The sequence below is a fragment of the Myotis daubentonii genome, chromosome 4 (assembly GCF_963259705.1).
Source record: "Myotis daubentonii chromosome 4, mMyoDau2.1, whole genome shotgun sequence".
In the NCBI taxonomy this organism is placed as follows: Eukaryota; Metazoa; Chordata; class Mammalia; order Chiroptera; family Vespertilionidae; genus Myotis; species Myotis daubentonii.
In genome coordinates this window covers 9,888,700-9,951,339 of record NC_081843.1, presented here as the reverse complement: position 1 = coordinate 9,951,339, position 62,640 = coordinate 9,888,700, and the positions used below count along the sequence as shown (strand labels likewise).

The 62,640-nt window shown below is 52.2% G+C and overlaps 5 protein-coding genes across 10 annotated transcripts in view; all 5 read right to left on the bottom strand.

Moving 5' to 3' along the window:
* Nucleotides 1-5,798: 5,798 nt before the first annotated feature.
* On the bottom strand, nt 5,799-9,068 carry ZNF768 (zinc finger protein 768). Of its 2 annotated transcripts, XM_059692259.1 has the most exons (3): nt 8,143-9,068; nt 7,580-7,850; nt 5,799-7,516 (listed from the first exon to the last, which is right to left on the bottom strand). In XM_059692259.1, the coding sequence occupies exons 1-3, from the start codon at nt 8,225-8,227 to the stop codon at nt 6,316-6,318; spliced, it is 1,557 nt and encodes a 518-aa protein (XP_059548242.1). In that variant the 5' UTR covers nt 8,228-9,068; the 3' UTR covers nt 5,799-6,315. The 2 variants fall into 2 exon arrangements, with proteins under 2 accessions (XP_059548242.1, XP_059548241.1); XM_059692258.1 differs by having other exon boundaries at nt 5,799-7,850.
* A 3,143-nt stretch (nt 9,069-12,211) lies between these two features.
* On the bottom strand, nt 12,212-17,283 carry LOC132232739 (zinc finger protein 764-like). 2 transcript variants are annotated; one of them, XM_059692265.1, is made up of 3 exons: nt 16,862-17,283; nt 16,180-16,293; nt 12,212-15,259 (listed from the first exon to the last, which is right to left on the bottom strand). In XM_059692265.1, exons 1-3 carry the CDS (start codon nt 17,052-17,054, stop codon nt 14,343-14,345), a joined length of 1,224 nt encoding a protein of 407 aa, XP_059548248.1. In that variant the 5' UTR covers nt 17,055-17,283; the 3' UTR covers nt 12,212-14,342. The 2 variants fall into 2 exon arrangements, with proteins under 2 accessions (XP_059548248.1, XP_059548249.1); XM_059692266.1 differs by having other exon boundaries at nt 12,212-15,256; nt 16,862-17,282.
* An 8,288-nt stretch (nt 17,284-25,571) lies between these two features.
* On the bottom strand, nt 25,572-25,880 carry LOC132232741 (small ribosomal subunit protein uS14-like). Its single transcript, XM_059692267.1, has one exon. The coding sequence runs from the start codon at nt 25,840-25,842 to the stop codon at nt 25,672-25,674; it is 171 nt and encodes a 56-aa protein (XP_059548250.1). The 5' UTR covers nt 25,843-25,880; the 3' UTR covers nt 25,572-25,671.
* Nucleotides 25,881-31,626: 5,746 nt separating this feature from the next.
* ZNF688 (zinc finger protein 688) lies at nt 31,627-37,016 on the bottom strand. Of its 4 annotated transcripts, none has more exons than XM_059692262.1 (4): nt 36,340-37,013; nt 35,933-36,046; nt 34,690-35,197; nt 31,627-31,902 (listed from the first exon to the last, which is right to left on the bottom strand). In XM_059692262.1, exons 1-4 carry the CDS (start codon nt 36,878-36,880, stop codon nt 31,887-31,889), a joined length of 1,179 nt encoding a protein of 392 aa, XP_059548245.1. In that variant the 5' UTR covers nt 36,881-37,013; the 3' UTR covers nt 31,627-31,886. The 4 variants fall into 4 exon arrangements, with proteins under 4 accessions (XP_059548245.1, XP_059548244.1, XP_059548247.1 ...); XM_059692261.1 differs by lacking the exon at nt 31,627-31,902 and adding an exon at nt 33,602-34,447; XM_059692264.1 differs by lacking the exons at nt 31,627-31,902; nt 35,933-36,046 and adding an exon at nt 33,602-34,447 and having other exon boundaries at nt 36,340-37,016.
* A 20,819-nt stretch (nt 37,017-57,835) lies between these two features.
* The window catches only part of ZNF689 (zinc finger protein 689), a 6,002-nt gene continuing 1,197 nt past the window's right edge, over nt 57,836-62,640 (bottom strand). The window contains exon 3 of the mRNA XM_059692260.1: nt 57,836-60,588. Within this exon, the coding sequence (XP_059548243.1) occupies nt 59,405-60,588 (1,184 nt within the window). The 3' untranslated portion in view covers nt 57,836-59,404. The remainder of the gene's footprint in view (nt 60,589-62,640) is intronic.

Below are 62,640 nucleotides of genomic sequence, written 5' to 3'. Positions count from 1 at the left end.
ACAGAGCGACAGCGCCTGTAGGGTGAGCCTGTCAGGCTGTGTTCACTTACGTGACATTTCTTTGAATGCTTTGTGTCATACTCTGTTCTGTGCTCCGAGGACATGGGAAGCTTCACTCCATCGAGAAAACAGTGAAAGGGTGGAAATGTGATTCCAGGTAGTGATAGGGCTGTGAAGAAATAAATCAAAAGACCAAGTTAGAGGGTGATGGAGAGGGTCCTCTAAGATAGGTGGTCAGGAAAGTCTCTCTAAAGAGGTGATATTCTGTGACAGGGGGGGGCGGGGAAAGTCGATATTTGCATCCAGGTTGGAAGCAAAAAGGCACAGAAGATCTGGGAGGCGTGCCCTGGCCAGTGTGGCTCAGTTGGTTGGGTGGCATCCAGTGGAACAAAAGGTTGCTGGTTCGATTCCCGGTCAGGGCACAGGCCCGGGGTTTCCAGCTCAGTTTCCAGTGGGGGGGGGGGGGTGCAGGAAGCAACCAATCACATCAATGCTTCTCTCTCTCCTCCTCCCTTCCTTCCTTTTTAAAAAGAAAATATTTTTTAAATTAATTGTTTTAAAAAGATCTGGAGGCTTAGTTCAGGACCAGACCTGCCATCATCGTCCCCAGACATCCCACCTCCCTGACCAGCACCTGTCCTCGCATATCTGTGTCCTTTGCCCATGTGTTCCCCTCGCCAGCATGTGCAGTCCCCCCCTTTCCTATCCATGAAAACCCTCCTACTTCAAAGCACTTCAGAGCTTTTCTCAGTCCCACAATTCCTGGACAAAAGCACCGTCCACACCACGCTGTTTCTGCCCCATTGGGGTGCATAATGTTGTGGAGGGACATTCGCAGGAATAAGACCACCAACTCCAATTAGGTCTTAAACAGCAAGCGAGGATTTATTGAGCTGGCCAGCGACTACAGTCACAGCACCCCGCCGAAGCTGAGGCTGAACTGCAGCGCCGACTACAGGAGTTACATTTTATTATTAAATTCTGTGCAGGCCCAGAGAAAAATGTGTCTTTCAAATTCTGGGCCCCCCAATGTGGAGGAAACTCTCTTTATTTATATTTTTTCCAGTCCTTTGTCTCCCAAATTTGGAATGAGACTTCCGGGCCTTCTGAGAAAGAAGGCCTGCATGCTGGGAAGGGGCCATGAGACCATATCTCAAGGCCTGGCCTGATGTCAGTACCTTCCTATCTGTGTGTTTTAGGAACAGACAGCACAGTATGACCCGTCTGGCCAAAGCGCCAGATATGCAGCCCAGCACATTCCCCACTGGTTTTATGTACATGAGTCAAATCATTGACTCTGTTGGGGAGGGACCCCTGAGGACTATAAGCTTGATAGAATTAATTCTTTGCTGAATAAAGTCAGTGGGCCTGTTTATAAGATAAGGGCCAGGAGTGATCTCTAGAGGGTGTGAAGAGTCCTGGACTCTCTATCTTGCCTGGGCTGTCGTAAGCCGGGTGTGATGAAGCCACATCCGGATCCCGTTGACCTTGACTGCCGTGGGGGTGGTCCTTTCCAGGTAGGAGTCAGTCCTTGGGTGGCAAATTTCTTTACCCAAACAGAGTCACCAGGTTGGAAGGGATGAACCGGATACAGGCAGAACATCTCGGACATGCTTCTGGTCTGCTTTCTGGGTAGACTGTAAAGCCTGAAAGAACTCCTGCAGGATTTTTCAATAAGTCCTCGCTGCTTGCCCGGTGATGGATGGGGGAGAGCCTCCTGCCCTAGATAGGGGGTCCCTCTCACTCCTGCCGGGAATCTCACTGCGGCCTCCAAATGTTATGGGTTCACTCAGCGAGATAGACCACCAACTCAGAATTTAAATTTAAGAGCCTTTATTAAGCTGGCCAGCTGACTACAGTCACAGCACCCTGCCAAAGCAAAGGCTGAACTGCAGCCCAGACTACAGGAATTACAGTATTTTTATTTGCAAAAATCACAAAGTTACAAAACCTTAGTTCCCGACACAGTATAGCATCATTACAGTGACTACCTTCCTATCTATGTGTTCTAGGAACAGAGAGTACAGCATATTGAGAAGGGGCCATGAGACCATATCTCAAGGCCTGGCCTGATGTCAGTACCTTCCTATCTATGTGTTTTAGAAACAGACAGCACAGCGCGCCCCATGTGGCCGAAGTTCCAGATGTGCAGCCCAGCACAATAACACTGACTGTGTGGGCTCCTGTCTTGAGAGTAGGTTCTGGAAGGCAGGCCGCAGGCTTCACTCAGATATGTTACCAACACTGACCCCTCACCAGGGCTGGCACAAAGGAAGTGCCCTCAGATGTTTTGGTTTCCGGACCTCTTTATACTCTTAAGAATTATTGAGGACCCCAAAGAGATTTTTTTTTACATGGATTATATCCAGTTATATCTGGTTAGAAATTAAATGGAGAAAAATGTAAAGCATAACACCCAAGCCTTCAGGCCACACAGCCCATCAGAGTGATGCCATCTGCCATGATGAATCACGTGGCCTCTAGGAAACACTCTGCTCATGGGAGAGAGACGGCGACAAAGTAAATAACAGCTTAGTGTTGATACGAAAGGAGTCAAAACCCATTCAGCCCTGGGTTTGAATCCAGCTCCGCTGTGCGATGTGGGGCAATTTCTTATCCTCTCTGGGACTCATTTCTTCATCTGTAAAATAGAAATAACTGTACAGGGGTGGGCAAAAGTAGGTTTGCAGTTATTTGTATGGAAAATAATAAATAATAATACAAGAATAAACTCTGTGTTTCACATACTCAAAACAGTAAACCTACTTGTGCTCCATCTCAGGGCCGTTATGACCATTAAATAGCACTTATAAACTGTGGATCACTGTTCCTAGCCCATCAGTGCCTGATAACAGTGGGCAGAAATGGTGGTTTATTTTTTTAAATGTAATTTTATTAATTTCAGAGAGGAAGGGGGAGAGAGAGAAACATCAATGATGAGAGAGAATCATAGATCGGCTGCCTCCTGCACGCCCCCCCCACTGAGGATGGAGCCCACAACCCAGGCATGTGCCCTTGGCTGGAATCGAACCTTCAGTCCGCAGGCTGACACTCTATCCATGGAGCCAAGCCAGCTACGGCAGAAATGGTGGTTTAGATGTGTAGGATGGTGTGGTAAAAGCAGCGTCCGGGACCACAAGTCAAGACAGCTGGTGTTGGAGTTCTGGCTCTTCCACTAGCTCTCCCACCGTGATCTTAGGAAGACGCATGCTCTTCCTGGGTCTGGTCTGCCCCACCTGGGATCTGGAGGTACCTTGGGAATTGTCACGAGAGAAAGGGGTGGGGGCTGAGCAGCTGAGCCCCATCCTCATTTGATCAGCTTTTATATACTAACTAGTGGCCCGGTGCACGAAATTGATGCACATTAAAAGGGAATTAATTAGAGGAAATATTTTAATATTGCTATTTGCCCTTTCTCTATAATAGAAGTGTCAGAGATGAAAGAAAATTAGTAAAATGTATATGAAAATCTCCCTCCTGCCCTAACCGGTTTGGCTCAGTGGATAGAGCGTCAGCCTGTGGACTCAAGGGTCCCAGGTTCCATTCCAGTCAAGGGCATATACTTTGGTCGTGGGCACATCCCCAGTAGGGGGTGTGCAGGAGGCAGCTGATGGATGTTTCTCTCTCATGGATGTTTCTAACTCTCTATCCCTCTCCCTTCCTCTCTGTAAAAATCAATAAAATATATATTTTTTAAAAATCTCCCTCCTGCCCTGACTGGTTTGGCTCAGTGGATAGAGTGTTGGCCTGCGGACTGAAAGGTCCCAGGTTCGATTCTGGTCAAGGGCATATATCTTGGTTGCGGGCACGTCCCCAATAGGAGGTGTGCAGGAGGCGGCTGATCGATGTTTCTCTCTCATTGATGTTTCTAACTCTCTATCCCTCTCCCTTCCTCTCTGTAAAAAATCAATAAAATATATATTTTAAAAAATCTCCCTCCTGTCAGAGTCTGGGGCGTGCCATGGGACCCAGAGTCAAGTCCCCACCCACCTGCACATGCTTCAAAATTGCAGGAGACCCAGACCCGGACAGCCCCACGCCCATTGGGCGAGACCCAGACCCAGCCAGCCCCAATCCCCATCAAGCCCCGCCAGGTGGGGGGCACGGCCTGAGGTCCCCCACCCTGGCCAGGCGCCACGCAGCCTCAGGTCCCTGCTGATCAGTCGTTACGCATCACGGCGTGATAACCATTTGCATATTAGCCTTTTATTATGATGTTCTGTGCGTACAAGCTACTTTATCAATTAAGCGCCACAGTCACCGTGCCCAGGGCCTCCCAGCTTAAAAGGGCATGAGCATGTTTGGAAGCTGAAAGAAGAATCAACTCCAAAATATAAAAATTAAATTGTATAATTGAAATAAATGCTGAAGTAATGTCTCCAAATGTAGTATTTCAGGTGGTCAAATGCAGTTCTATGTATATACTTTCATACTAGTATACGAACTATATTAAGTGTAGGAGTCAGCGTATTTTAATATTTGACCTTTTGTATGGTAGGGTGTCTGTACAAAAATGTGCATAACGTTTATAAAGATCTTTAAAAGACCGAGACTTTACTTTAAGGGATCTACTTCCAAAAATAATGAAAACTTTGAAAACCACTAAACACAACCAAACTCTCCTGAACCACATGCTCTCTAGGCCCTCCCAGGGCTTGCAGGCCTGAGAGGCTGGACTGAAATGTGCTGAGGAGTGGTTTCCTCTTGGCAAGTTACACGGCCCTGAGGCTGGGCACGGGGTGGGGACGAGGGCAGGATCCTGAGGCCCCAGAGACCTTGAGGCCAAGCTGGGGACAGGTGGAGCCGGGCGGACCTGGTCAGAATGTCTTATCTGCCTCTTAAGTCACAGAGTGACTTTGAACAGGCCACTTAGTTGAGCTCCATTTTCCTAATCTGTGAAATAGAATAAATAAACCTTTCACAGGGCACTGTGAGGCCCTTAGCAGGAATTCATCTCAAGATGTGTCTAGCAGCCAGGTGATTCCCCAAGGCAGGGCCTGTCCCCTCAGCTGAGGTATCACAGGCCACACCCCAGAATACCCCCCCGCCCCCCCCCCCCCGCAATCCCCAATCACTGATGGCACCAACTTCCCATCCTTTCCTGAGGAGCCAAGTGTTATGAGGGCTGAGGCTCAGCTGGAAAGTAGGATAAAGGTGGGGTGGTAACAGGGTGAGGCTGAGGCTCAGCTGGAAAGTAGGATAAAGGTGGGGTGGTAACAGGGTGACCCCACCGAAAGGTACAGGGGTCCTAAAAAGGAGGCAGAGCTGTGGCAAATCAGGCCAGCCTGGTGGGAGGGTCTTCAAGGCTGACATCCAACCCTCCTACTGGGTCCAATACCAAAACCCCTATGGACGGGGCTGAAACTTGAAGTTCTGGTCAGAGTCAGGATCTGCACAGAGTGGTGGCTAGAGGTTGCAGCTGGGAGTGGGGGAGTGGGGGTGGGGGTGGGGGTGGGAGAGCGGCACAGCCGGGGGTGGGGGGGGTGGTATGCAGGCTCCATACTCAGATATGAGAATTGGGGTGTTTCCTGGCCCAAGGGCAGACCCTCCCTGTTCGGGAAGCGGGACGGCCACAAAGGTGAAAGGCTCTCTCAGACCCACAATGGCCCCCGTGTCTGGGCGAGGACTTGGGCAGACCGGGCAAGTCACTCCTGCTGAGCCCAAGACCAGTGAGATCCTGACATTAACAGCTCTTCCCAGGCCCGGCCCTACGGCTTCGCTGGCTCCTCCAGTCATGACCTAGTGTAGTGCTCCCACTGCCCAGGGCCCTGTCCGTGCACACATTTTAACGACAAATCTCTTTAACCACGTAGAGGTTTTTATTGAACTCAAATTCAGGGGCTCCAAAGCCTGAGGACAAGGGAGACTGGGGGTTGCACTCAGAGGCCCAGGCCCCCTCTGGGCTTTACTCCCCATCCCACCGCCCCTCACCCCTTCCTGACTCAACAAGGTCTCAGTAGCTACGGATCTAAGCTACCCCACTCTAATTAAGTAACCCTCCCCGCCCTCCCCCTCCCCCATCTAGCGCTTTGCCAAGCAGGCCTCCACGAAGGGGCATGCTGCTGCTGAGGCCAGCTCTCTGTTGGCCTCCTTCTGGATTCTTCCAGGGCCTCCTGCTGCCTGTTTGGACTACCTCCAACCCCTCTGCATTACCCATTTCCCGTAAATCTCCAGGGCAAATAGCTTTCTCCTCCCTAGCCCCCTCTCCTCCTAGAATCCTCAGCCCCTCCAGCTTTTCCACTATTCTAAAGGTTTCTCTAGCTCCGTCCCCTCCTCTTCTGCCCACCACAGCCCTGCCCCCGACAGGGCCCCGGGTCAGCGACGGCCAGCGGCGTGGGTCCGCTGGTGGCGGATGAGGTCGGAGCTCTGGGAGAAGGCCTTTCCACAGTCATCGCACTTGTAGGGCCGCTCCCCGCTGTGCACGCGGTGGTGCTGCAGCAGCGTGGAGGAGCGGCAGAAGCCCTTGCCGCACACAGCGCACCGGTAGGGCCTCTCGCCCGTGTGGGAGCGCTGGTGCTGAATCAGCGTGGAGGAGCGGTTGAAGGTCTTCCCACAATCCGGGCAGCTGTAGGTGCGGCCCGGCAGGTGGGTGCGGGCGTGGATGGCCAGCACAGAGCTCTGACCGAAGCGCTTGCCGCACTCGGGGCACTTGAAAGGCTTCTCTCGGGCGTGGCTGCGGGCGTGGGGGATCAGTGCCGAGCGCTGGGAGAAGCTCTTGCCGCAGATGCCGCAGCTGAAGGGCCTCTGCCCAGTGTGCACCCGCTGGTGGCTCCGCAGGGATGAGTTCTGGCTGTAGCACTTGCCACACTCGGGGCAGCTGTAGGGCCGCTCGTGGCTGTGCGTGCGCTGGTGCCGCAGGAGGTAGGAGCTGTCTCCGAAGGCCTTGCCACAGTGCGGGCACTTGTAGGGCTTCTGACCAGAGTGAGTGCGCTGGTGGCGAAGCAGGTAAGAGCTGTCGGCGAAGGCCTTGCCACAGCGGGGACACTTGTAGGGCCGCTCCCCCGTGTGGGTGCGCTGGTGCTTGATGAGGTCAGAGCTCTGGGAGAAGGCCTTGCTGCAGACCTCGCATTTGTAGGGCTTTTCGCCCGTGTGGATTCGCTGGTGCTGGATGAGGGTGGAGCCCCGGCCGAAGCTCTTCCCGCAGATGCCGCAGATGTTAGGCCGAGGGCCCTGTCCACCCCTGGCCCGACCACCCCGTCGGCCTGAACCCCGAAGGGTTCCTGTCAGGCCCAGAGGATTCTGGAGCATCTCAAACTGGGGGGTAGCCAGCAGGGCCCCCGTGGGCATCTCAAAAGGTGGCCCTAGGGGAAGGTCTGCTGTGGGCTGCTCCCCAAACCCCTGTGCGAAGGAGTCCAAGGGATGGACTCCCAAGGGGATGCTCAAGGGACTCTTTGCCTCGGGACTGAGAAGCACCTCTGTACCTTCCTGGAATTTGGAACTTTGAGCTTCAAATTCAGGGCTTTGGGTTTTGAACTCAGGGTTCTGGGGTTCGTACCCAGGGCTCTGGGGCTCATACCTCGAGCTTTGAGATTCATAGCCAGGGCTCCGGGGTTCATAGCCAGGGCTCCGGGGCTCATACCCCGGGCTTTGTGGTTCAAACTCGGGGCTCTGAGAATCTGAATCAGGGGTTCTAGGTGCAAATTCGGGGCTTGGGGGCACAAACCCAGGGCTTCGGGACTCAAAACCTGGGCTTTCAGGCTCAAACCTGGGGCTCTGGGGTTCAAACTCTGGGCTTTGTGACTCAAACCCAGGGCTCTGGGGTTCCAGCCCAAAAGGTATCTCTTCGACCTCATAGTCCCCAGTGCTTTCTTGCTGAGAAATTTCCTCTTCCTCATTCTCACGCATGTTGCCTGCAGGATCAGAGAATTACAGAAAACCCAGATTGTGTGGAGCCTGGAAGGTCGCTGGGTCCCACCATTAATTAGTTGCACAAGCCTCTCCCCGCTCCTCAAACATGGTCGCTGGCCCTCGTGCAGGTGCTGAAATTCCCACCTTCCCCACAGCAAACCCGGGACACCCGGCCCCCGCCCCCACCTCCCCCGGTCCCAGGTGTCCAACCCCCCCATTCCCTTCCCCGCCCACGGACCACAGCCCCCTCTCCCCTCCCAGGCACGCTCCTTGGAGGGGCGCTCCCTCCCTCACCTTCCAGGGACCCTTCGGGCCCCACTTCGTCAGGACTTTGCACATCCCGGGGTTCGAGGCCCCACGGCGACGCCTCCCGTTCCATCCCCGCTGGCTCCCAGCGCGGCGGCGGCGGCGATGGCGGCACGATCCTGCGACCCGGCCTGGGAGCCCCGAGACCCAGGCCCTCGCCGCCCGCCACTCAGCGACGCCCGGGGGACCCGGCTGCCCGGCCCCAGCCCCCAAGGCCGGACGTCTTGACCCTGGGCCTCTCTGGCCGGCCGGGCCCCTCCCCTCCCCTCCCCGCCCCGGGGCCCCGCCTCCACCCACAAGGTCTCGGCTGGCTCTGGGGCCCTCACAGGCCCCCACGCGTGGCCTCGGAGGGAGGGGGGACCTCACGACTAGCCCCGCTGCCCCCAGGCCCGGCTCCCCGCCCGCGACCCCGCCGTCTGGCCCCCGGCCCCGGGCTGGGCTGCGGCAGCCGACCCCTCCCCCCGCAGGAAGTGTCCGTCCGCGGCCAGTTCCCCCCGGTGGCTAGCGCCGCGGCCTCTCTAGGAGCGGCTGGAGGTGGAAACTCGTTGGCATTAACCCTGGGCTGGATGGCCCCGGCGTCGAGGTGGGCGAGGACCGAGCACCCTGGAGCCGGCGGGCGAGGCTGGGCAGTTTGTGTGCCTACGTCCTCGGGCTCCGTCCGTCCGGCGGCCTATCTGTCCTTCCTCTGGGCTCGGCATCCGTCAGTGACTGTGGCCAAGGGCGAGGGGACAAGCGAGACCAAGGTCAGCGAGAAGGAGCGACGCTTCCCGACGCCGGCGGGGGCGGTGTCTCGCTCCCCGTGCTCCCGGGCCTCGGGGTCAGCTCCGGTCGCGCCTCGGAAACCTGGACGGGCCCCCGCCCCTCCGTGAACTCATGGAAACTCTGGGGCACCCCACGCTCCCGCTAGAATTCCACTGCCCCCCGCCGGCGCGCCCACCCCCGCCCCTCCAGGCTCCCTCCTCCCGGCTCCTAATTTCCACCCTCCCTACCCCGTCCCGCTGGGCTAGGATCGTTGCCAAGGAAACAGCTCCGCCTCGGGGTTCCAGAGGCCCCGCCCCTGCCGCTCAGAGCGCTCAGCGATTGGCCAGTAAAGCTCGCGCTCTCGCCGCCCCGCCCTCTCCCGCTACACCCGCCGCTCGCCGTTGAAGGTCGCCGGGGAACGCGAGTCCCACCAAAGCGCCTGCGGGAGGAGTGGGCGGGACCTGCCCGGCGTCTCCCCTCCGGCTGGGCCTCTGCCTTCAGAACTCTCCCCGCCCCCGTTTTCCCTTCATTATGTTTTATCTTCCCGAAGGATGAAAGCCTGGGAGTGAGGGCAGACACCCTTCCTCCCGGGTCTCCCCCACTCGCCGCCAGCGCTTCCCTGGAGGGGCCAGCCGGGAGGTCCGCCCTCCGGGAGGAGGCTGCCTTCTTTGCAGCCACCGCGCCTCCTGCCGCCTCCTTCCCCGAAGCCTGGGTTTAACTCCGTCCTCGGGAGCCTCAGTCCGTGGTTCCTGGGTTCTCTCCCAGGGAGGCCAGGACTTTGGGGGGACTTCTCCCAGGTGAGGGTGGAGAGTGGTAGTCGGAGTGGACGTGGACAGAGAGGACCGTCTGGCCTGTACGGTGGCGGAGAACTTGCCGGTCTCTTCTTGGGGAGGCTCGTAAAGGAAGGAAACCGAGGAGCGCTGCCTGAGGTGCAGCTTGAATCAAGGGGGGAAATGACCCCAGAAGACAACTTAGGATCCAGCTCTCGTTCCTTGCCGCTGAAAACTAGTTGGGTCGCCTTCTTGGCAGCTGAAAAGCCGAATGCTCTCAATGTGAGGGAGGCAGGAGTCATGGTTTGTGGTTTCCTACCTTCCCAGACAAATGAAGGGAAGAAACTGGTAAGGAGGAAAGATGGCATCTTCCGTTCTCCTGAAAAGAGGCGGGATCAGAATTGGGAGAATTCCAAGTGGTAAAAGGCTGGAGAGAATGTCTGCATAGAGGCCTACAAATAGATTCACTGATACCTTCCCACAGATAAAGCGGGCACCTCCAGAGCAACCGCTTCCAGCCCCATGCCTCTCTCCATCCCAGGTCTGCCCTACAGCCTCCTTTAGGATGAACCCCTACAAGTGCACTGATTGGGAAGTGCTGGACCTGGGGTACCCTGCTCATCCCCAAAGCACTCACACACGTGGGCGACAGAAGTCTCCTTCATGAGACTTTCTGACCTGCTTACCCAGACAATTTACATGGGAGAGCAGCCGCTCTGCAGCGAGTAGCAAAACTTCCAGCACAGGTCTGACATGGTCCACCGCCTGTACTCTCCACAGATGGGCTACAAGCCCACATGTAGCAGAAGTCGGTCCAGGGCTTCAGGCTGCCCGGGCACCATCATTTCCACGTGGAAATTCAGCCTCACTGGTGCCTAGAGGAAGAGTGGCCGGCTGGCTCCCAGGCAGCCTCCTCTAGCACCAGACCTGTCTATGCAAGAGGCCGCAGCCAGCCCCGTCGGCCACCCATAGCAGCGAGAGGCTCCAAGCACAGGAAAGCCTCTGATGACGGTTCCAACTTGTCCCAACTAGGGTGCTAATCCAAGGCAGGAGTCCACTGGCCTTGCTCTCCCACTGAGTGCTGGTGAGGAGCCTGTGTGTGTCCCAAGGTGAGCAGCCACTTTCTCCACATCATCATCCCCTGGTGTGCTCCTTTCTTTAAAATCAATAAGTTAAAAAGAAGAAGTACACAGGAAGAGACCTGCCACACAGCACAGCCCCTTTGGCAAGAACAAAGGAAATGGTATTGTGTCCAGCGAGGTCATCCCCTGACCTAAGATTTGACACAGGCCCTGAGACCAACCCCTCCTCTTTCAAAAGCTAAGAGCAGCTAGAAAATAACATTTCATTCAGAGCAGTGGTTCTCAAAGTTTAGCAGGCATAGAATTCCATCCCTGGAGTAATACTTTAAACAACAAAGAATTTAAATTAAAAAAAAAAGCCAAATTGAAAATATAAAGAGCATTTTTTTAGAAAAAAGATAAATTGTATTATAGTAAATTTTATTAGGTTAAAAAACCTATTCTAGTAGATGTGTGGTAGTCTAAGCTCCCATCAGTCCTAAATTAGATACTTCTATTTTAATTTCCATATGGATAAAGTACCTCACCAAATACTTTTAAGGCTAAATAAAAAATGTAAATGAAGACTTTTAAACTCTTTGGAATACTAACACTAATGCTAATTAAAGTAGGTCTGGACCTCATTAAAAAAAAAAAAATTCCATCCCTGAAGATTCAGATTCAATAGCTAGGAACAGGGCCTGAGGAAGCTAGCTACATTTTTTTTGTTGTTGTTAATCCTCACATGAGGATATTTCTCCACTGATTTTTTAGAGTGGAAAGGAGGAGACGGAAACCTCAATGTGAGAGAGACACATCGATTGGTTGCCTCCCGTGTGCCCAGACCAGGGTACATGCCCTTGACCAGGATTGAACCTGGGACCCTTCAATCCACGGTTGATGCTCTGTCCACTCAGCCTAACCAACTAGGGTGCTAGCTATGTTTTAAAGAAACAGTATGTGATTCTTTGGCAGGAAGGCCTTACTTTGAAAAATACTGGCCTAATGCAGGTTTTAGCTTTTTTGGGTCACAGCTTTGCACATCCTGTTCCTAAAAAGATGCACGTAACCATTCCTAAAAAGCTTAGGGGTCTTTGGAACTCAAATCAATACCCTTATTTTAGATGGACAAGTGAGGGACATGTGGTCATGGCCTCACCTCTCACAATGGCCACATGGATGGGCTCATATCTGGTACAGACAAGCACTTCTCCAGTGAAGCCCTAGAAACTCTTTTGGCTTAAATTGTTCCAGGTTCTGAGCCTCAGAGGCCTGCAGTAGCAGAAAGAGAGCCCTACCCTTGGTGGAAGTACCCGTGCCAAGAAATGAGCCCGTGCCAAGAAATGAGGAGCTAAGAATGGAATGAGGTTTCGGCTTAAGTATTTCATGACACGATTACGGTGGTAAGTTAGGTGCTGAGGCAGGAAGCAGAAGAGCTGGGTCTGGAGTTCGGGCCCTAAGCAAGCCTGGCAAACTTCAAAGCGCTCAGAGAAAGTAGTAATTATGGCATCTTTAATTGGCTGAGGCTGGGGTCCCAATTGGGCTTTGAGTCTGAGCGGAGTGAGAATGGTGTTTCAGGCTGGGTTCTCCCCAGGCAGCCGGAGAGATGTACACTGCCTTCTTTAGGGAATTAAAAGCTGGCACAAAGGTAGCTCCTACCATTAAGGTGCCTTCCCACACCATTCCCACTTATGACAAGGTGGCACACTAGCCAGTCCTCCATGAAAAGTTCAGGTGGGCTCAGACTTGGAATCAAGTCAGTTCATGACTTCACCTGAACAATGTCTTTTCCCCAAATCTTCTCTTAGACGTTTCTCCAGATTGACAGATCTTCCTCCCTAAGGTAGGCAGACACGGGGCTGAGTAAAGAAGGCAAGTACACACGGGCCAGCAGAGGACATAACCCCTGTTCTTCCTCAAGTGAACGTGTCCAGGACAGGGTCTGCCCATGGCGGCTGCTTCATCGCCTGGACAAGGCTGGGCTCTGACCTCAAAGGAATTAATAGATGGCTAATGGAGTCACAAGGCGAGAGGGCAGAGCTTGGGAATACAGATGAGTACAGTTCCCTCTGGCTACTTCTCCCAGTGTTCCTGGCCTCGCTCATGATGGTGGGTACAGCGTGAAGATCAAGCTTTGCTTCTCTTTGCCCTCAACTCTCATCTCAGGCTGGTTTCTCCCTTGCCTTGGTCCGCTACATGGCCCTTTTCCCACTCATCTCATACCTGGGCTCCACTGACACAGGGCTGGGCTGTCTCCTGTCCTGGTCAGTGCCTGGGTGCCCTCAGAGGGAGTGGGCAGATACCCCCAGAACCCTGGCTGAGACACTGAGAAATTCAGGAGCGGTGTGACCAAGGCAACAGTAAACCAAGACCCTGCCGTCTGTGTGTGACCTGGGTCAGGTTGCTTAGCCTCTCCCAATCTCAGTGTCCGCAACTGCAAACGCTCAAATCTCTTCCAGTTCTAACACGTGATGAGGCCCTCCTGGTTGGGTCTAGGGTGGATAAGGCCTGAACCATATGGCTCTCCCAGGGAGGCCCAAGGAAGACTGCAGGCACTCCCGGTCGCTGAGAGCAGGGCTGTGGCAGAAATGTCCCTGGTGTAGGGCAAAGATTCAGTCCTGCCTGCCTCTTCCTGACTGGGCAGTTATGAGGGTGAAATAAGTTCATGGAAAAGATAGTACTTTGTAAACCATAAGATACAATGCAAGCAAGATCTAAAATAAAGCCTGCTTTTACTTCTCTCCTGTGCCCTTTCACATATATGCCCTCTATGTAAATCCCTGATTCAGGAAAACTTGAATGCTATAGACCAGCTGACGCCAACCGGTGGTCCGTGGACCACTGGTGGTCCGTGAGGTCCAAAAGGTTGGCGACGGCTGCCCTAGACCACGGTTTGCAAACTCCAATTACCACAGGAGCCCAACAGGTCATGTAAAGGAGAGGAAAACGCCAGGTGGAGCGAGCCTGCCTGGAAGAGACCTGGGCAAGCCATGAGTGCCAGCTGACGCTGGTCGGGAGCTGATGAGGGCGGCGAACATGCCGAACCGGAGCACAGGTCCGGCTCCATCCAAAGGGACAGCTGCCCCCGGCTCCTGCCAGCTGTGGTTTTGTGGGAGTTTAGGTAGAGCTGCCAAATCTTTGGATTTCTCAAGAGAAGTCAGAAACCTGGATTTTGTGTGAAATCTTAACCAATAATTTGTAACATTTTAAAATTCTGACTAGGCCAAAAAATAAAAGAGCTGCAGGCCAGATTCAGTGCACGGCCACCAGTTTTTAACTTATGCAGTGAAAAGGCAAACGGGTAAAACAAGGTTCTCTTCCACCTCAGTCCTCTTAACTCGTCTGAGAGACAGCCTTTTCTTCCCACAGCGGAGGTCAGCAGGGTCTTACCTCGTCCTAACTCAGCAAAGGGGGCTTGTAGGCTAGGCCAGCAGAGACTGAGGTGTCCCGTCAAGCTGGAGAGCGCCTAAAACATGATGGCGCTCGTCCCCCAGGTCCAGTTCTTACAAGGAATTCTACGACCTCCCTGGAGCCCCCAGAGGTTCAGTACTGACTCCAGCTTGGGCCTCAGGGAATGTTTAGATCTTCACCCTTTGTCTTCTCACTTTTGAGGCCATCACCCACACTCCTGGAAGATCTCTGGGTAGTGCTGGAAGCCCACAGGTGGGTCCAGGTCCCCTTGGCCAGGGGTCAGGGGCACAGGCAACCCACCGGCACCCTGGCCCTTTCGTCCCCCGGCACCAGGCCTATGGACCCACTGGTGCTTGGCCATGGCCGACTTCTGGCCAAAGCACCTGCCGCACTGAGGACAGGGGTAGGGGCGCTCCCCGCTGTGGGTTCGCCGGTGGGCTGCCATTTCGGAGCTCTGCCGGAAGAAGCGCCCACAGTCTGGACAAGGGTAGGGCTTCTCGCCTGTATGGGTGCGCACGTGGCGCCGAAGGTCTGAGGCGTGGGCAAAAGCGCGGCCACAGTCTGGGCAAGGGAAGGGGGTCTCGCCGCTATGGACCCGCCGGTGCTGGCAGAGGGCAGAGCTCTGGCTGAAGCAGTGGCCGCAGTCAGCACAGCGGTAGGGCTTCTCACCCGTGTGGACCCGTAGGTGGGTGGTGAGGGCAGAGCGCTGGGTGAAGGCCCGGCCACAGTCCGGGCAGCGGTGGGGCCGCTCCCCACGGTGGATGGCGCGGTGCTTGCTCAGAGAGGAGGCCTGGCCGAAGCCTTTGCCACAGTCAGGGCAAGAGAAGGGCTTCTCACCCGTGTGGGTGTACAGGTGCTCCACCAGAGTGGAACGCCAGGCAAAACTCTTCCCACAGAGGTAGCAACCATGGCGCTGGTCTGCCCTCGGGACAGGGGGATGGGCAAAGAGTGGGGGGCGGCCCCGGTGAGGCACCGTGGATGGCTGCTCCAGGCTGTAGGGGGGACCAGCAGGAGGGGGTGTGAGAGCCCTCAGCCCAAGAGGCCGAGCGGCCACAGGAGGGATCTTCTCCGGGGCCCCGGGGCCTTCTCTCAGTCCTTTCTCTTCCTTGGTTCTGGAACCTGCTGGGAGGTAAGGGGAGAGCTCAGACCCTGGCTCCTTATCCTGGTCCTTGAATCCCACACCCCATGTGGTGAGAGAGGCACACAGCCACCTTCTGGACCCACCGCTGCCTGTGGGCCTCAGCTCAGGACAGGCAGGGAAACTGAGGACACCTTTCCTCAGCTGCAGAGGACAGAGAGCAAAGCATCAGAAACAGAGGAGGAGGAACAGTACATTCTACCTCAGGGCCAGGGAATGGCTGGGGCAGGCAGCAGTTGTGTGGCCTGGATCGCGGGGGATGAGGAGATAGATGCTCAGGCAGCAGGCGCCGCACAGGGAGACGTGAGCTTGGCTGAACCACGCTCAGAGGCGCTGGGCAGACTGTGCAACCAGCTGCAGGGTGGATTACTAGAGGACACCAGCGGGAGCCAAGAGGAAGGACGCTGCTCCAAAATATAACAAAAGAGAAAGTAAACTGCCCTGACCGGTTTGGCTCAGTGGATGGAGCGTCGTCCTGCGGACTCAGGGTCCCAGGTTCGATTCCGGTCAAGGGCATGTCCCTTGGTTGCCCGCACATACCCAGTGGGGGGTGTGCTGGAGGCAGCTGATCGATGTTTCTAACTCTCTACTCCTCTCCCTTACTCTCTGTAAAGAATCAATAAAACATATTTTAAAAAAAGTAAACTAACGCACAGGCAGAGGAGCTAGATGGAGGCAAACAGGAGGGAGGTTGTGGAGCAAAACAGAGCTTCAGGCCAACAGACGGGAGGGGTGGGAGCGGGTGGGAGCGGAGAGCGGGGCGCTCCCGGCAGAGCCGGTCACACAGCCCTTCCTCCGCCTCCGCGGGGCCCGGCTCCAGGGGGGACCGAGGCCGGGCAGGAGCGGTGGGGCAGGATGGTCAGGCCCAGAGGAAGCCCGGGGGTCGGCGTCCCCAGTACCTCACCCGTGTCTTCTCCTGCCGGACACGCTCCCAACTCCGGGTCGCGGGCGTCTGGCCCCCACAGTTCAGCCTCTTCCTCCACCCAGGCGATGAGGGCCGGCTTGGTGCCTCGGAGCCCTGCGGAGAGGAGCGCGCACCGCGCTGCCGGGAGGGGGGCCCTGGCCACTCCCCGTGCAGGGCCCCCCTCCCCGTGCAGGGCCCCCCTTCCCGTGCAGGGCGCCCTCCCCGTGCAGGGCCCTCCTCCCTGCAGAGCCCCCTCCCCGTGCAGGGCCCCCCTCCCTGCAGGGCCCCCCTCCCTGCAGAGCCTCCTCCCCGTGCAGGGCCCCCTCTCTGCAGAGCCTCCTCCCCGTGCAGGGCCCCCCCTCCCTGCAGGGCCACCTCCCCGTGCAGGGCCCCCCCTCCCTGCAGGGCCCCCCTCCCTGCAGAGCCTCCTCCCCGTGCAGGGCCCCCTCTCTGCAGAGCCCCCTCCCCGTGCAGGGCCCCCCCTCCCTGCAGGGCCCCCTCCCCGTGCAGGGCCCCCTCCCTGCAGGGCCCCCTCCCTGCAGGGACCCCTCCCCGTGCAGGGCCCCCCTCCCTGCAGGGCGCCCTCCCCGTGCAGGGCCCCCCCTCCCTGCAGGGCCCCCTCCCTGCAGAGTCTCGGCTGCGCAGGGAGAGGGGCCGCGGCCGGCGAGCAGCAGGCCCTCACCGAGCGCGCCCAGGTGGCCGTAGTTCTCCCGCATCACGTCCCGGTACAGGGCCCTCTGCGCGGGCCGCAGACACCCCCACTCCTCCGGGGAGAAGTACACGGCCACGTCCGCGAAGCTCACGGGCTGGGGGCTCCCCGCGCGCGCGGCCGCCCCGGGTTCCTGCGCGGGGAGCGGGGCCGGAGGCGGCGCCATGGGAAGTGCCGGCCCCTGGTCCGCGGCCCCACGTGCTCCCGGGGCGGCCTCTGCGGGGACCACGCGGCGGCTGAAGCTACAGAGACCGGGGCCGGGCGCCCTCCTAGGAAACGGCGGCCACGCGGCCTCACGAACCCGGCTCCTCCGGAGTTTGGCCCAGATGACGCCATCCCGGGGTCTCCGGGGCCTGGTCGCCAGCCCTCAACCAAAATGGCCGCCCCGGCTTCCCCCGCGCAGCGCGCCGCCTCGCCTGGGCCAGCCCCCCGCCCCCCGCCCCCCGGCCGGCCCCGCTCAGATTGGAGGACCCCCCGCCCGGCCCACTGCGCCTTTGGAAATTCGGGCCTTACTCTTCGTGGGCCGCCTATAACTGGGCTGTGGCCCATCCCTGGGTGCCAGTAACTTTTTCTCTTTTTAAAATATTTTTTACAGAGAGTAAGAGAGACGGATAGAGAGTCAGAAACATGGATGAGAGAGAAACATCCATCAGCCGCCTCCTGCGCACCCCACACTGGGGATGTGCCCGCAACCGAGGTACATGCCCTTGACTGGAATCGAACCCGGGACCCTGGAGTCCGCAGGCCGACGCTCTATCCACTGAGCCAACCGGGTTAGGGCATCAGCAACCTTTTCCTAAATGTTGGGGGGAGGAGGGGAGAGTAGTGAGTAAAGAGACCATTCTCTGCTGGAAGCTTGTTGGGGCCTGAAACTCTGGGGCCTTCCATCAGGAGATGGGGGGCGCGGGGGGAGCGCAGGTGAGATCTGAGATGTCAGGACCCTTTCTGCAGCTCACCTCCCCACATGCCTGCAGCACCTCCCCAACATCAGCTCACCTCCCCAACATCAGCACGCCTCCCCAAATGCCTGCATCACCTCCCCAACATCAGCTCACCTCCCCACATGCCTGCAGCACGCCTCCCCAACATCAGCACGCCTCCCCAACATCAGCTCACCCCACATGCCTGCAGCACCTCCCCAACATCAGCTCACCTCCCCAACATCAGCACGCCTCCCCACATGCCTGCAGCACCTCCCCAACATCAGCTCGCCTCTAGCTCAGACCGGGCTCCCGAGCTAACCTGCCACCCTGCCTCTGCACAGCAGACGGCCTGGCTCAGGCTGAACCACCCCTTTCTTCCTCCAACCTGCCCCTCCTGGGGTCTTTATCTCAGCAAATGCACCCACTCGCCCCATCCTTTCTACTGGGCGGTTACTGCCTGCCTACTTCCTGCTCCACACGCCTTCATAAGCACCCTGCCCTAAGACTTGATACTTTTCCTTTGGCCAACAAATCAATCACAGTGTTTCCACACTTGGTGGCAATGCACTCCCCATCGTCAGCAGGTTCTGGCGGTCATCCTGAACTTTCTCTGCGGGCCTCCATCTGCAGCAGGGAACAGAGAGGCATGAGTAGGAACCACAGGCAGGTGCAGAGGTCACCAGGAGAACCCCAGGTGTCCAGCAACGGGCAAAACTACAAGCCCTTGCAGGACCACTCCCTTAAGCACTAACCCCTGGGGATGGCTTTCGGCCTCAGCTGTGCTCCAGGCCCAGCGAAGCAGCAAAATCAGGGACTGCCTGTGGCTGGCATCAGGACCAGCTGCCTTGACTACGGACCCCCTGGAGCCAACCAATCAGTGGAGACTACCACCCTAAGGGGGCGCACCTGGAAAGCTGATGAACATTCTATTGGATCCTCCCCTGGGACCCCGAGATAAAGGGATAAACGCTCTTTTTTTTTTTTTTTTGAGTGTCCTTTTTTTTTTTTTAATTAAATCTTTATTGTTCAGATTATTACATTTGTTCCTTTTTTTTTTTCCCCCCATAACTCCCCTCCTCCCAGTTCCCGCCCCACCCTCCGCGCTCACTCCCCACCCACTGTCCTCATCCATAGGTGCACGATTTTTGTCCAGTCTCTTCCCACATCTCCCACACCCCTTTCCCCCCCAAGAATAGTCAGTCCATTCCCTTTCTATGTCCCTGATTCTATTATAATCAACAGTTCATTCTGTTCATCAGATTATTTATTCACTTGATTCTTAGATTCACTTGTTGATAGATGCATATTTGTTGTTCATAATTTGTATCTTTACCTTTTTCTTCCTCTTCCTCTTCTTAAAGGATACCTTTCAGCATTTCATATAATCCTGGTTTGGTGGTGATGAACTCCTTTAGCTTTTCCTTATCTGTGAAGCTCTTTATCTGACCTTCAATTCTGAATGATAGCTTTGCTGGATAAAGTAATCTTGGTTGTAGTTTCTTGGTATTCATCACTTTGAATATTTCTTGCCACTCCCTTCTGGCCTGCAAAGTTTCTGTTGAGAAATCAGCTGACAGTCGTATGGGTATTCCCTTGTAGGTAACTGAGTTACTTTCTCTTGCTGTTTTTAAGATTCTCTCTTTCTCTTTTGCTCTTGGCATTTTAATTATGATGTGTCTTGGTGTGGTCCTCTTTGGATTCCTTTTGTTTGGGGTTCTCCGCGCTTCTTGGACCTGTAAGTCCATTTCTTTCACCAGGTGGGGGAAGTTTTCTGTCATTATTTCTTCAAATAGGTATTCAATATCTTGGTCTCTCTCATCTTCTGGCACCCCTATAATTCTGATGTTGGTACGCTTGAAGCTGTCCCAGAGGCTCCTTACACTATCCTCGCATTTTTGGATTCTTTTTTCATTTTGCTTTTCCCGTTGGATGTTTTTTGCTTCCTCGCAATTCAAATCATTGACTTGATTCTTGCGCTCCTCTGGTCTGCTGTCGGGCGTCTGTTTAATATTCGTTATTTCAGACCGTGTGTGCTTAATTTCTAGTTGGTTCCCCAATATAAGATCGAGGGTCTTATTAGTTTTCGTGTAGATCTCATTAAGTCTATCGGCAGCTTCTAAACAGTTCTTGAGAGACCTTAAAAGTGTGGTTCTGAACTCTATTTCTTCCATTGACAATTTTGTCCTGTTTCTTTGTCTCCGCATTTTGTTATGCTTCTTTGGTGCACCCCCTAGTGGTCTTTGTTCGCAGTCTTATAGATAAATCTTGATTGTTGTAGCTAATTCCAGGGAGGGTTTGACCTCCAGGCCAAGTGGCTATGAGAATCAGCTGTGTCAGCAGTGAGAGAACTTCTGTCCTCTAGGGAGGTGCTAATCTAGCCTTTGCCTGAGGCTATCCGGTAAATGCCTCTGTGCAGGGCTTGGGCAGGGCGGGTCGCACAGGATCAACAGGGTGGGCCGGAGAGAGCAGTGATGGCGGCTCTCAGTCCTGTCCCCAGGGGCTCTGCCTCTCTGAGTCCCAGCACCCGCTGCAAGGCTCAGAGAGAAAGCTGCACTCGCTCTGACCGAAGCCAGACAGTCCGCTTCTCCCGTTTGAGCCTGGGTCCCTAAAGACTCGCCTGTATCTGGAGCTCAGAGTCTGCGACTCCCTCCCGATTGAAAACGCCAACCGCGCCCTCCGCCGCCAGCCCGCTCCGCACCTCAGAATTTGACTTCAGCACTGCGCCTCCTCTGAGTGTCCGTATGCGTTTCTCTTTCCTCCTAGTTGTAGGACTTCCACTCAGCCAGCGTTCCTGTGGTTCTGGGTGATGTCCGTTCTGTGTTTTAGTTTCACTTTTGAAGTAGTTGTTCAAAGCAGCAAACTCCGGCGTTAACCTATGCCGCCATCTTGGTTCTGTCCGATAAACGCTCTTAAGACAGGGACCTAGTGTGCTCTCTTCTCCCGGGCATGCTCAAGCCTTTCCTCCCTCTCCCATCTCTCAAGGCAAGTCTCAGTGTCTCTCTCTCTCTCTCTCTCTCTCCCTCCCTCCCAAGCTCCAAGGGCCCTTCTTTTGGCTCTGTAGCTCGTTTCCTGAGCCCATTTCTTCTATGGCTCACTTCTTCTACCTTTGTGACTTTCTAAATAAACTTTCTCTTGCATGTACCTTGGTTGCAGGCTTGATCCCTGGCACTGTCAGGGCACATTTGGGAGGCAACCAATCAATGTGTCCCTCACACACTGATGTTTCTCTCTGTCTCTCTCTCCCCTCCCTTCCACTCTCTCTAAAAATCAATGGAAAATACCTTCAGGTGAGGATTAACAACAACAACAAAAAAACACCCACAAAAAAAAAGATTTCAATCTCCAGTGGGTGTCATAAATTCAGACCAAGAAAATAAATAAATAAATAAATTCAGACCAAGAAAAATTAGTAAGGGACATGTAGATGGTTTCTCGCTCAATAAAACATTTTTTAAAAAAAAATTTTTTTTATTGATTTCAGAGAGCAAAGGAGAGGGAGAGGGAGAGATAGAAGCATCAATTATGGGAGAGAATCATTGGTTGGCTGTCTCCTGCAGGCCCCACACTGGGGATTGAGCCCGCATCCCGGGCCTGTGCTCTTGACCAAAGATGGAATTGGGACCTCGTGGTTCATAGGTCAATGCTCAACCACCACTGAGCCACGCTGGCCGTGCTAAACTTTCTTTTGTAGTTTGAGTCTTCGCTCTCAATTCTTTCTTAGCCAGAACTCGCGTACTGAGGTTGCTGAACTGAAGTCTGACACCTGCCAACATTTCCAAAGGCCTTCCTGAGGCTTCCGCCTGGCGTGTATCTGGCGGATGCTTCTCCCCACCACCTGGGGAGCTTGGAAGTAAAGACTTGATTATGGCAGAAAGGGGAAAGGAGGAGACAGAAAATCTGGGAAGCGTTAGGACTCAGAGTTGCCCAGGACTCAACCTCAGCCCTAGCTCTGTCAGCCTCTCAGGACCCTGAAGGACACGAGAGAAAACAGAACATTTCCATTAAGACCAACAGCATTTTGTCACCTGTCAGTGCCCACCCCTGGCCATGGTGCCCATGACACACAGGCCTGGAACAGCTCTGGGTAGTCCTAGACACTCAGGGCTGTGTGGACCTTCCTGGGGAACAAGCAGGGTTTGAAACCCTGGGTTGGCCCCTGGGGCCTATGGCACCAGGCTGGTGAGCCTCTAGCTGAAGACCTACCTCCTATTGCGGGGACAGGAGTAGGGCCACTTGCCTGTGTGAGTCAGCAGTTAGCATGAGCGGTACTACCTGAGGCGAAGGCAGGGCCGCAGTAGCTGCAAAGGGCCTGCGGGAGCACACGGCCCCTTGATCCCGCTCGACTCCAACTGTGGGAGCGCAGCTCCTCGGACGCCAGGTATTAGACGGAGACATGAGGAGTCGCAGGCATGTGGGAGAGACTTCACTGTAGACCAAGTAGCCATTGCTACTATGGGAGCCATCGAAGTAGTTCTTCAAAGTGGCCCCACAAAGGCAGCCACACAAAGCGGCCCAGCCCCCCTGGCTGGTCAGTGGCCTTATATACACGCTCTCACAGAAGAGGCCTCGTGCCAATGAGTGACACAGATGCTACATGAACATAAACAGGTTATATCAGGGGTCCTCAAACTACAGCCCGCGGGCCACATGCGGCCCGCCGAAAACATTTATCCGGCCCGCCGGGTGTTTTTGCCGCCGCTGCCTGTCCTGCTTAGCAGCCGACTCCTCCCGGGCCCGCAGTGCGCATGTGTGGAATGTCTGAGGGACAGTGAACTGGTCCCCCATTTAAAAAGTCTGAGGACCTCTGGGTTACATCCTCGCCTGCATGCACACACGTGGCAAATTGGCCTTGATCATCCGGCGTACTCTGATTAGGGTTCCCACAGATGAGAGGAGGGGGCTCAGAGACCAGGTCAGTGTTTCGGATCCCAGGGGCCCATGACAACTCCCGAATGGACTCCTTCTCCTGGCCCTTTCTAAATGTGTTGTTTTCCTGAGTGGCTGCTGTGAAACAGCAGATTCAAAACTCGCCCTGTTACTTGTCCAAGGTCTACTCATGTTCAGGTGCCAGAGCCAAGCTTCACAAGGGCAGAAGCATTCAGACGGGTGCTTAGCCCCTGGAAGCTCTCCCTAAACTGTGCTGCTCAACTGAAGGGCTCATGAGTCAGGGACATTCCCACCTCCCTCAGGATCAACCAGAGCAGACACCCTCAACCACAGGGCCCAGGGCCCAGGGCCCTGGAGACAGAGAGGTGAACTGCGTCCAGCCTCACTTAATTCAAACACTGCCACGGAGCTGGAGATCGGATGACTCATTCAGTGTGACCTGGCCATGGGACCACTGGATGTCTCAGTCAACTTAGAAAGAAAAGGTTAAGATTTCAGTCTTGCCTTGGACAGTTTGGCTCAGTGGATAGAGCGCCGGCCCTTGGACTGAAGGGTCTCGGGTTTGATTCTGGTCAAGGGCATGTACCTTGGTTGCAGGCTTGATCCCTGGCACTGTCAGGGCACATTTGGGAGGCAACTAATCAATGTGTCCCTCACACACTGATGTTTCTCTCTGTCTCTCCCCTCCCTTCCACTCTCTCTAAAAATCAATGGAAAATACCTTCAGGTGAGGATTAACAACAACAACAAAAAAAAACCCACAAAAAAAAAGATTTCAATCTCCAGTGGGTGTCATAATTTCAGACCAAGAAAATAAATAAATAAATAAATTCAGACCAAGAAAAATTAGTAAGGGACATGTAGATGGTTTCTCCCTCAATAAAACATTTTCCCTTCCAGCTGCAACTGGGACATTGCTCCCACTTTTCACCTTTCCATCTTTCGCAGGCTTCCTCCCTCCTGGGGATCCTGAGCATCTGCACCCCACAGCTGGGTCTCCTGCTACTCAGGAGGGCTGGTTTGGGGTCTGGGAATCCTGGGGAAGAAACTAAACCACTAAAAAATCCCCCCCAAAAAACAATACGTTTCTCAATACTACCAATGCATTCCTCAGGCATCGGGATGTTCTAGGACTAGGTGTTGGAGGTATTGGTGAACCACGATGAGCTTCCTGCTCTAAACTGACACTAAACTAAATTAACACTAAGGTGTGAGCTCTGCTGGCACAGGTGCGGACCTTTGGGCCGGCTGTGCTCAGGTCTGTACAGACACAGAGCGGTGTTCGGAGGTTTCTGCATGGGCAGAGGCGCTCCGAGAGGAATTCCTGGAGACAGCACTTAGGAGGGCATGGAAGGATGTTAGGTTTGCAGGTGTGGTGTGTACAGTGCAGATCGCAAGAGCGCAGGCTCGCCGAGCTAGAGGCGTGTCCCAGAACCAAGGATCCCGTTTACCTGCAGCCCAATGGGACCGCTTGCCTGTAGGGAGAGCGAGATCTGGTTTGAACTGGAGGGCGGCGAGCCGGGGCCTCGGTGTTGTGGCACAGGTTCTGACCTGTTTGCCGGAGTCCTGAGAGCCACTGGAGGGGTCGGCCAGGGGAGACGCAGTTGTGAATTTTAGGGTGATCTGGCGGGAGTCACAGGAAACGGAGCCGCCTGGGGCCGGCGTGGGGCGAGTGGGCACCTGTTCCTTCCCATCCCACCTGCCCCTTCCCCTTTCAGAGATGAGGGATGGCCGGCCCTCGGGGAGCGTGCCTGGTGGCATTAGGTCGGCCGCATCCCGTGCGGGCCAGGGCCCTCTTCGCGGGCAGCGGGCAGCCCACTCCTGGGAGGAAATACTCGGCCATGGCCACGGCCACGAAGCTCCCGCGCCTGGCCTTCCCACCTCACGCTTCCTCCCATCAGGACCCTCGCGGGCACCTCCGGGGAAGCGGAAGCCGGAGCACGCACCCGGAGCATGCGCGGCCCCCGCCCCAGGAGGGGCACTCGGCCTCCGGGGACCTAGGAGACCGGAACTCGCTCCGGGCGGGGCCGCTCTAGGACGCCGAGAACTGGTTATGCGAACTCGGTGATCCCAGGACCGAGGAAATGAAGGAGCCCTCAGAAAAGATGGTGGTTCTCTGGCGTCTTTGTTTTTAGAGGAAGGCGTTTAGCAGCTTCATTGTGGACCTGATGTTGATGACCTGGTTTGTTAACCCCCTCGAGTTTCTTCTCTTGCTGTCCCGCGAGCTGCCTGGGAAGCGCCCTTGCCCACAGTTAAGATGGCCGCGGCCACTTCGGCTTCCCTTGGGGGCGCTGCGGGGTGGGCGGGTGAAAGGGGAAGCTGGGGTGCGCGTGCGCCCGCGGCGGCGAGGGGTCTAGCTGAGAGGGATACGGGGCCAGCATTCAGGGGCCACTGGCCAGATGTCCACTTCCTAATCCCCGCCAGAAGGCCCACTCCATGGCCTTAATAAAAACTATTGTTTAGCAAGCCAATTCGTTTCTCAATTTTGTTTTCATTTACAAGGTATAGAATGATATTCTCTCTTCCCACCCTATTCCTCTTAATAGTTTCCTAAATATCCCTCCAGAGATGGCCCGTTTGTCTCTGCACGCATGTTAGTGTCACTTTATTATCTATATCTGGTATTTCCAACACTTACTGTGTCTTTAACTAGGACACTGAGCCGAGTGCCTTTCTGCCTTAGAGTCCAGTTATTTCGCAGAAGAGGAAACTAAGGCCCGTTTGTTCCCCAAAGTCAGGCAGCCCATGTGACTCGGGGTCTTCAGACTCCGACATGCCAGCCTTTTCCACCACCTCCTCCTGCCTCCACAGGCCTGTTCCAGAAAAGCAACATGAAATTTTGAATTTACTGACCCTGCTGACCTTGTGAAAGTGAACTGGGGTTTTTTTTGTTTGTTTTATTATTTTATGTACAAAGAGAGAGCATTCTGTCATAAGGTAGATGTCTTGAACGACCCATTCATGGAAGTTCTCTTAGTCCAACTTTATGAAGCCTATGTCCTTCGCGTACTGACGGAAACGCTGGCGGCACATGGTGAGGCCGTACTTACGGATCAGACCGTGGCCGTTTGAGCAGGCGCGGCGAGGAGGAGAACCCTGGCCGAATTTCCTCGGATGGCTCCAGTAGAGTTGCTGGTGACCCATCTTGCTCACTCTGTAGCAATGAGGCAAAAGGCTGAACTGGGTTCTTTATTCAATTATGATTGCATAGAAAATTAGATGAGTTACTGGATGAGGGCACATTGTTTTAATGTTTCATTTAAATGTGCCCCCTGATTTCCCAATTCCAAGCTCTCTTAACAGAGTAACGGCAGACTGCAAGAGCTGCAGCTGCTTCTGTGACAAAGACTAGTAACCTTCGCTTACCTTGAATGTCACTTACTGTTTGCCAGCCTCTGCTCTAAGTGCTTTTGTCTGTTAACTCATTGGACCCTCACACTGCAGAGATGGGAACTTTCTGGATCAGGAGGCTGAGGCATGGAGGGATGACCTTGCCCCAGGCCTCCAACTCCAGAACCCATGCTGTATTACCTCAAATGACTGAAGGCACAATCTCAGCAACCAAAGAGAGGTGAGATTTTTACACCAGGTTACCTACCAGGATGCAGTTGTAATGTGGGGCAGAGCAAGAAGCAGGGACCTAGGAGGTCAGAAGAGCTGCTTCTGATCATACACACACAATTCTGTATTATCATATACACTGAGTGGCCAGATTATTATGACCACCCCATCAGTACTTCGTTGGGCCACCTTTTGCCTTCAATACTGCGGCAATTCTTCTTGGCATTGACTCCACAAGATGTTGAAAGGTGATTCGAGGAATCTGACACCATGCCTGATGAATAGCACTGTCCAGTCCTGTGAGATTTGATGCTTGTGGAACCAGCTGCCTGATGGCTCTTTCAACTTCGTCCCACAAATGCTCTATTGGATTGAGATCTGGTGATTGTGGGGGCCACCTAAGCAAGGTAAAGTCTCCCACATGTTCTTGAAACCACTCCTGCACAATACAAGCACCGTGGCATGGCGCATTGTCTTGTTGGAAGAAGCCATCTCCATTGGGATACATAATCAACATGATAGGATGAACTTTTTTAAAAAATTTTTATTAAATCTTTATTGGTCAATTACAGTTGTCCCTCTTTTTTCCCCCCATAGCTTCCCTCCACTCAGTTCCCACCCCACCCTCTGCCCTTACCCCCCCCCACCCACTGTCCTCATCCATAGGTGTACAATTTTTGTTCAGTCTCTGCCTGCACCCCCACACCCCTTACCTCCCCCGGGAATATTCAGACCACTCCCTTTCTATGCCCCTGATTCTATTATGTTCACCAGTTTATTCTGTTCACTCAATTATTTATTCACTTGATTTTTAGATTCACTTGTTGATAGATGTGTATTTGTTGTTCATAATTTGTATCTTTACCTTTTCCTTCTCCTTCCTCTTCTTTTTTTTCCCCCCCAAGTTTCCATATGTACTTTATTCATACAGTTGTCACCTCTTCAGTCCATGCGTCAGAGCAAAAGTCTATGGCTAGGTCGCCCCACTCAGGCCCAAAATCACCCGACTGAGGACACACCACCCAAGGGTACCCGAGCTTCTGCAGGGCCGGGGGGAGGGGCAGGGTCCGGTTTTTGGTCAGAAGCCAAGAAGTGGAGAAGAAAAAGGAATGTTAACTTGCTCTGCACAGAGGACAGGTTAGGATGGCTTGGAGATAAATAGCATTTGGGTTAAAACTATGTCATTAGCAAATGTAGTTCTTATATCTTTCCCTCTATATCTCTATACACAGGAGGGTTGGGCTGCAGGATAGATTCTGAATTTATAGTTACACCAAGAAAAAGTACTCTCGTCCCTCCCCCACCCTGCCCCAAGAATGCCTGCCCACGCCTGTCCCCCTGAGGACTTTGGTTTGGGGGTCCCTCCCCACCCAGAGATAGCCTGCCGGGCTCTGCCTGGGCCAGGCTTTGATGTTGGAAAGCTCAGTGCCCTGGAGCCCCCAAACTCCTGTGCAGTTAGTATGCTGGAGGCCACAGGCGGCTAGGGAATGGGGGCTGGGGAAGGAGGAAACTGCAGGTCAGAAGATTGAGGGAGAGAGAGGCGACCTGGGAGGGCCCAAGCCAGGCCCAGGCTGAGCACAGGAGCCCCTGGGAGGCTGCTGGTGCCCTCAGTGCCCAGGTGGGGCAGTGTCACTTGGCTCCAGGAAACAGAAGGGACTTTCTTGGGGCTGACCCGCGACTGGCTTGTGGTGGGGGATGGGGCAGTAGCCAGGAACTGGCCATGAGGCAGGTGGAGTCAGAGGCACCCTTCTCAAAGTCCCTCTACCCTGGCTGAGTCCTGGGGGAGGGGGGTGATGTTCCAGGGCTGGGTCGGGCGTGGCTGGAGCCTGGCATGCTACCTCCATGGCTGGGGCATTCCCTCCCCCCTCCCCACGTGCTCCCCTGCCCTGGTGCACCGAGCCTGGCTCTGTCCCCACCCTCGGTCCTTCCTCTTCTTAAAGGATACCTTTCAGCATTTCATATAATACTGGTTTGGTGGTGATGAACTCCTTTAGCTTTTTCTTATCCGTGAAGCTCTTTATCTGACCTTCAATTCTGAATGATAGCTTTGCTGGGTAAAGTAATCTTGGTTGTAGGTTCTTGGTATTCATCACTTTGAATATTTCTTGCCACTCCCTTCTGGCCTGCAAAGTTTCTGTTGAGAAGTCAGCTGACAGTCGTATGGGTATTCCCTTGTAGGTAACACTGTTTTTCTCTTGCTGCTTTTAAGATTCTCTCTTTGTCTTTTGCTCTTGGCATTTTAATTATGATGTGTCTTGGTGTGGTCCTCTTTGGATTCCTTTTGTTTGGGGTTCTCTGCGCTTCCTGGACTTGTAAGTCTATTTCTTTCACCAGGTAGGGCAAGTTTTTTGTCATTATTTCTTCAAATAGGTTTTCAATATCTTGCTCTCTCTCTTCTTCTGGCACCCCTATAATTCGGATGTTGGTATGCTTGAAGCTGTCCCAGAGGCTCCTTACACTATCTTCATATTTTTGGATTATTATTTTTTTTCCGGTTGGGTGTTTTTTGCTTCTTTGTATTTCAAATCTTTGACTTAATTCTTGCGATCCTCTAGTCTGCTGTTGGAACTCTGTATAATATTCTTTATTTCAGTCAGTGTATGCTTAGTTTCTAGTTGGTCCTTTTTCATAACCTCAAGGGTCTCACCAGATTTCTTGTTGGTCTCACTAAATTTATCAGTGGTTTCTAGAAAATTCTTGAAAAACCTTAGAAGTGTGGTTTTGAATTCTATATCCAGTAGTTTGCTTTCCTCCATTTCTGTCATTTGTGACCTGTTTCTTTGTCTCCACATTTTTTATGCTTCCCTGTGTTGATAGAGTGGCTTTGTGTGCTAGGTGTCCTATAGGGCCCAGTGGCTCAGCCTCCCCAATTACCTGAGGTGGACACTCTTGGTGCACCCCTTTGTGGGCTGTGTGCACAGTCTTGTTGTAGTTAAGCCTTGATTGTTGTAGGTATCACTGAGGGAAGTTACCTCCAGGCCAACTGGCTATGAGAATCAGCTGTGTCTACAGTGGGAGAACTTCTGTGCTGGAGACACCCTTAGGGGCAAGACTTGCTTCAGTGGGGCTTTGATGTTCACTGAGTCTGCCCCCTGAATGTGTCCTTTATGGATCTGTGGGGTTGTAATCTGGATGGTCCCACTTTGACCACTGGGCACACTGGCTCTTGGATCTCTAAGGAGGTGCTAATTTAGCCTCTGCCTGAGGCTACCCAGCAGGAGCTATGGAGAGATCTGCAGATTCCTCTTCTTTGTTTGGGGTTTGGAGGTGCCCAGATGAGGCCCAGCTGTGAAGCAATGCAAGCTGCTGTGGGGCCTTGGGCCTTCTTTTGGAAGTTCTGGGTCTCTCTGACCCAGCTGCAGTTTGTTAGGTAATTTTCAGATTGCAAAGGGCCAAGCCATTCATATGCAAAAGCCTCTGCGCACAGCTCTCGTGGAGCGGGGTCTCAGGGAATCAACAGGGTGGAGCAAACAGCTATGGCTGACCCTCAGCCCTGCCCTAAGAGGCCTCGGGTCTCAGTGTCCCGCAGTAATCGCTGCAAGCACTTCTGAGAGAAAGCCGCCCGCGAGTTCCAACCGATGCCAGACAGTCCAGTTTCTCCCCGTATGAGTCTGGGTCCCCACAGACTCACCCTGGAGTTCAGAGCAGTCAGGAGCTTGAGACTCCCTCCTGATTGAAAGACAACCGTGTCCTCAGCTGCCAGCCCTTTCCGCGTGTGCCTCCATACCTCTGCACTTTACTTCCGCACCTCCTCTGAGTCTCAGTGTGCTTTCCTCTTTCCTTCTAGTTGTAGAATTTTCACTCAGCCAGCCTTCCTGTGGTTCTGGGTGATGTCCGTTTTGTCTTTTAGTTGTATTTTTGAAGTGGTTGTGCGAGGCAGCAATTTCTGGTGTTTACCTACGCCGCCATCTTGGTTTCTCCGATAGGATGAACTTGATCAGCAATGATACTTAGGTTTGTTGTGCTATTCAGACGTTGTTCCACACAAATTAAAGGGCCCAAATCATGCCAGGAAAACATGCCCCAAACCATAACACTGCCCCCACCAGCTTGAAGGGTTGTACTCATGCATGTGGGGTGCATGCTTTCATGCTGTTTCTGCCAAATTCTCACTCTGCCATCTGCATGATGCAACTGGAAACATGATTCATCGGACCACATGACTTTTTTCCAATTCTCAACTGTCCAATCCTTGTGTTCCTGTGCGAATTGGAGACGTTTTATCTTGGTAACTGCAGACAGCAAAGGTGTTTGAACAGGCCTTTGGCTTCCATATCCCATACGATGCAGTGTACAGCTAATTTGCCTACAAACGTCAGGTGGTCATAATGATCTGGCCACTCAGTGTAAATGTAAAGAGAAAAATTTTAAATGATGGGCTATGATGTCATTAGTATTGAAAAGTAAATATGAGGCTTATGTTTTTGTCATTCAGGCCCTGGCCAGTGTTGCTAAGTAGTTAGAGCATTGGCCTGTGCACCAAAGGCTTTGGGTTCTATTTCCAGTCAAAGGTACTTACCTAGGTTGCAGGACAGATTCCTCAGCCCTGATTGGACACTGTGGAAGGCATCCAATTGATGTGTCTCTCTCACATCGATGTTTCTCTCTCTCTTCCCCTCTCTCTAAAATCAATAAAAACATATTTAAATTTTTTTCAGTGGTAAATTCTGTTGTGCATATTTTACTGCAAATAAAAACAACCCACTGACCTCCCAGTATATTTAGAATTAAATCCAAACTTTGCATGATGGCAAGCAAGAGCTGTGACCTGTACCCTTCCCCGGGTGTGGCTCAGTTGGTTGGGCGTCATCCTTTGCACTGAAGGGTTGCTGTTCAATTCCCTGATCACAGATGGGGGCCGTACAGGAGGTGGACGATTGATGTGATCGCTCTCACACAGATGTTTCTCTCTCTCTATCCCTCCCTCTCTCTCTCAAAAATCCAATAAAGATCTTTTTTTTTTTTTAGTTCCTTTGTAATGCTTATTATTTGCAATACAGTACCTTGTCTTATTTATATACTGGCTTATCACTACTCTCCCCCCTTCCGCGCCACTCAGAGGTAAGTTCTAAGAGCATTCCTGTTTCAGTTTTCTCTGCTATATCCTGACACACAGAGTAGTTCCTAGTACATGGTAAATGCTTACTAAGTTTCTGTTAAAGAGATAAATGAGAAAGAGCAGACAGCACTCATCCTGTGCTTCATGCTGACCTTGGTGGCAGTGTTGTGCTTGACACACTGTGCCTGGTTCTGATCCCCCCTCCCTGGTGGCACCTCCTCTCCAGCTCCACCTTCTCTTTGACCCACCCCTCCCCAGTACTGGTCATCCCTGGCCTTCACACCCTCCCACTCCTGACTGCCCCTTACCCAGCAGTCAGGCTCCCTTGCTCCAGCTACCTGTGCTTGAAACCTCTGGGACTTACTTGTTCACAGCTCATATTGGTAGTCACTGAGCCATGCAGATACTATGGCAGAAACCTCTCATGAGTATCTTTCTTCCCAATTCCAAGGTCAGGAAGCAAGAAAACATCTCGCTCTTTAGCTTGGTCCCAGCTCCTGATCAGCTCTGGGAGCAGGTGTCCAACGGTCTCTAGTAACCCGTCTCCTCCTACAGGTCATACTTTACACTATTTACAAAGACATCTGTAAAAAAATTTTTTAACTGAGTTTTAGAGAGGGAGAAGGAGAGAGAAAGAGAAACATCAATGTGCAAGCAGAACATCAATTAGCTGCCTGCTGCACACCCCCTACCAGGCATCAAGCCCATAATCTGGGCATGTGCCCCGACCAGGAATTGAACCAGCAACATCTTTGGTGCACGGGATGATGCCCAACCAACTGAGCCACACCCGATAGGGCCAAAGGCATCTTCTGAGAGTACCTATCAAACAACCCTGCTTCTGCTAAGAGCTTTCTCTGGCTCCTCAGGGTAATCCTTAAGCTCCTCTGCTGGGATCTGTTGGCTCTTCCAGCTTGGCATCCACCTCACTGCTGCATCTTCCGTTACTCATTATCTAGTTCTTTTCTTTTTAATTGGTTTTAGAGCCCTGGTCGGTTGCTCAGTGGTTAGAGCATTGGCCTACAGTCCCAAGGGTCTTGGGTTCAATTCCCAATCAAGGGCACGTACCTTGGTTACAGGCTTGATCCCTGGTCCCGATCAGTGTGTGAACAGGAGGCAGCCAGTTGATGTGTGTGTCTCTCTCCCCTCCATTGTCTCTAAAAAAATCAATGGGGAAAAAAATATCCTCAGATGAACATTTTATAAAATTAGATTTTAGAGGGGGAGAGAGAGATCTATTGGTTGCCTCCTGGATTCACCCTGACTGGGGATGGAACCTGCAACCTGGGCATGTGCCCTGACTGGGAATCAAACCTTCCACCTTTGGTGTATGAGTTCGACACGATGCTCCAACTGAGCCACACCAGCCAGAACCATTACCTAGTTGTTTATGTTTCAGTCATACTACTGTTCCTTATACATGTCTATCCCGGTTGAAACCTTTCTCATCCTTCAAGGCTGATTTAAACCACTTCCTCCAGGAAACCTTCCTTGTTTCAGAAGACTTGCCCAGGTCTCTTCTTGCTCTTCACAAACTATTTTGTATTGATTAGAATAATAATAAAAACTGGTGTTTATTAAATACTAACATGCAAGGTAATCTTCTACATTATCTTACTTAATCCTACAGCAATTTTAGGAGGTAGGTTTTATAGATCAAGAAACTAAGGCACAGGAGGTGACTTGGGGTAAGAGGTGACTTGCCTGAGGCTGCACAGCTAAAAAGCAAGTGCGTCAGGATCTGAGCCCAGACAGTCCGGCTCCAGAGACCAGGCTCTTCCCTTTAGTCCACACTGTGTCCATTTCTAAGCCTTTTCATGAAACAAGGCTCCCTTTGCCTGAAAATCTCCCCACACAGCAGTCACCACCTAATGCTATGGGAAGCACAACCCTCTCCTCCAAGATGCAGTTCCTGGTGTCTCGCCAGCAGGACGGTTAGGTGGTGCCTCTGGCACATCCTTCATCATAGCCGCGATCAGGTCACTCTTCTGAGTCGGCCAGTCCCCGGAGCCCAGCACAAAGCCCAGAGGCCTCAGGTGGTGTCTGTGAGTGACAGCATGGAGCCAGCCCTCCTCAGCCCGGGTTCCCTCATCACCCCGCTGTCTCTCCTGCAGGCCACCGAATGTGGGCTGTACCTTCCTGAGTGAAGTCACTGGCTTTGGCAGGGCTTTCCATGTTCCTGCTGAGATTCTCCCAGACAGGCAGGGTTGGGCCCTGCATCCTGAGGAGCCACCCCTCCAAGGGGAGGCCATTCTCTGGCTGGGAAGTAAGGACCAAAATACCTTTTAAAAAAAATTCATTTATTGATTGAGAGAGAGAGAGAGAAAGGATGAGAAATACATAGAGAGAGACAGCGACCCATTGTTCCACCTATCCATGTATTACTGGCTGATTCCGGTATGTGGCCTGGGCGGGGATAGAACCCACAACGTTGGCATATTCAGACGATGCTCTAACCAACTGGGCTAGCTGGCCACGACCAAAAAACCTTTCCTGTAGTTGCTGTTGTTTGCTGTCCCACTGGCTTCCTGCCCAGATCTCAGCTCTCACCTCACTCTCACCTGGGCAGGACCTGTTTCTACTGACTGCTCAGAGAAAGTGGTAGAAATATCTGGGCTCTGTGTCAGTTTCCAGCTTCGCTGTCTTAAAGCAGTGGAATGTTGGGGGGAAAAATCACTTACTCTCTGAGCCTCAGTCCACTCATCTGCAAAACATGGCTATTGATATCCATGCCCTGCCTCCTTAGCCTTTCTGAAGTGTAAAATGTCGATAATTCACTCTTTCAACACATTTATTGCACATTTACTATGTCATACATACCATATTGTTTAAATTTCAGTCTTCACAGTAACCCTTTCCCTTGAGGTAGACTTTAGTAACCCTCATTTCACAGATGAGGGAGCGAGGCTGGGGAGGGCCACCTGTGGGGAGGGCCACCTGCCGGCCGTGCTGTGCAGAGACTGGCTCGGTGCTGGGCTCCCTGCTGGAGTCAGCTGGCCAGGCTGACCACCTCTACCCGGGCCCCTCCCCAGGCCCTAGTCCTCAGCGTTTACCTCTCATGCAGATAAGCAGCAAGGGGTGGTTTTTGAGACAGCAAAGATCTTGGTTGCACCTGCTACTGAAACAACACTGAGAAAAGTCCGCCTCTCACTCATTTTTTAGAAAAACTGGGGAGAGGGGCGTCAAGTTTAATCTAGGTGAATCTTTACAGGCACTTTCCTTTCTACGTGTTTGAAAACCTGAGGGATCCTGGAGGGAAGCCCAAGGGATGGACTTGGGTTCCCAAGTCCCTGATTTAGGAAGCTCCCTCTGGGCCCGGTCAGTCCTTATCGCCGAGGTCAGGCTTAGCCCCACGCGGGGGAGCCACTCACCCACACTCCTGAAAGATGTTCGGGTAGTGCCGGAACAGCACCGGCGGGTCCCGGTCATCCCGGACCGGGGCCTGGGGCACAGCGCGGATGCCAGGCCTCCGGCCTCGCCGGCCCCCGGAGCAGGAGCGGTGGATCCACTGGTGCGCGTTGACCGCGAACTTCCTCTTGAAGCACATGCCACACTCGGGGCAGGGGAAGGGCCGCTCGTCCGAGTGCATGCGCTGGTGGCTGACCAGCAGCGACGGGTAGGTGAAGCGGCGACCGCAGTCTGCACACACGTGGCGCCGCTGGCGGGCCTGCGAGCCCCGGCTGGGCCCCGGGGCTGGCGGCGGCGCACCTGCACCCGGGTCCCAGGCTTTCGTGGGCGCGGGCGGGGGCGGCTTGCCGAGGGCCCAGTCCGGGTGGTGTTGAACCAGCTCCCCGGGCCGATCCTTCCCGGGAGTCTTTCTGGGTCTCTTGGCTCCTGGCACTGCTTCGGGTTCCTCTTCCTTCTTGTTTGGGGCACCTCCTGCGAAACAAGAATCAAGACACATTTTAAAGCACATTTGCTTAGACTGTCTCAGGCCACAGGGTGCCTTTACGGAAAGGCGTGCCAGAGAAATACTGCACAGGGACCGACACACACGCCTCGAAGGACCGTGAACCAGTTCAATCTCTCAAGCCTCGGGTCCTCGCGTGTCAGATACGAATCATGGTGACTCCTTTCCGAGGCTGTTGGACCCGTGAAATCAGTGGGAGCCTGTTAGGCACTTGGCCAATGCTCAAGGCGCAGTAGCTATTATCGTTTCCTCCGCTTTCTGTGGGTGAGAGCTGCACAGAGGGGACCTGTCTGCCGGCGGTCACTGCAGGGTGTGGGGAGGGGGGGGCCAGGCTGCCTTGCTGGCCATGGCCTCCTGTACCACCTCGCTTTGCTTGAGGAACGTGAAAGGCGGGTCTGAAGTCACGTCCATTCTTAGGGGATTTTAGTTGTTCCCGAAAAGGGGACAATGGGTGGTGTTTTCTACCACAAGGACCTGGAGTCCGGCCGAGTGTTGGACTTGGGCTCCTGATTTCCCTACTCGGGTCTCAACATGATGACGCTCAAGTTCTGAAAACTGTGTGCCAGGTCCGCCTCCTTTCCTCCATTACCAACACCGCGGCTCCTTCCTTCCTCTCGGGAGGCGGGGAGTGGGGATCTGAAAGTAACCACCTCGCCGGACAGGAAGCCCGGGTGCCGGGTGCGGGGAGGCCCGGGGTCCCTCACCTCGCAGGGCTCCTCCCAAGCGTTCCCCCAGCTCAGGATCCTGGGCGGCCGGGCTCCACGCCTCGCTCCCCTGCTCCATCCAAGAGATGAGGTCTGGTTTGGGGCCGGGGCATCCTGGGGGAGAACGGAGCACAGCGCCGGCCTGAGAGGCTGCCCTGGGAGCCGGCACCCCTCGCCGGGGCGAGGGCGCGTCCGCAGAACCTAAGGTCCACGTGGAGGAGTCCCCATGCTCCCCGCCTGCAGGAGGCGGGCGCGGGTGCAGCGCTCCCACGGGCCCGGGGCACAGGGCGGCTGGTGCTGTTGGTGGGACAGTGCGCGGTCGGGGCTCACACGCCTCCGAGCCCCTCTAGCATCTCCTCCGTGAGCCCCAGTGAAGGTGAAGGAGGGAGCGCCGACCCGGGCCTCACCGAGCGCGCCCAGGTGGCCGTAGGTCTCCCGCATCACGTCCCGGTACAGGGCCCTCTGCGCGGGCCGCAGACACCCCCACTCCTCCGGGGAGAAGTACACGGCCACGTCCGCGAAGCTCACGGACCCCGGCTTCTTGCCACCAGGCCGGGTCCCCCCAGCCGTCAGCGCCGGGAGCGGGGCTGGGGGCGGCGCCATGGGGTCCGCCAGCCCCGAGCTGCGGCCGCCGGGCCGCCGCCTCCCCGCCCCCGGCTCCGCCTCGCCGTCCGCAGGCCGGCTCCCCAGGCCCCGGCCCCTCCAGCTGGGGCGTCCGGCCGCCGCGGAGGGAAGCGAAGTCGCAGGGACTGGCTGCTGGGGCCGCTGGGGACTCGGGGGTTCTGACCGGGACCCACCAACCCCTCGGTGTTTATTCACTTCCGGGCAGCGTGGCCATAGACTCCCGGGCCGAGGCGCCCGGAAGGGGCCTTCGGAAACAGGGCCACATCCCGGCTTCAGCTGTCGCGGCCGCTCTTGAGGGCGCCGTCCCCTGATCACATCAAACATGGCGCCCGCCTGCCTTCTCCCTCTCCTCGCCCACTTGCCCTCAAATAAAATGGCCACCTTTAGGGGGGAGACGGAACGGAGGGGAGGCGTGGGGGAGCCTTCTTGCCTTCGAGAAAGATGGACGGGCGAGGCGGGCAGCACCTCCCCTTGCGGCGGCCCAGCGGCCGCTGATTGGCCCGAGCGCAGGAGGCGGTGCCGCTGATTGGTCCGAGCGCAGGAGGCGGTGCCGCTGATTGGCCCAAACGCAGGAGGCGACGCCGCGGACTGGCCCGAGCGCAGGAGGCGCTGATTGGCCCGCGCGCAGGAGGCGGTGCCGCGGGTTCGAGTGCAGGAGGCGGCGCCGCTGATTGGCCCAAACGCAGGAGGCGGCGCCGTGGGTTGGCTCGAGTGCAGGAGGCGGGGCCGCCAGGGCCGTTGGGCAGGTGCGCGCTCCTGGAGTCCGGTTGCCTGGCTCTGGAACCGACCGGGACGGGGCGTTTGTGAAGTCCCGGGTGGTGAACCCGACGGTCTTCTCCCCGCCCTTCCCGGCGTCGGGACCCGGCCCCCAGCCCCGCGGGAAGCCGCTCACACCCGGGCCAGCCGCGGGGACACAGCGGGCCTGGGGCCGCGGGGCCACCCCCTCCTTGCGCGCTCCGCTGGGCTCGCTCAGCCTCCGCCTGGAGCAGCGGGCGAAGGAATGTGTTTGCTGAGGTTCGAATTGGAATGGGGAAATTGTTATATTTTCTTTTTTCCCAAAATTAATTAATGCATATGGGTTTAAAAAGTTTTTGTAATGAGAAGATCAGCCATAGCCGGTTTTGCTCAGTGGATAGAGCGTCAGCCTGGGGACTGAAGGGTCCCAGGTTCGATTCCGGTCAAGGGCATGTACCTTGGCTGGGGGCACATCCCGGGGGGTGGGGGGTGGGGTGCAGGAGGTAGCTGATCGATGTTTCTAACTCTCTATCCCTCTCCCTTCCTCTCTGTAAAAATATCAAGAAAATACATTTTTTTAAAAAGGAAAAATCAGTTCCCTGTACCCTTTCCCCCTATTCTCCAGAAGGCAACTACTTTAAACTTTTTATTAATTTTAATTTTATTGTACATACAGTAAAATGCACAGATCTTCAGTGTAAAATTGGCCAAGTTTTGACAAATGTATACAACCATATTAACCACCAGTCACCCCCAACAAGATATAGGACATTGATGTGACCCCTGAATGTTTCCTTGTTCCCAATTTTTGGTGGTAAAATACAAGTCACATAAACCATTACACATCAGCCATTTAAAACTGTACAATTCAGTGGCATTTAGTACATTTATTGTGTAAACCAGTCATTACTTTCATCACCCCTAATGGAAACCACCTACCTACCCATTGAACAGCCCCTCCCATTCTCCTCTTCCTGCAGCCCATGGCAGTCACTAATTTGCTTTCTGTCCCTATCGATCTGCTTTTCCTGGATATTTCATATAAATGGAGCCATGCACTGTGTGTGGCCTTTCCTTCTGGCTTCTGTCTTTAGCATGTGTCGGTACTTCATTCCTTTTTGTGCCATTGTATGGATATATCATATTGCCCATCTGTTGATGGAGGTGGACATTTGGGTTTCCAACTCTTATCTAGTACTGCTTTGAACATGCATGTATGTCCCATAGGTGCCCCAACAGGAGATTAAATCTGCAGCCTTTTAAAAAATATATTTTTTTAATTGATTTCAGAGAGGAAGGGAGAGAGAGAGAAATATCATGATGAGAGGGAATCATTGATTGGCTGCCTCCTGCATGCTCCCCCACTGGGGCTGGAGCCCACAACCTAGGCATGTGCCCTTGACCGGAACGAATCTGGGGCCCTTCAGCCTGCAGGCCGTGGCTCTATCCACTAAGCAAAACCGGCTAGGGACCCTGCAAACTTTTTGGTGTACGGGAGGGCATTCCAACCAACTGAGTCACCTGGCCAGTGAACCATTTCTGTGTTCACAATTCAGTGGCATTAATTGCATTCACAATGTTGTGCAACTGTCACTACTATCGATTTTCAAAATGTTTTCTTCACCAAAAAAGGAAACCCAGAACCCATTAAGCAGTCACTTTCCATTCCCCTGTCGCTAAGCCCCTGGTAATTCCTCATTTTTCTGACTATGAATTTGCGTGTTCTGGTACCTCACACAATATTTGTCCTTTTGTGTCTGGCTTCTTTCACTTAACATAGTGTTTTCAAGGTTCAGCCATGTTGTGGCATGAATCAACACTTCATTCCTTTTTTATTTTTTTAAAATATATTTTCATTGATTTCAGAGAGGAAGGGAGAGGGAGAGAGAGATAGAAACATCAATGATAAGAGAGAATCATTGATAGTCTACCTCCTGCACGCCGCCTGCTGGGGATCGAGCCCGCAACCTGGGCATGTGCCCTTGATCAGAATCAAACCTAGGACCCTTCAGTCTGCAGGCTGACACTTCATCCACTGAGCCAAGCTGGCTAGGGCTTCATTCGTTTTTTTAAAAAATTGTGGTAATGCATAACATAAAAGTTACTATTTTAACAATTTTTAAGTGTACAGTTCAGTGGTATTAATACGTTCATATTGTTGTGCAACCATCACCAGTATCCATCTCCAGAACTTTTTCATCTTCACAAACTGAATCAATAATCAATATATTTCCTTTCTTGTCAACTGTTGTGGTTTTTAAAAATTGAAATACATTTGGCATATAACATTGTGTAAATTTAAAGTGTACATGTTGATGTGATATATGTATATATTGGATTATCATTGTCATTATCACTTTGCTTTCCTTGAATTTTCTAATTTTTTTTCTCCTTATAACATCTGCCTTTTCTGCTTCTTGAACTTGTTCCCAATTACCCAGGACAGCAGCAAATCTTAATCCCCATTTCCCCCTGGGGAACTGTTCTCCTTAGAGCCCTCAGTCCTTTCTGTCCAAAGTGGGGTCAGCCTCAGCTGCCATGCAGCGTCTTCCCGTCCTGCTCTCCTGGGTGTGGCCTCTGTTTCCTACACTCAACATCTTCCTATATTTTAGTTAAGATGGTTCATCCTAATGGATTGTGGCATTGGACCGTAAGTACTAGATGTCTTCTTCCCCTTGTGTGGAATATTCCTGTAATGAGGCAGGATGCCAGACAGCATTTGTTCAGCATGGGGCTCGTCACTGGAGATAACAAGACCTATGAGGTCTCCATTGGCGGCAGCCCACAGTCTGGTCTTGGGGACCAGTGCTTGCGTGACTCTCCAGCACATGCTGAGTCTCCCCTTTGTGTTCAGGGATGGCCTTTGCTGATCAAGCTAGTGCCTTTTTGGTCTTTATATTTTCTGGTCATACCCTTGCTGTTGTTTTTGTTTGTTTGTTTGTTTGTTTTTTACCGGGAATACTTTCTGGCTAAAGTGTGACTTCTGCTGACTTAGCGTCTACAATCATATGCTTATTTTGTAACTTTAACTTTGAGGTCTGGAGGTGCCTCACTGCACTCATTATGGTGAATAGTGTGGAAATGGAATAAGGAAAAATATGTCCTCAGGAAAGAGTCTACTTTTAAACAGGAGGATCAACTTTACCTAAAGAGATAGTATAAAGCATTTCACCTGGACCAAAAAATACTTTTGTTTACTCGGGTACTATGTTGTAAATTGATTCTCTTTGCACTAGGGACGGAAAAGACTTATGAAGATGGAGCTAAACAACAAACTGTTAGTCAGATTGACACAAGCTTTCAAGACTAAAACTGTTCCATCGTAAGTGGCCGAAGTCATGTCGTTGTTCTTTATCCTGCCAATCAGAAAAACACAAAGATGCTCTTGTTTTCAAATTGTTTTATTGTCCACCAAATTGTAAATATTTGTTTAAGAATCTTGATCAGATAATTATGAGAAGTTATAAAATAGACAGGAGATAATTATGGTTCATAAATTTTACTTGTCAATAACAGGGTACATCTGAACTTAAAGGGAGAGCTCAAGTTTCTTGCATATAAAGCTGTCTTACTTTGAAGTATTTAGGGGTGAAGTGTAATTTCTGCAACTTACTATGAAATACATTAAGATAGCCGAAACCGGTTTGGCTCAGTGGATAGAGCGTCGGCCTCCGGACTGAAAGGTCCCAGGCTCGATTCCGGTGTTCGATTCCGGTCAAGGGCATGTACCTGGGTTGTGGGCACATCCCCAGTAGGAGATGTGCAGGAGGTGGCTGATCGATGTTTCTCTCCCATCGATGTTTCTAACTCTCTTCTATCTCTCTCCCTTCCTCTCTGTAAAAAATCAATATATATATATATATATATATATATATATATATATATATAAACAAAACTCTTTCAACTCTTTTGAACCTTTTTTTTAAAAAATATATTTTATTGATTTTTCACAGAGAGGAAGGGAGAGAGATAGTTAGAAACATCGATGAGAGAGAAACATCGATCAGCTGCCTCCTGCACATCTCCCACTGGGGATATGCCCACAACCCAGGTACATGCCCTTGACCGGAATCGAACCCGGGACCTTTCAGTCTGCAGGCTGACGCTCTATCCACTGAGCCAAACCGGCTTTGGCTGAACCTTTGACAAATTTTATAATAAAGTGTTGGGGACCAGCTCTGCTATTTGTTCTTCAAACTATAAAGACATGTAAGGTGCCTTCACGTATTTTGTCTCTGATGATCCTATGAAGGTGACATTAGCCCCATTTTACAAGGGAGACAACTAAGGTGCAGAAATGTTGAATAATATGCTTAAAGCCACCCAGCTGGTGGGGACTGAGCTGAACCTGGAATCCAGGCCTACTAATTAAGGAGAGGCTGTGTGGTGAAGTAAAAATAACACCCCATTCCCATTAATAATTACCTTTGGAACCCAAGGGTCCCGAGAAGCAGTCTTTTGCTCAAAGGTATTTGAGTCACCCAGTGCCACTCCGGGCATGCAGACATGCTTACTCTTACCCACCTCCTTGCTTATTCCTTCAACAGTGTCTTGTTCTGAAGTAGGGTGAGCATATCCAAATGGGTCAGAAAGACATCTGAATTGTTGACACGTTACAGAAAAAATTAGACTGAAGATACTATGCCTTGATTTCAACTCTTAATTATAAGTAATTATTATTATTGCTATTTTAAATATATTTTATTGGTTTCAGAGAGGAAGAGAGAGGGAGAGAGAGACAGAAACATCAATGATGAGAGAGAATCATTGATAGGCTGCCTCCTGCACGCCCCCTACTGGGGATCGAGCCTGCAATCCTGGCATGCGCCCTTGACCAGAATCGAACCCAGGGCCCTTCAGTCCGCAGGATGACGCTCTATCCATTGAGCTAAACCAGCTAGGGCTCAAGTAATTATTTTTTTTAAGTCCCTAACATTATATATTTCCAGCTGTTGTGGCCCAACAATACATTGAGAAGATGTAAAATCCAGGAAACATGCAGATATATGAAGAAGAAGAAACACTGCAATCACGAACTCATAAATGGGGAAAAATTTATATTCATTAAGCTTAATACTTTGCACACTGTGTGCAGAGTGAGCGTGGGGCAGGAGAGTTCCCCACCCGAAGCCTTTTGCTTCTCCGTGGCCACCTCTAGATCTGTAAGGCCAGAGGGCCAACAGTGCTTGCACTGCACGTCTGCCTGCCAGACATGCACTGGCCTGACTGACAGGCAGAACCCCAGGGGTCAGGCCCAAAGTGTGCCCTCTGCTCCAGGGCCTCTCTACACTGGGTACCCGCTCCTCTAACAGGTTTTCACATCTAAAGGGCCCCATCTCTGAGGAACAGGGGGGATACAGGCCAGAGTGCTCTCAGGGAGAGAACAATCCAGAAAGAAAAGTCAGGTGGATGGTTTGCAGTGAGTAACCCCAACTGGGACCGGGAAGTGGGAGCAGGAGCCTCAGAACACGGGCTTAGTCCTCAGGCGGCCATTCGGATCGCAGCCTCCTCCCCCCAAAGGACTTCTCCGTGCCCCTCGCCTCTGCTCGCTTCCCAACACAGAGCTTTCTTTTCCCTAAACGCCCACGCCCTTTCCTTACCCGCAAACACATAGACCATAAACCGTGCCTCTTCCTTCCAGAGACAACTCGAAGCATCTCATGGGAGCTCTATCGCCTAACACTCTTGAGGTCGATCTGGAAAGTACCAGAAATTAACGGGGGGATCCTGGCCTCCCAAACAGGATTGGCCCTGAAAGCCCCGCTACAGGCTGCTGCCACCTGGGCTCTTGTCAGGGGGATTGACCCACTGGTGGTCTTCCGGGGCCTGCTTGCGCTCGAAGCCTTCCCACCCTGGGCCCAGCAAGGGCTGGCTGTTAGGGCGGATGTGCTGATGATGGAGGAGAGCAGGGAAAGCAGAGGCCAGGCAGGGCAGGGGTAGGGCTTCCCGCCTGTGTGTGGGCACCTGTGGGAAGCCAGCAGAGAAGTGCCTGTAGGCCAGCGGTTCTCAACCTGTGGGTCGCGACCCCTTTGGCGGTCGAACGACCCTTTCACAGGGGTCGCCTAAGACCATCCTGCAGATCAGATATTTGCATGACGATTCATAACAGTAGCAACATTACAGTCATGAAGTAGCAACGACAATAATTTTATGGTTGGGTCACAACATGAGGAACTGTATTTAAAGGGCCAGAAGGCTGAGAACCACTGCTGTAGGCAAAACGGAGGCTGCGTTTAGGACGGCTGGAGGGCTTCTCGCCCGTGTGCTGGTGCTGGGGGGTGGCCGGCAGCTGGGGGGCAGTGAAGTGACTCTTGCAGTCTGGGCACCGGTAGGGCTTCCCCCGGTGTGAGCCCGCCTGTGGGTGGCCAGGGAAGCCCTGTGGCGGCAGCAGCACCCGCAGTGGCAGGAGTAGGGCTTCTCGCCTGTGTGGGTGAGTTATGCCAGAGCAGGCACTCGTACTGGGAAGAAACAGGCTTGACACTGGTCACCGAGGAAGGACCACTGTGGATGGCTGCGCTCCATGATCCCGGCTTCTCGCTGAGAGACCCTCCCCCGGGTGGGAGAGCACTGACCACCAGGGGGCAGCTCCTCCATTGAGTGTCTGCCACCTGGTGGTCAGTGTGCATCATAGCGACTGGTCCTTCCGCTGTTCCATCAATTTGCATATTAGCCTTTTATTATATAGGATTATGCCTGCAGGCAAAACAGCTTTCCTTTTTTAAATCTCTGATGAATGGCATTATCCATTACACTGTGATCCACATAATTAATATCCAAAGGAACATTTGTCTTCCGTTATATCACACAACAAAAATCAAATTACATGCGTTTCCCCTTATCTTCCTGGGAAGCTCAAACTCCATTCGGCATGAAACGGGTTGTCCAGGATGACTAAGAGGCACTGGAGGCCCACCTGGCAGTGAGACCGGAACCTTTCTGCAGATGGGGTGCAGGGAGGCACCCAGGGCCTTAGAGGGAGCAGAGTGCGCTGAGGCTGAGTGGGGAGGAGGCCACATCCTGGGGTTGGAAGTGAAGCACCTGTGGCCTTTCCCTTCCCCTCGCCCCGCGGACAGTTGCTAAACTCTCACCCCCTGGATCCTGGACCTCCGGCCTCCACCTCTCCTTCCACCCAAGAGGTTTGGGGCCTGAAATCCTGAGAAGGGGAAGCATCGGGCTCGGCTGAGACCCGGTCGGGGGAGGGGGGGGGGGTGGGGGGAGCGAGGCTGCTTCCTCAGCGCCCCACACTCGCAGGCCATCCACCCCCCTTCCCACAGATGACGTCCCGGGACGGCCCCGTGCGCGGGGGCAGACACCCCATTCCTCGGGGAGAAGTCCCCGGCCCCGTCCGCGGAGCTCACGGCCCCTAGGCCGCCCTCCCTCCTCTGGGGGCGCCACGGAAAGGCCCTCATTCTCCGCCGAGAAGCTCCAGGCCTGCGGAAACCTAGAGCTTCCCTGGCTTCCTCGGAGAAGGCGCTCCAGGGCGCGCAGTCCTGCCCCCAACCGCGCTGGCGCCGCTGGGCCCCAGCATCCTCCCTCTCCGCCCGCCCCGCCGCACCCGGGGGCCACCGGGCGCTGGGGGCGCACAGTCCTGCATCCTCCCCTCTCCGCACCCGGGGGCCAGCCGGGCGCTGGGGGCGCACAGTCCTGCATCCTTCCCGCTCCGCACCCGGGGGCCAGCCGGGCGCTGGGAGCTACAGTCCTGCATCCTCCCCTCTCCGCACCCGGGGCCAGCCGGGCGCTGGGGGGCACAGTCCTGCATCCTCCCCTCTCCGCACCCGGGGCCAGCCAGGCGCTGGGAGCTACAGTCCTGCATCCTCCCCTCTCCGCACCCGGGGCCAGCCGGGCCCTGGGGGCGCACAGTCCTTCATCCTCCCCTCTCCGCACCAGGGGCCAGCCGGGCGCTGGGAGCGCACAGTCCTGCATCCTTCCCTCTCCGCACCCCGGGCCAGCCGGGCGCTGGGAGCTACAGTCCTGCATCCTTCCCTCTCCGCACCCCGGGCCAGCTGGGCGCTGGGGGCGCACAGTCCTGCATCCTCCCCTCTCCGCACCCCGGGCCAGCCGGGCGCTGGGGGCGCACAGTCCTGCATCCTCCCCTCTCCGCACCCGGGGCCAGCCGGGCGCTGGGAGCTACAGTCCTGCATCCTCCCCTCTCCGCACCCGGGGGCCAGCCGGGCTCTGGGAGCGCACAGTCCTGCATCCTCCCCTCTCCGCACCCGGGGCCAGCCGGGCGCTGGGAGCTACAGTCCTGCATCCTACCCGCTCCGCACCCGGGGCCAGCCGGGCGCTGGGAGCTACAGTCCTGCATCCTTCCCGCTCCGCACCCGGTGCCAGCTGGGCGCTGGGGGCGCACAGCGGAAACCCAGAGACAGTGCGCGAGGCTCGGCCACGACTGCCCTCCCCCGCCCCCCCCCACCCCCCGCCCGTGACCTCTGAAAGCTGAGGGTGAAGGGCCTCGGGGCTGAGGTCGGGTTTGACCGGTTGAAGCTACTCCCCTCTGATGGTTTGGTGCAGCCTCTGACGGGCAGGTCTGGATGTCCGGGGCCAGGAGGTGAATAAAAGCCGAAGGACGAGCCCAACCCGCATGGCTCTGGTTGAGCGTCTGCCTGTGAACCAGGAGGTCTCGTTCAATTCCTGGTCAAGGGCACATGTCGGGGTTGCGGGCTCGATCCCCAGTGGGGGGTGTGCAGGAGGCAGCCAATCAATGATTCTCTCTCATCATTGATGTTTCTATCTCTCCCTCTCTCTTCCTCCCTGAAATAATTTCTCTGAAATCAATTAAAAAATATATATATAAAGAAGGTATTTACTTATTAAAAAAACAAAACAAAACCGAAGGACAAAATGAAAACTGAGGCGAATAGGGATGGGAAGTGGGTTGGGGATTGGGTCCCAGCACCGCTAGGCTGCTCCTGCAGGTCTAGGCCTAGCCAGCTGCGCTGCAGGAGCAGGTGCCCGTTGGGTATTTGATTGGGCCCATGCCCAGCGGTCACAGAAGTCTTCCCTTTTTCAGACGCAGAACCCGAGCGATAGAAAGGCCAGGTGACTGATCACCAGGTCAGAGTCGGATTCAAAACTGAGCCGAGTAAATTTGAAGATCTAATTGGCTTTATTAAGTGATTCATATATGGGGCATCACCCCATCTGGTAACTAGAAGGGCACTCCAAGGGTTGTACAAATGTAGATTTTTAAAAAAAATATTTTTTTATTGATTTCAGAGAGGAAGGGGGAGGGAGAGAGCGATAGAAACATCAATGATGAAAGCGAATCATTGATCGACTGCCTCCTGCACGCTCTCCACTGGGGATGGCACTCATAACTCAGGCATTTGCTCTGACTGGAAATCGAACTGTGACCTCCTGATTCATAGGTCGATGCTCAACCTCTGAGTCACACTGGCCAGGCCAAATGTAGATTTTATAGGAAGAAGATTGGGGCAGGGATGCTATTAACAAGAAAAGAAATGAGTATTTGGGGGCCAGGACATCTTGTGGGAAGAGAAGGGGAAGGTTTTTATTTCTTAGGTTGCTTCTTCTTTTGGTGGAAGGGGGTGGCTGAGGGTGAGGCGGGGTCGAAGGGAAGAAGAAGGGCCCACTTGGCAAATTACCTCACTGGCGATTGACCAGAAAATACCATATTGGTTGATCAAGATTGTTTCTGGGAGAGGTTGAAACTGCAATTAGAACGGGTAGTAAATCTAGGTTTGGTATCACGGATTTTTAGCACGAGGCCCCATTTGGGGCCTATGGGTTTTTTCTTTAACAAAAATCATCTTCTGGCTCCCAGGTTTAGCTAAGCGCTTAGTGTAGAGTCCTGCCCAAAATAAGTACTTAATAAATACGAGCTTATAGTTGTAATTATAATTATATTTCCATCTGTATCCTGTCTTGATCAGAAAACTTGGCTTCAAATTATGGCTCATAGATGAGTAATAAACCGGGAAATGAACCAATCATCTCTTAAACTGTTTTTCAAGCATTTCCAACCAAGTATTCATAAGAGCAGAGAAGGCAAGTTCTAGAGGTGCAACAAAAAGCTGTCCACCCCAGCAGTGAAACCACTTTGAAGACATGGTGTGGCTTTAAAGTGCATGTAAGTTTGCATTCTATTTCATAATACACCCAAATTAAAAAGAATATACAATCGAAAGTAAGTCTTGCAAGTGTTGAATACTTACACTACTGGAGAGTGTAAATTAGTATAACCACTTAGGAAAACTGGCGGTATCTACTAATTGCATACGCAATTCCACTTCTAGGTGTATGCCCAACAGAAATGCATACATATGTTTGCTGTAAGACATGTGCTCAAATGTTCACAGTAACACCAGTTGCAAGGGCTAAACACTGCAAACTATGCACAACAGTAGAATGGATAAATTATGGGATATTTATTAAATGGAATACTATTCAGAAATGAGACTGGTCTACAACCACATGCATAATATGGATGAATCTTGTAGGCAAATGAGTTGGCAAAAGAAATCAACACAAAATAGTATCTATACTAATAAAAGAGAAAAATGGTAATTGGCGTATGACGATACCCTTTTCATTGGCTAATCAGGGCTATATGCAAATTAACTGCCAACTAAGATTGGCAGTTAACTGCCAACAAGATGGCGGTTAATTTGCATATGTAGGCACAATGCAGGGAGGCGAAAGGGAAAGCAGGAAGAAGCCCCCTGCCACTGACAGTGATCGGAAACCCAGGGGGGAGCTAAGAGCTGGGGGGCAGGGCAAAGGCGGCCCTGGGGCCGCCTTTGCCCTGCCCCCCAGCCATGATCGGAGAATCAGGTGCCTTTTCCGCCCTGGCCAGTGATAGCAGGAAGTAGGGGTGGAGCCAGCGATGGGAGCTGGGCACGGTCGAAGCTGGCAGTCCCAGGAGCTAGGGGTCCCTTGCGTGGGCCTAAAGCGAAGCCCATGATCGCGGGGCCGCTGCCACTGCGGGTCCCCGCTGCCCGGGCCGGACGCCTCAGCCAGAGGCTTCCTGCAGGGGCAGGGGCGGAGCCCGCGTGATCGCAGTGCCCCCCGCTGCCACTGCAGGTCCCCGCTGCCCGGGCCGGACGCCTAGGCCAGAGGCGTCAGGCCTGGGCAAGGGGCCGATCCTGCGATTGGAGGGTGATGGGGGTCAACGCCTGAGGGCTTCCCAGTATGTGAGAGGGGGCAGGCTAGGCTGAGGGACACTCCCCACCCACACACACCCAGTGCACAAATTTCGTGCACCGGGCCCCTAGTATTATATATGATTCTATTCACATAAAGTATAAAAATAGAAAACTAATTCAAGCTATTAAAAATCAGGATAGCCCTGGCCGGTTGTCTCAATGGCTAGAGCGCTGGTCAGCTCACCAAAGAGTCTCAGGTTGGATTCTGGGTCAAGGGCACTGTACCTGGGTTGCAGGTTCGGTGGGGTGGGTGTGGGAGGCAACCAATCAATGTGAGATGTTTCTCTCTCCCCTTTCCCCCACTTCCACTGTCTCTAAAAAAATAAATGGGAAAATGTCCTCAGGTGAGGATTGACCACAACAACACAACAAAGAATCAGGATAATTCATTACCCTGGGGTGCTTCTAGGGTGCTTGCTAATAACATTCTGTTTTTTGATTTAGGTGCCGGTTGCTCAGATGTGTTGAATTTTGTGAAAATTTAGCTTTACTCTTATGATATATGAACATATCCTATGTGTATTCTTCAACTAATAAAAAGGTCTCCTCCCTCTAGTCCCCATCCCCTCCCTAGATGCAACTTCGGTTACCAGTTTCTTTTTTTTTTCTTTTTTCTTTTTTTAATATATTTTATTGACTTTCCACAGAGAGGAAGGGAGAGAGAAAGTTAGAAACATCGATGAGAGAGAAACATCGATCAGCTGCCCCCTGCACATCTCCCACTGGGGATGTGCCCGCAACCCACGCACACTCCCCTGACCGGAATCAAACCTGGGACCCCTCAGTCCGCAGGCCGAGGCTCTATCCACTGAGCCAAACCGGTTTCGGCCGGTTACCAGTTTCTTATGTCCTTCCTGAGATAGCTTAGGTGTAGAAAAGTATATCTTATGTTTTTTCTTTTCACAAGTAGTAAACTAAACACACTGTTCACCTCCGCTCCAACCCCCACCCCCCACTCCCCCACCCTAGTCATGCAGTGGCCTCCCATGGTCTCCTCTGCAAATGGGCTCCATGGCCTAGCACCCCCATTCCCGTCACCCATGATCGCGAGCTGAGGCCTTGGAGGGGTCGCCACCAAGGTTTCCCCCAGCACCCAAGCAAGAGCATGGCCATCCCCTCAGCGCTGGCTCGTGGCCGCCACGACTGCTTGGGTTGCACTTCCAGCAACAGCCCCCGGGGAAGTGCCACGTACCCTGGGGAAGCCCTCCCCCCCCCCATCCCCCCACCCCCCCCCCCCACCCCCGCCGCCGTGGTCTTCCCAAGGCCGGCCCAGGTCACGGGTGGGTGAGCTGTTTTTTCGGGGAGTCCACTCTTGTGTTCATGGCCACAGTGTTGGGGTCCCCAGAGCACTTGGAATCTCCCCAGGCCTCCAGCAGCATGATCACCTGTGACCTGGCTCGGGAAGCCACAAGGAAGCAGCAGCCTGGCAGCCAAAGTGGGCCCCATCCTGAGTGGCCACCACCCAACACCAGACTTCCAGAGGCCCTAGGCTCTTTTGAGCCCCTCTTCCTCTTTCTCTAGGCCCTTTCCCCTCCTCACACCACCCCATAGGCTAGCAAGCTGCAGCACGCAGAACCAGTTGGGCTCCTTTATGTCAAAATAGCAAAACACCGCCGAAACCGGTTTGGCTCAGTGGATAGAGCGTCGGCCTGCGGACTGAAGGGTCCCAGGTTTGATTCCGGTCAGGGGCGTGTGCGTGGGTTGCGGGCACATCCCCAGTGGGAGATGTGCAGGAGGCAGCTGATCGATGTTTCTCTCTCATTGATGTTTCTAACTATCTCTCTCCCTTCCTCTCTGTAAAAAATCAATAAAATATATAAAAAAATAAAAAATAAAAAAATAGCAAAACACCAAAAAGGAAGTTGAGAGAGCCCCACTCATTACTACCCAAGGCACATTCAAGCCTTCCTGACACCCCATAACCGTGTGCCTTGTACCAAATGGAAAATAAATGACAAGCAGCCAGAAAAAAAAATACTGTTCACTTGGCATTTTTTCCTCACTTACATCTTGCAAATTCAGCACATATAGTCTGCTTCTTTTTTGAATGGCTGCATAGTGTTTCATTGTGTGGATGAAACAACTTATTTTGTCTGTGAAAATAATAAAGAAAACCTGATTCAAAATGGAGCCGGGGAGCAGTGAAGATAGGGATCGCATCACCTTGCAACTTACTTTACATCAAGCATGTCAAACTTGCGGCCAACAATGAATATTTTTGCAGTCCAACCAATATAACAGTGCCTGTTATATACCATACATAAGCCTCTTTTATAAAGTATCAAAACATTTGAAAAATGTTCATTTAGGGGCATAAATGCTATAAACTTATGTCTGTTTTACTCATCATTGTATCCCCTTTTCCTAGTTCAGTGCCTGATCATGTAGGTGCTCAGAAACGTTTTGATAAAAATTTTGTAACTTAATTTTCACAATATCCTGTTATACCTAATTATTAATAATGAACTACAATGTTCGCTAATGACCTATAACCGTGTTTCATTCATTTCCTTTATGCACCTTATACGCAGGCGCACCATTTCTCTCCACTAATACTAGCAGCGAATATTTTAGCAGCCGATTGCCATGTCATTAGTCTTATACTGACTTGTTTGGTGTGCGCAACAGGAAATATTTCACTTTCAGAGAACAAGAAAAATAGGTTTATTTGTGCGGCACTTATTAATTTGTGCAGTTATTCAGTGTCTGGTAAATTAATGTTCAAGAAAAAATATTAATTTTTATTAAAATGTTCTATTACAGTATTTTTAAAAATGTATTTTATTGATTTTTTTCACAGAGAGGAAGGGAGAGGGATAGAGAGTTAGAAACATCGATGAGAGAGAAACATCTATCAGCTGCCTCCTGCACACCCCCTACTGGGGATGTGCTCGCAACCAAGGTACATGCCCTTGACCGGAATGGAACCTGGGACCCTTCAGTCCGCAGGCTGACGCTCTATCCACTGAGCCAAACCGGTTAGGGCATTTTACGGTATTTTATGTTAACAATTACTCATTTATTTCAGCCCTTTGTATTCAGCATGTCTCTATTGAAATAATCCTACGTTTCTATGAAAATTGAAGCTTTTGTTTTTTGCGGCCCACATACACTTTAACCTTGGTTATTTTGCCCGTGTTAGCCTTTGAGTTTGACCTGCTTGCTTTACATATACCAGCAGGAAGAAAGATTTTCTCCTTACCCAGCAACAACCCACCCAATGAGAAGCTGCCACAAAAAAACACAAACAAAAAAGAACTATGGTCCCTCCTCATGCATAATTTTAACTAAATGGATAGACTACCAAAATTAATTTAGAACTCCAGTGACCATTACAGGGAATTGTGACCTCCCCAAACTTGTGTTTCTCACAACTAAATTCGAAGATCATGGCTCTAAAAGTAAACAGGCTGAATGGGATGCCTATTTTATTGGCACCTGAAGACTTCCAAACCTAGTCAAGACTCTGAAGTCACTGGGGTAGTAAACACACAATACAACATACAAATGATGTATGGTAGAATCCTATACCTGAAACCTATCTAACTTCATTAACCAATGTCACCCCAATAAACTAAAAAAGGCTCTAAAGCCGCCACTTTACAAAATATCACTTATAGATTAAACAAATAATTGAAAGGAAAAAAAAAGCTTCTGGGGCCTCTTTTTCCCATTCACCATCCTCTCTGTCTCCAACACCATCTTCCTCTTTCCTTTCTGAACCACCTGTGTCCTTCCCCTGCCCTCTTTGTCTCTGGGCATGTGGCAGCCGTCTTGTGCCCAGGTTCTCCCTACTGCCCAGTCCCCACCTGCTCTGTGCCCTCCCCTTCTTCATTCTGCTCCTCTCCCCGGACTTCCCTTTTCCTCCTAACCTCTCCCCACTCCTTCCTCCCCTGAACCTGTTAGAGTCAGACCCTCTGAGGGTCCAAACGTGAAGCCTCTGTGTTCCCTGGACTAACTAACGCCGAATTGGGAGCCATCGTCAGGGATTTTTCCACAGTAACTGAGGATCCCAGATTTGCTGAGGAATTTAATGTGGTAATTCAAGTTGATCAACCTGGTTTCTCTGTCTTATATCAGCTAGTTCACATGCTTGCTGGTGAAGTCCAGGCCCACACTGGATGAATCCTACTAATTGTGTCTCTCTCATCGATGTGTCTTTTATAAAAAAAAATATTTTTCATTGTTGATAGTATTACAGATATCTCCCATTTCTCCCTCCTTTACTTCCCTTCTCCCAGCTCATACCGCCCCCAGGTCTTCATGATCCTGTAAGTATGTAAGTTCTTTGGCCTATCTCTTCTTGTCCCCTCAACCCCACATGGAGGTTCCATGGCTCCATCACTGATGTTTCTTCTATCTCTCTATCCCTCTTCCTCTCTCTCTAAAAATAAAAACATTTTAAAAAATGCAACCAATTTCTGGGTATTTATTTTGTATCCTGATACTTTCCTGAATTATTTATCAGTTCTAGTTTTTTTGGGTGGAATCATGTCATCTGCAAATAATGAGTTTTACTTCTTCCTTTCCAATTTGATTACCTTTTATTTCTTCTTCTTGTCTGATCGCTGTGGCTAGGACTCCCAGTACTATGTGGAATAGGAGTGGTGAAGTGGACATCCCTGTCTTGTTCCTGATTTTAGGGGAAATGATTTTAGTTAAGTATAATGTTAGCTGTGGGTTCGTCATATATAGTCTTTATTATGGTGAGGTATGTTCCCTCTATTCCCACTTTGCTGAAAGTTATCCCAAAGGAGTGCTGGATTTTGTAAATGGGTTTTTCTGCATCTATTTATACGATCATGCGATGTTTAGCCTTCATTTGGTTTATGTGGTGTATCACATGAATTGTTGGGTGACATTTTCCAGTTTCTTGACTGATCATTCTTGGGATTTGGGAAAACATACACTTCTCAAGAAACGCTGGGAAAGGAATTCCCACATGTACACACAAGAAGGAAGCCCCAGAGGCACCAGGAAGGTGAGAAGAACATAGGGCATGAAAGCTAAGTTACAAGAGAGGTTAAATAGGAAAACTGAGGTAATCAAGATAAAAACTATTGATTTGTTAACTAACTTACCAGTCATCTTAAGGGACAGTTTAGGGGAGCAGTAAGTTGTACAGCAGCTGGCTTTGGAGTGAGACCTGGCTTGGATCCTAGCCCTTAGATTTACTAGATATGTGATCCTGGGCAAATTACTTATTACTATATCACTGAGCCCCAGCCTCCTCCTCTACTATAGGGAACCAATACCAACCATCAGGCGAGCAGTTTGAGGTTACCCTACTTAGAAGTTAGCAAGTTAGTCTGTAACTGTTTCATGGATGCTGGCAGAAGACAAGAGCCTCCTACTCGAGAGACAAAAGATCTGATTCATGGCTCAACAAGCAGCCTCAGCATCATGTATGCATTCGTTCTTTTTGCCTCCTAAGTTCCACAGAGGCAACATGGGGGGGCCCATATGGATGCTAGGTACACAGTGAGTTGCGTTATAGGGGAGGAACAATGAGCTTGGGGAATCTGCTGCTGGTTAGTAAGTGGTAAGTTACTCTTTGACCAGATAGACACATCACCTCTCCCTCAAGGTTCTTGCAGGGAACACAATCCTGAGAAATGGCCTGAGTAGAGTGGCCAGAGCCTTGCCTTTTTGTTTGTTTGTTTTTGTTATACTCAAGGTTATGGTTGATTGCAGCAAAAGGATACAGATTAAGATCAGCAAAGGGAAAAGGCACATGTGGCAGAGTCCAGAGAAAGAAGGCCTAAACTTCCAGGTGTTCTCGCCCATGGCGTTGAACAGAGATGCATTTAATTCTCCCAGTAATGATTTGTGATAATATAATATATACAAATTGCTGCCAACCAGAGAAGCTCACCTGAGCCTTGCTGTCCAGGATTTTTATTGGGAGTCGGTCACATAGACAGGGAGTGCCTACACCACTGATCTCAGCTACTTACATTCCAGTCTCCCCGAGCAAAAACAGGCATTCGCCATTAATCACATTGTTAGGATAAACTTACCTGGTCAGACTAGTACAGCATGGCTCAAGGCCTCCAGCATTCAAAAACACTCTAAGTAGACAAAATATTCCGAGGGCTCAGAATTTATCTCCCACAGTGAGCCAAATGCCAGTCCTAAAGATGAGCTTTTCTTTTCTTTTTTTTAATGTGCAGGGTTTAAGCAATCTCAGTCTGCTGAGTAGCCCTTTTCTGCACACACCTGATCTCTAAGAATTAGAAGCAATTTAGATCCAATGCCCAGTTCTCCAGGGCCCAGCCACCCTGGTGAATGACTGCTGGTACATTTGGGAAAGGCTAGGAAGACCTACTGAATATTATTGCCAGTGTTAACATGGTCCTTCATCAATAGGACCCAGTCTCCCCTCATTCAGTGGGGCTTTAGGTCTGGAATTGGCTAATGCCTGAGAATTTGAGGGCAGGACCTTGCATTTTGGGCATACTCAGCAAGATATGTAGCAACATGAGGAGCATCTCCTAACACCTACTTTATGCAGTTCTTATCAAAATTAGATTGGAATGCACATAAAGTGTCTAACATAGTACATGGGACATCATAAATGTACAACAAAGTGGCTGTAATGCTATTGCCGTAGGCAAAGAATAAGCAAAACGGATCCAGTTGATGCAGACTACTGCGTCAAGGAATTTAGCTGAAGCTCTAGCCGGTTTGGCTCAGAGTGTTGGCCTGTGGACTGGAGGGTCCCGGGTTCAATTTCATTCAAGGACACATGCCCAGATTGCGGGTTTGAACCCCAGTGGGGGGCATGCAGGAGGCAGCCAATCAATGATTCTCTCATCATTGATGTTTCTATCTCTCCCTTTCTCTTCCTCTGTGAAATCAATAAGCATATATTTTTTTAAAAATTTAGCTGGAAATAGATGGGGACAGAGGCCAGTGGGAAAGGTCTTTATTGTTTTTAAAGATAGAGTTTAGCACAGGGGTGGGCAAACTTTTTGACTCAAGGGCCACAATGGGTTCTTAAACTGGACCGGAGGGCCGGAACAAAAGCATGGATGGAGTGTTTGTGTGAACTGATATAAATTCAAAGTAAACATCCTATCTAATAAAAGAGAAACATGGTAATTGGCGTACGACCGATACCCTTTTCATTGGCTAATCAGGGCAATATGCAAATTAACTGTCAGCCAAGATGGCAGCCGGCAGCCAGGCAGCTTGAAACTCACATGAGGCTTGGTTGCCTCAGTGATGGAGGAAACCAACGTTCCCCGCCTGCCGCTGCCTCTGAGCTGGCAGTTTAAGAAACTCTGTAACAAATACGCCCAACTTCAGCCAGCAGATTGGCAACATTGTAAGCAAAGGCCAGAAACCTACTTTCAGCCGGAGGCCTAAGAGCTGGAGCCAAGCCTCAAGCTAAAGCTGGCCCAGAATAAAAAAGAAAAAAGAAAAAAAGGAGCAGTTGGGAGCTTCAGTCACCCCCAGCCTGAAAACAGCCCTCAGCCCCTCACCCAGGCTGGCCAGGCACCCCAGTGGGGACCCCCACCCTGATCCAGGACACCCTTCAGGGCAAACCAGCCGGCCCCACCCGTGCACCAGGCCTCTACCCTATAGAGTAAAAGGGTAATATGCCTCTCGGCACCGGGATCAGCGTGACAGGGGGCAGCGCCCAAACCCCCTGATCGCCCTGAAGCTCTGTGTGTGACAGGGGGCGGGGCCCCAACCTCCCTATCAGCCCTGCTCTGTGCCTGATAGGGGGGAGCTCCCCCCCTCCACGGGCCCTGCTCTGTGGGTGACAGGGTAGAGCCATAACCTCCCCATCAGCCCTGCCCTGAGTGTGAGAGTGGTGGCGCCCCAACCCCCTGATCCGCCCTGCTCTGTGGGTAATAGAGGGCAGCACCCCAACCCCCTGATGGTCCCTGCTCTGTGCGTGACAGGGTACAGAGCCCCAACCCCACTGATGGGCCCTGCTCTGTGTGTGACAGGGGGTTGCTCCACAACCTCCCCATCGACCCTGCCTTGAGTGTGACAGGGGACGGCGCCCCAACCCAATCGGCCCTGCTCTGAGCCCGACCAGGGGCTGCACCTAGGGATTGGGCCTGCCCTCTGCCACCCGGGAGCAGGCCTAAGCCAGCAGGTCGTTATCTCCCGAGGGGTCCCAGACTGCTAGAGGGCACAGGCCAGGCTGAGGGACCCCCCCTCCCCCCCGAGTGCACAAATTTTTGTGCACCGGGCCTCTAGTCATTACATAAAAGGGTACGGTCTTTTTTTTTTTTTTAGTTTTATTCATTTCAAACGGGCCGGATCCGGCCCGCGGCCCGCAGTTTGCCCACGGCTGGTTTAGCATGTGTGTAGGCTTGGGTGTGTGTGTTCCAGAAAAGAGAGGGACTCTAAAACAATAAAACTAAGAGGAGAGAGAGAATGAATAGATGGAGCAAAGTCCCTGAGGGGGCAGTTGATGAAACCCAGGCACAGCTATATTGATGAGCATTGCATGTGAGAGGCTTTTAAAAAAAATGTTTTCATTGATTTTAGAGAGGGAGAGGAAGAGGGAGAAATGATTTGAAAGAATCAATTGGCTGCCTCCTGCACGCCCCCTATTGGGGATTGAGCCTACAACCCTGGCATGTGCCCTGACTGGAAATCAAACCAGTGACCTCTTGGTACATAGGACTACACTCAATGGAGCCACACTGGCCAGGGCATGAGGGACTTCCTTGAGGTGGGATGGAAGCAAGTAAGCGTGGTCTCACTGGTAAATTTGGCGTCAGAGTGGGGAGTGGACTGTTGAAGGAGTTTCTATTAAATACCTTGTTTTCTTCGTGAAGAAGGTACTCACTGGCTCAAGATAGATGGAAGACTTAAGTGACACTGAAGGCTTAACTGCGGTTGGAGATCAGAAGAGACCAGTTTTTCTTTATAGCTCCTATATAGGCATAAAGGCAGATGGGAGATTAATCCATATTGGGGCTGTGTATTAGTTAATTCTTTTGGTTGCAAGTAAAAGAAACTCAAACTACCTGAAGCAGAAGGGGAAATTACTGGAAGGATACAGCTGGTCATCAAATGGGCCCTGGGACTGAAGTGCTTTAGGAAACCTAGGAAGTTGTCTGTCATCTCTGCCCTCTAGACCACATACTAGAACTTGGCCACCAATGGCTCCCAAGTTTTAATGAGTTACAGTCAGGTCCAAAGAAAATTATAAATTCCTAGGTGAAAAAATAGTTAGGCCGGTCTAGTGATAAAAGTAAGGAAAAGAGCCAGTTCTAAAACAGGGGGCTAGGCAGTCATCTAATAGGTCTTTGCCAGGGTAGGGCAGGTCTCCATCAGAACTGTAAAAATTTCTACTTGGTTAAGGAACTAGACTTACATTTTATAAACAGTAATTCCACAAGGGACATAATCCATTCAACAGACATTTTAATGAGATCCAATCTGGTCTGGCCCCTACCCTGGGGTAGCTCATCATCCAAGGAGAAACAGTTATAATGAAACTTGCTAAACACCAGAACAGAGATCATTACAAAATCTGTGTTCCCCAGTTGCTCCTGACTCCAGGGCTGAGATCAGAACTAAAGTGGGGGATGCCCCCTTCTAGCTGTGGTAATGAGACGAGTCAGGTTTGGAAATTGCAATTTGGTGCAGCTACCCAAAGCAGTGATAGGCCTGTTCATTCAATTCAGTACAGCTTTACTGAGCACCTACCTATTCGGGGTGGGTGCCCTGGAGGCTTATCAAAGATTAAGTGAGACACATTGCTACCTCTGGAGCTTCAGTGAGGGGCAGGCATGAACACAACTTGATGACTATATACTCTTTCTGTTTTGTATGCAATCACCTAACTTTCTACCCTCCTTGAATGGCCTCACCTCGTTTTATGAAAAAAATGTTGACTGAGGACTCATGGAAGGTTCTGTGTTGAAGTGAAATCTAGGCTCTTCTAACCACTGGCTGCATGGAACCAATCCAAACCCACCAGATCAAGTACAAGCCGGTCCGGCTTTCACCTCTTGCTGCTAACCCATATGCCTCCCCCTGCTTTTCTTTAAGATCAATCTTGTCCCACTGCTCGCTGGACTTATGTCCCAGACCAACTTGAACCAACTGTCCAGAGTGCAGAAGACTTAGCTTCACAGCATGTGGTTTAAAAAAAGAACCTTAGGTTTTGGGGTGTCTCCAACCCAGTAAACCCCAGGTACAGGCTGCCACTCCTCCCAAATCCAATGCAATCTAGAGCTGTTAAAACAAGTCCAGACCAAGGAGGTATACACTGTGGTGCTGGCTTATTTTTGTATGACCCTTTAAAAGGAACACTGAAGATCATCTTTGCAGATCATGTGTGGGAACTGAAACCCTATCTTTTAGGAATGATTGACCAAATGCTGTTAACCTGAACGGCTGCCACGTAGAGGAAATATTAAACTGTTCTGGGCAAGGCATACAGGGAAGGAGAGTCCAGCACTTAACCACCCTCTAAAGATCACAGCTATCCCACAAAGAAATGACCTGCCCTGTGAGGTAGTGACCTCCCTGTCAAGGGAGGTTTAAAGCAAGAGTAGAACACCACTTGGCAGGAGTGTGGTAAAAAGGGGGCCACACCTAAGGAGGAAGAGGCAGAGGTGGGGAAGACCCTCCTGACCACAGGTAAGGGGAGATCCCTATATGCAAATTAGAAAGGCAGCCAGCCCCTGAAGTATAAGGGGAGGAATTTTACCCTGAGGGTCACACACACAATTTCTTTTAGGATTGGATAGCTTGTTAAACTTGAACCCAATGATGTGACCTCTCCTAATGGGACCATCTGTTCTAGACAGAGTAAGGCAGCCAGGGTGGTAGAATGTACTCAGGTTCAGGTCTGTGGCAGGAGACCTGGGTTTTCGTTCTGAACCTGCCTGTATGACCTAGGGCTTCTCCTTCCCCTTTCATTAAGTTCTCAATGAAATGAAATGAACTGAAGACAGTCCTTCCCATTCTAAAGGGTACTGCCCTTTTGACCGGTTCCCTCTATAGCAGACCTAGGGCTGCAGTTTTGGACTCGGGGGCTACACTTGTGCACGGCCAGCGACCACCTCTGGCGAAAGCAGCGGCCACACTCAAGGCAGGGGAAAGGCTTCTCCCCGGTGTGCAGGAGCTGGTGCTGCGCCAGGTGGCTCCACTGGGCAAAGCGCTTAGAGCACAGGTCGCAGGCATAGGGCCGCTCGCCTGAGTGAACGCGCCTGTGACTGGCCAGCAGGGAGGGGTAGGCGAAGCGGCGGCCGCAGTCCTCACAGGCGTGCAGCTTCTCCTCGGTGTGCGTGCTGCGATGTATGGCGAGGGAGCCGCTCCGGCGGAAGGCGCGGCCGCAGTCTGGGCAGGGGTAGGGCTTCTCTCCTGTGTGCAGGAGCTGGTGCTGGAGCAGCGTACTGCGCTGGGAGAAGCGGGCCTCGCAGTGCTCACAGGCATAGGGACGCTCGCCGGAGTGCACCCGCCGGTGGCTCACCAGGCGGGAGGATGAGGAGAAGCGCCGCTCACAGTCTGGGCACGGGTAGGGCTTCTCGCCCGTGTGGATGCGCTGGTGGATGACCAGGGCGGTGCGCTGGCGGAAGCGGCGGTTGCATTCCAGGCAGGTGTAGGGCTTCTCTCCCGTGTGCGTGCGCTGGTGGATGGCGAGCAGGGACGGGTAGGCAAAGCGCCGCGCACAGCTGGGGCACTGGTGGGGTTTTTCCCCGGTATGCGTGGTCCGGTGATTGGCCAGGGACCGGCTCCTCCGGAAGCAGCGGCCACAGTCCGGGCAGTGGTAGGGCTTCTCGCCCGTGTGGATAACCTGGTGCTGGGAGAGGTTCTTGCGCTGGGAGAAACGTTTGCCACACTGGTCACAAACATAGGGACATTCACCAGAGTGCGCCCGCCGGTGGCTGACCAACAGAGATGGGTAGGAGAAGCGGCGCCCACAGTCGGGGCAAGGGTAAGGCTTTTTGAGATTCTGGGCACACTTGTGGCTTTTGAGCGCCGGGTGGTCGGGGAAGGTACAACCACAGTCGGGGCAGACAGGACCCCCAGATGTCTGTCTGGGGATCAGTCGGGGCTTGCTGGGCTTCCGGCCTCTCTTCCCCTTCCGGGGCGCCTCCTTAGGTGGGAATACTTCCTCTCCTCCGTTCTTCTTTCTGGTTCTGGTTTCTACAGGGACACGGGAGAAATTAATTTAACACATACTGGGCTACTACTTGCCTATTATAGTGTTTACAGGTTATAAGACAAATCAGTTGGCCCCTGTCTTCCAGGAGTGTTGGTGACACAGACAACCGAGTGTGACATGCTACTAATCCAGTATGGAGGGGATTACAGGAGCCCCAACCCAGCTTGGAGAAGTTGGGGAAGGTTTCTCGGAGATTAAGCTGACTTTAAAAATTAAACGTTTCTGAAGAGGTAAGTATAAGGTAGAAATGGAAACAACATATGAGCTAGCATAGACTAGGTCATAGGCCCTCTAAGCCAATGGTTGTCAAATTTTATTGTGATCAGAGTCATTTGGAGGGCTCCTGGAACAGGCTGCAGGGCCCGCTCCCAGTGTTCATTCAGCAGGTCTGCATCTGTAACATGATCAGGGTGATGCCCATACTGGTCTGAGGACCACACTCTTAGAACCACTGCTGTAAGGACTGCGAACTCTATTTTACCCAATGGCTCTCAAACCTAAACATACAACCCAATCCATTGGGGCTAGTAAACCACACACATTCCTAGACATCTATAAAGGTGAGTAAATAGTTCTGGTATGGGTTCCCCCAAGTGACGAGTATAACTGATGGCCATTTGATAACCCATCTTGGCAAAAAAGGAATAGTTTTTTTATCCTCACCCGAGGACATGCAGAGAGGAAGGGGTGGGGTGGGGGGGACACATCGATGTATGAAACATCAATAGGTTGCCCTCCCTACATTCCCTAGGGATCCAACCCTCAAGCCAGGTATGTGCCTGACCAGGAATCAAACTGACAACCTTTCCCTGCACAGGACAACACTCAACCGAGCCACTCCAGGTGGGCTAAATGGTTTTCTTTTTCCCTTTATTATTATTTTTCCATCACCATTTACAGGCTGGTTTTTGTTTTGTTTTAAATATTTTTTTTTTATTGATTCAGAGAGAGAGGGAGAGATAGAACCATCGATGGTCAGAGAGAATCATCAGCTGGCTGCCTCCTGCACGCCCCCTTCCCAGGCATGAGCCCTGACTGAGAAGCAAACCGTGACCTCCTGGTTCATGGGTTGAAGCTCAACCACTGACCCACACCTGGCTGAATGGTTTTAAGCAAGGAAATATCAGATCTGAATCTTAGAAAGACAGCCCTGGTCTTAGAGAATCCGACAGTTCCATCTGCCCCCGGGGGTGGATCTGGGGCCATTCTACCTGAACGGTATTAGTCAGAGCCTCACTTGATCCTGAGGAGAGTGCTGCCCGAGGTCAGAAAGAGGCCCCTGCACCCCAGGCAGCTGTTCTCCATGAAGGCCCTTCGACCAAAACACAGAATTCGGAGAGGTATAGGTTCTCTCTCTGAGGAGGGTGGGGCAGGGATCCTGGGAAGGAGGCAGGAGGGTAGTAGCTTCTCTATTCACACAATAGAGAACTACACACACAGTCAAACCTCGGTTCTGGAAAGTTCCTATCATGAACAATTTGCTTCTCAACCTGACAACCCTTTCAAGCTGATACCTGTATGATCATGTGCAATAAACAAAGGAGAGAATGTGCAAGTAGGAGTCAGGATACCACTGTTAAAATCTCAGGATATTGTGCTGTGAATATTTTCATGGGTTTTGGGTTTTTTTTTGCTTTTGTTGCTGCTTGTTATTATTAAATCTTCATATTTTACTGTACATTTCATTTCCTTTTTATTAAATTTTCATTTATATTTCATGTCTTTTTTGCTTTTAAAGTATCTATCAATACTTATAGATTAAACAGTACATTAGACATGTACTGTATATAAAAAAAGGTTAAAACGGAATCATTTGGGAGTCTGGAGTGAATTAATTCAATTTACAGTACAGTGGGGCCTTGACTTATGAGTGTCCCGACTAACGAGTCTTTCGAGATACGAGCCGTCTCTCAGCCGATTTTTTGCTTTGAGTTGCGAGCTAAAATTCGGGTTACGAGCCAGCTTCAGATACCCCAGCGAACGTCACAGTGAACACCACAACATCAGCCCAGCATCACGTGTCTCACTTGTTC

What these genes read in the sequence shown, in the direction of transcription:
- ZNF768 (XM_059692258.1), bottom strand. Translation starts at nt 8,227, where the DNA reads ATGGAACGGGAGGCGTCGCCGTGGGGCCTCGAACCCCGGGATGTGCAA. An exon ending in GCCCGAAGGGTCCCTGGAAG is followed by an intron (nt 7,851 to 8,142) that starts GTGAGGGAGGGA and finishes CTGATCCTGCAG; the next exon opens with GCAACATGCGTGAGAATGAG.
- LOC132232739 (XM_059692265.1), bottom strand. Translation starts at nt 17,054, where the DNA reads ATGGCGCCGCCTCCGGCCCCGCTCCCCGCGCAGGAACCCGGGGCGGCC. An exon ending in CGGCCACCTGGGCGCGCTCG is followed by an intron (nt 16,294 to 16,861) that starts GTGAGGGCCTGC and finishes TCCTCTCCGCAG; the next exon opens with GGCTCCGAGGCACCAAGCCG. An exon ending in TCCGGCAGGAGAAGACACGG is followed by an intron (nt 15,260 to 16,179) that starts GTGAGGTACTGG and finishes CTTACCTCCCAG; the next exon opens with CAGGTTCCAGAACCAAGGAA.
- LOC132232741 (XM_059692267.1), bottom strand. Translation starts at nt 25,842, where the DNA reads ATGGGTCACCAGCAACTCTACTGGAGCCATCCGAGGAAATTCGGCCAG.
- ZNF688 (XM_059692261.1), bottom strand. Translation starts at nt 36,880, where the DNA reads ATGTTTGATGTGATCAGGGGACGGCGCCCTCAAGAGCGGCCGCGACAG. An exon ending in CGGCCACCTGGGCGCGCTCG is followed by an intron (nt 36,047 to 36,339) that starts GTGAGGCCCGGG and finishes GTTCTCCCCCAG; the next exon opens with GATGCCCCGGCCCCAAACCA. An exon ending in AACATCTTTCAGGAGTGTGG is followed by an intron (nt 34,448 to 34,689) that starts GTGAGTGGCTCC and finishes GACTTTTCTCAG; the next exon opens with TGTTGTTTCAGTAGCAGGTG.